This window comes from Balaenoptera physalus, assembly GCF_965194825.1.
Source record: "Balaenoptera physalus genome assembly, chromosome: 3".
Lineage (NCBI taxonomy): Eukaryota > Metazoa > Chordata > Mammalia > Artiodactyla > Balaenopteridae > Balaenoptera > Balaenoptera physalus.
The window spans coordinates 64,442,332-64,513,290 of record NC_138890.1 but is presented as its reverse complement, the minus strand read 5'-3'; the positions used below and the strand labels follow the sequence as shown (position 1 = coordinate 64,513,290).

The following is a 70,959-nucleotide window of genomic DNA, read 5'->3' as shown; positions in this document are numbered from 1 at the left end:
GCAGAGTCCAACTCCCAAGTCCATGTCTTCCCCCGATGCAGATCCTACCCTGTATCATGGGGACTTGAGCATCGTCCCCAGCGGGTTGCTGCATTTCATTATTCAGGGAGGAATCTCTCCTTAGCAGTCGATGCTCCCTGAAATCATGCACTATGGCAGCCAGTTCCTGTCCCATGAAATAGAGAGCTCTAGAAAAACAAATGTGTAAAGCATTGCCGTTTAAAAAAACTTGCTCCTTTTTAAAAAGATAATATATGCACAGGAATTAAAATCAAACAATATGAAAGGGAGTCTAATGAAAAGAAAGTCTCTGTCTGTTGACCCCAGTTGCCCAGCATCCTTCCCTGGAGGTAACCATTGTTACCAGTTCCTTGGGGGCTCTTCTGGAAATATACATATGTACTTGTGCTTAGAATATATTCTTTTTTAAAACAATTGGTGGTGTATTGTTCTGGATGCAGGGTGCCCCCAGAGCTGCTCGACCTCTCATTCTTCTGCATGGTGCCCCCCAGAGGCTGATCATTATGGACTTCACTGGGGCCCCCTCTCACCCTCTGCTTTCAGGTGGGCTCAGTCAAAGGCAGGCACCAGCCAGAAATGGTAAAGTGAGAACAAGGTGAGATTGGGGTATTTCTTTCCCATCTCCTGTCCTGCTGGCTGGCCTCTCTCCAAGGCTCTGTGGATAGCCCTCCCCTGCAGCTACACTGTCTGGGTTTGGTAACCATTCCTCTCTCCTGCAGGGCTCAGTTGCTAACAGCTCTGCACTGTTGCTAAACCCAGGGGACTGCATTATCCCATTTGACTTTCCTAAACTTTGCCCACTATTTTTTTTTACAAATTCTCTCAGGGGTATGCTGGTAAATGTTTCATAAAAGTGGCTCTATGGGAAAATCAAACCAAACCAAACCCTGATTTGTAGCATTTCCTGATTTCTGTGGTATAAATTCTCCCACTATCAAGTTACCAACAATTTAATAATCAGCTCACAAAAATTCTGAACATGTAGCAATCCATTGGTTCTCATGGGGTGGTAGAGCTGGCCCCAGCACACCACTGACTCTCCTTTGTTAAATTATCTTTGTTATCAAACCAAACTTGGGTCTGCTCGCCTGGACGAAGTAAAGCCAATCTACTGACACCGGGTTGTGGTGAAGGAAAGTGCAGTGTTTATTGCAGGGCAACAAGCAAGTGCAGCTAGTGTTCAAAACACCCAAACTCCCCAGTGGGTTTCAGGGAAGCATTTTTAAAGGCAAGGTGAGGGAGAGGAGTCCCAGGGTATTTGATCAGCTAGTGCACAATTCTCTGATTGGTTGATGGTGAGGTAACAGGGAGGTGTCACAGGCGTTAACATTATCAGTCCTCAGGTGCCATAGGTCTGTGGGATGTGTGCTCATGGTCATCAAGTAGTTAATTTCTTCCATTTGGTGGGGGTTTTAGCATCTGTAAAACAACTCTGGAAATGTGCATCGGATACTATTATCTAGGTACTGCAGAGAGGAGCTAAAGCAGAGGATATGGGGGAGGGATCTGTCCCAGGAAGGCCCCATAGGGTCCTGGTCGATTACATCTGTAATTGCCCCATTTGAGTGTGCCATTCATTTAAGGAGTGCTGATCAGATATTTTGTAGGGTGCCAGAAATGGGCTTTTTTTAAAAAAAATTTATTTTATATTGGAGTATAGTTGATTAACAATGTTATGTTAGTTTCAGGTGTACAGCAAAGTGATTCAGTTATACATATACATGTAGCAATCCTTTTTCAAATAGAAATGGGCATTATTTTTTCAAGGCTTTGATGTCTAGCCTTTTAAAATTTTTATTAAAATTTATTATTAATTAATTAATTAATTAATTGGCTGCATTGGGTCTTAGTTGTGGCACATGGGATCTTCGTTGAGGCATGCAGGATCTTTCGTTGTGGTGCGCGGGCTCCAGGGCGAGTGGGCTCAGTAGTTGTGGGACGCAGGCTTAGTTGCCCCGCGGCATGTGGGATCTTAGTTCCCCAACGAGGGATCGAACCGGCGTCCCCTGCATTGGTAGGCGGATTCTTTATCACTGGACCACCAGGGAAGTCCCGAAATGGGCATTTTTGATGAAACTGTTCTGTCGTCTCTTCTCCCAAATGGCTGAACCACTGCCATCTTTGGATCCCAGGATCCTTGAGCAGGGCTTTTGTGTGCAATTGGTTGGCTGACGGGAGTGATAAAGAAGAGAGAGTCTGGAGGACCACTTTGGGGAGAAAGGTCATAGGACATTTGTTGGGGAACAGCTTGTTTGGGTGGCTCAATGGAAAGAAAGCCTCTTGAAGAGAAGGAGCAAAATCTCCCACGTCAGCACCACAGTCTAACCTATGCGCCTGCAGATCTTTTCCTCCACTGAGCACAGGGTTTGGAGAGGGGCAGGGGTACAGGACGCTGGGGCAGAAAGAACACAGACTGTAGTCTGACGGTGTTGGCTCAGCTCCGACTTTGCCACTTGCTGACTTGCACGGTTCTTTACAGTCTCTGAGCTCCAGGTTCACATCCACAGAGTGGGGATAAGCTTTCCTCTTCTCCAGGAAGCTTGAGGATTTGCTGGAATCCTCAGGTGGGACCCTGCACATTTTAGCTGCTCTGGAACTGATTGTTTTGATGATGATGATTGGCCCAGAGAGGAATTCGGGACCCAGAAAAGGCATGAGGTCTTTGCCCTTAGAAACTGTTTATTCTTCATGGAGTTGGAAACAGCTCCTTTTCTACCTGGGAGGGGGTATTTTGAGAACCCAGGCACCTAAACCTGCTTTTGGCTTTTCTTTCAGGATAAATATGCTATGCTAGGACAAGTACAATACATTAAGCCAAAGCTTCCACTGAGTGACTTCTTCAGAAACCTGCCTGGCACCTTATTGTGGAGGAATGCAGTTAAGGCTTGTTTGTGAAACTACAATGCATGTATTTCTTTGTATTTAGAAACCTGAATTTAACAATCTATGTATCTATATCTATATCTATCATTTTTTCCCCTGAGTGTATTGAGCTTTTTCAAAAATGAAGGTTGCAAGGTTCTGAAAACCAAGCTGATTCTACCAGAATGGGGTAGAAAACGGGGACCGCCCAACTCATGAAAATCTTCCGCCGACCGTTTCTGAACTTGCAGGAACAGTGTTGCGATGTGGAGGAGAAAAGGGATCCAACGTTTCTTCCGGGGATTAAAAGTGAGTCCAAAATTGCAAGAACTTAGGAGAAAAAGGCTCTTGTTGAGTTTCCCTTTGAATAACCGAGCTGCTTTCTCTCTGAGCGCTAAGTGTTGTGATGCAGCGTCCTTACTGCCTAGAAACCCAACAAAGACTGGTTTGGTGGCTGCTTTGAGGTTCCTGTTCCATGTAGAATTTTAACCATGAAAAGACACAAAGATTGGTTTCTTCTGAGTCCTTAACTGAATACCACAAAGGGGGACAATTAGTGGGGAGCTGGGCTACTATCTCCCACCGGCTGTGCTGCTGCCATTTGGAACCTTGGGCCCCCCCATCCCAGAGCCATGTGGGGTACACCCCAGCCCCTCTCCATCTCCAGGGTTTGGAAATGTGCCACAGACGTAGCCATCCAGGTGTGGAGAGTGCTGGGCTCCAGAGAGACCATGTGCCGTGGAGTGGAGAGAATGGATTGTTATTTAGTTTTGTAGCCACTTTTACTTGCTAGAGGTCCTAATATGTAAAATGGGATAATAATTCCTGGACTGAAGACCTGCTATTAGGATAAGGTGAGATAATCATAGATAGTGTTGGCATGGAGTAAGGGTGCAATAATGGTAGTCATTTATGCAATACTGTTGTTCTCCCCATTCCAGGCGTTATGGCACAGATACCCTCTGCCCGACTTTCAAAACCCCCTAGACCATTCCCAGCTCTGTATCCTCTGCTTTGACTGAGCAGGTTTCCATGATTTCTCCTGTTCATCTTCCTGTTACCTGTGCGGATAAGGGGCCATGTCCCTGACTGGAAGCACACCTCTTAATCTCTCAGAGCCCAGCTTTCATAGTAATAAAGGATTGTAACATCTGCCCCTGGGGATCACTGTAAGGGCTAATGTAGACAATGGAAACAGTACCTAACACAGTGCCTGATCCCTGGTAGGTGCCGAATAAAGGCTCTTTCCTTTGCCACCACCTGGAACATGTGCTGGAAAGGACAGTTAACTGTACAGAGCAGCTCCAACACAGGCTATGTGCTGCCCATGCATGTAACTCAGATGACCTTCTCAGTGCCTCATCTGTTCATGGAGTGTAACATAGTGGGTATGTGTGTGGACTTTGGACTTGGACTCCAGGGTTCAAATCCTTCGTCTGTCACTTTTACTAAAAAGTTATACATTCCTCCAAGCTTTAGATAACTCACCTTTAAAAGGGTTTGCAAAAAGTTACCTCACATTTAAATTGTTTTAGGATTAAATTACATGAAGTATGTATAATACATAGCCCATAATAAGAACCGAATAAATTATTGTTGGTCTTCAACGAATGTTTGAATAAATATTTCTAGAGTTGGCATATGAATAGCTTGTCTAGCTATGTATATTTAGTGAAATCAATGTACCATAACATACTCAATTGTATCTTAACCTTTTGAGTATGCTTTCACTTTTACTTCTTTACTTTCACCTGTAGTAAATAAAGCTGCAGTGAACATCTCCATGCAAATATTAATTTCCTTGACTGGCATTCTTCTCTTAGGGCAGAGTCCTAGAAATGGGATTATTGGATTAAAGGGTTTATTCAGCAGCTCCAGAGGTTATTTTCATTTTGCCATACAGGCTGCAAAGAGATATTTAACAATACAAAATGCTCAGAAAATGTATATTATACTCAGCAGTCACATCTTTTTGATCTTTTGGTAGGCATCTTTCTTCCATGTTAGCTTTTCATTTTAGCTGGGTTGAAAAATCCATGGCTTTAAAATTCATTATAGTATGTAATTATTTCAGTTTTTAATTCAATAGAGCTGTTATTCATAGTTATTTGTTTTTAAAAGACTTCTCACTTACAAAATTAATGTAAGCATTATTTATTTTATGCAATACTGGACCATTTTTTTTTTCCTTTTTTACCCTTATTAATGTGTTATGTCTCTTGATACAAGTGACGGAGACTTGACTCTAACTAGATTAAGCAAAACCAGAATAAGTTGGCTCCTGTAACTGGGAAGGGGGCGCTGGTACAATTTCAGGCAAAGCTGGACGCAGGGCCTAACCCATGTGGTTGTAGTCCTGTTCCTCTGTTTCTCTGCTTTGATTCCTTCTGTGTGTTGGCTGTATTCTCAGGCAGGTTTTCTTCAAAGGATCCCAAAGATAACCTCTGATGCCGTGAGACCACATCCTTATGACTTGTGATCAAAGAGAAGAGAAGCCTCTTTCTTCAGCTTCCACCTAGTAAATCTTGTTAAGGCCCCGATTGGCTTTCTTGGTTCTTGTGTTCACATCTCAGCCAATCAATGTGCTGGGGGGGGGGATGCTGGGCTCTGATTGGCCATTCTGGGTCATTTACACCCATTCCTTACTCCTGGGGTCAGGTGGGGGTGGGTATCATGATCTGCAGGCCCTCAGGCTTTACGGGCTGGGGAAGGGGCTTCCGAAGGAAAAGAGCGGGACGCTGGGATGCTGTTACTGAGGAAGCGGTCACGTTAAGCAGCATGCAAGGTGTGAAGTAACCACAAGATGGCGCTTTCGATCTTTAGCCTTCACGTGGCCGCTGGGCCCACACGGGCCTTCCCTGGGTCTTTCTTCCTGTCTCTTAACCCACAGAGATATGGGTTCCACAGTGGAACTCCTGCTTGATGGTTTTCAGAAGAATTGAGACATTGCCGCCCGTAGGAAAAGGAATGGGCCTAGTAGGGGTTGTATGCCATGAGGTGGGGGGAAAAGTGGTGCGGTGTGGACGGAACTGATTCAACACCCAGATGGGGGTTTGGCTCCAGTGGTGGTGTTTGGTTATTTTCTATTAAGCTTCTTGTCTTTAGCCAGACTCCTCAGTACAAAAGTTCTGTGAGTTCGCTTGAGAATCTGTTTTATGAAAAAGACTGAGTTAGTTAGGAATTTGGCTATCTTCTCAAGAGCACGTGAGAAATCTCAAGCCAGAGGCTTCCTGAACCTTCTCCCTCCCAACACGCAGCCCCCTGCATTGAGGAGGCCAGCTGTGCGGTGGGAGAGTGGAGGGCACACTGGGAGGGCCCACTGCTGGGCTCAGGGGTGGACAGGGGCGTGGGGAGATGCAGGGCCACTCCTCCCAGCCTGCTTTCCCATGACTTGGGTGAGTGAATATCCCGATCTTAGGGCCAGCATGGTCCTGGGGGCTAGGGACCCAGAACTTTCTGGTCATGTGTGGACATTATATCCTAATGGTACACAGGGTAGAATAAAGAAGAACCTGAACCTGAGGGCTCGGCTCCAAGAAGCATTCTCCGCATGCTAGCCCCCAGGAACTACAGTGACCCTTTCCCTTGTTTTCCCTCCCCCATTAGTCATAAAACACCTACTCAGTGCCAGCTACTTGCTGGGGGCTGGGGATTCAGAGACAAAACCTATTCACTATTGTCACAGATCCCACAGCCTAGTTGGAGAGACGGCCGTATCTAGAAAAATGCTGTTCAGTGTGGAAATGCAGAGGGTGTAGTGAGATAGTGCGGCTCAGAGAGGCCTAGGTTGAAATCCTGGCTTGGCTGTTTGGTGAGTGGATAATGTTAGGCAGGTGATGGAGTTTCCACCAGACTTTTCTTGTTTGTAAAGCAGGGATGATTGTATAGACATCAATGCCTATTTTGTAGAGTTGGTGTGAAGAGTGCATGAGAACATGTGTAAGGCACCTTGCCCTGAGCTTCAGACAGGGAGATGCGCAGATCTCGTTGATTTTCTTATCTTGAATGGGATGTGCAAATGTTTCAAAGTTGAGAGGCAGAATTAACGCACTGGGTGATAAAATGTGAGCCAGACTCTCCCCGAAGGTTTGGAATGCTAGGGAAGAAATCGGTGAGACTAAATAATTAATTGGGACAGATGTAAAGTGGTGGGCTCGGGTTCAAAAGATCACTTGCCCAAACCCGAGGATGGAATGCGGGTCTGTGTGGCTTGACACTCTGCTCTTGTATGATGAGGCCTTGGGGATCATTTACATGCCTGCCTAATGGATGTGATGAGGTGGCTGAGAACAGTAGCACAAATACGACGTCCTGACAGAGGAAATGAACCACAGCCATGCCGGAAGTGGTTTGGGGAGGGTGGGTGCCCTGGATGGCAAAGGACCCAAAAGCCATCACCTGGAATGACTGAGTGGACAGACAACTTTAGCCTGGAGAGGGTCAGATGTGTCACAGCGTGGGCCCTGCTTTCCAAAAACATCAAGTGTTGGCATCTGAAAAAGGTCTTGTGCTTCCTCTGTGTTGCTCCAGAGACGGACCTCAGGAAGCCTCTTTTAGGGTCCTGATTTAAGGATGAATTTTAAAACTTTTTAGCACTTGGACTTTTCCAGCCATAGAGTGAGCTGCTTTATGAGTTGTGAGGCTCCTGTAACTAAAAGCATTCAAGCAGCCTCTGGAGGCCCTATCTGGGGTGATCTAAGGCAGGAATTACTCACACAGGTCCAAGGAACCATAAAGATTACTTCAGAGGAATACAAGAATCTCCTGAAATTGTTTGCAAGATAGTCTGTGCATTTCTTTCAGGGAAAAGGAGATAGAGCATTCATCAGCTTCTTAAGGGGACCCAGTGTCCAAAAGCACTTAAAAAATTCACAACTTCAAAGAAGTTTGGATACAAGGTTAGAATAGATTCTAAGGTGTTTTCCCTCTGGGATTTGAGAGTCTTAGGATTGTTAAATATGTTCTCGTAACATGAAATTGTTGTTATTATTATTAGCTATCATTTATTATGTGCTTGGTATGTGCCACACGAAGTTTTACATATTCTGCTTGAATTATCTCATCTAGTATTTTTAAAAAATTCTTTGAGATTAAGCACTGTTATTATATCTATTTTACAAGTGATGAAACTGAGGCATGGAAATTTGCCCAGGGTCACAGAAGGTTCCAACTTCCCTGGATAGATATTTGCCCCAAGTTTGGCCCTTTTATGCCTCATAGATGTGATGTTACTCCAAGTAGGTCCACACAGGGTACAAAACTACAGTTTTCCCTCGGATATTTTAAAGGCGGGATGATAATAGTAAGCAACTATTGATACCATGTATCAACTGCTTATTTTCTGTGTTGAGACATTTATCTCATTTAATGCTCACAGTAGCCCTCTAAAGTTGGGACTAAGAGAAATTAAGGGGTTGGGAGAAATGAAGTATGGTCACTCAGCTTTTAAGGAGTGGAGCCAGGGTTTGAAAGAGCCTGTCTGGCTCACAGCCTGCATTCTCAGCTCTGCAGATATTGGGGATGGAACACTGGGCTGGGGCCTGGGCCTCTTCTGTGTATCTGTCCCAGGAAGAGCTCTTTGAATACACTTGGGGGAAGTGCAGAAAATCCCTTAGTAGCTGAGGTGAGTCAGCTCAGATAGAGTGGCAGCTGGACATATCCTGAAACCTCAGAGCAGGAAGCCAGCCCAAGGGCTGAACATGGAGAGGACAACAGTCAGTGAGCCTGAAGAGCTCAGGTGCCCCCCCCAGAGCTGCCCAGGCTCCAGGTGGCTCAGCGAGGCTGAGGCTTTAGCATGTCCTGCGTCTTGGGACTCTGCCCTCTCTCCCACCCTAGCTCCTCCCAGGTTCAGGGAAGGGAGCAAGTCAGCAGCCTTATGGTGGGAAAGCATTCCAGACTTGCCCAAAGCCGGCATTCGAAGGGGTCATGTGTTTGGGACTGACGTGGGGGAGGCAGTTGCACATTTGGGTCTCCATGCTTTCCCCAAGCTTCCTGATGTGCTTCGGCCCTCCCCAAGCTCCCAGGAGAATAAGATGTCAAAGGTCCATATCCCATTACTACTCCTCTGATGTAGCTAATCCCACCCCTTACAGCACATGCCAACCAAATTGCCAAGGAAAGGTATTCCTCAGTCCTCTGGGAAGTACAGCTGCTTGGTTGACTTTTGTTCTCCTGAAACCAGAATCTGATACTTTAATTGTCTGGGGAATACCATGTGGATAGACACACAGAGAGGGGGACAAGGATTTTTATTTGGGTCTTTATTCAACAGACGGGACTCCAAAGTGCCATGTGCCCCCCAGTAAACAATCCATGGGCATAAGCTCCAACCTTTGTCTAGCAGGGGAGGGAGGCCAGGGTGGAACAGGGAAACCAGGAGATGGCCCAGGAAGATTCTATACAGTGCTCTGTGGACTTCAGCGGTCACCGTTACTTCCAAAAGGCCCATGCTCAGATTGTCCAAGGGGAGAAGTTGACTAATCATTTCTTAGACACCACACAGTCCTGCTAGGCCTGTAAGTGGGGTGATCATATAATTTATCAACCACACTAGAACTCTTTTAAGAGCACGGAAGGAAACCCTCTTCATAATTACCCATAATTACCCCATAATTACAACTGTCCTAGACCTGGATTATCCCAGGAAACCAGGACATATGGTCACCCTACCTAGGAGTGTCCAAACCAAGACTTAACCCTGCCCGAGACCACTTGGCCACTCTGTGACCTTGGACAAGTTACTCAGCTTCAATAAGCCTGAGGTTCTTCATCTGTAAAATGGGACTCACCATAGAGTTTGTTGAGAAAAGACTCAATAAATATTGGTTGTGGTGGTTGTTATTATTTTTATTAAACTTTATTGCCCCTCAAAGTATGGGGAATCAGCAGGGTTGGTATCTTAGCAGCTGTAAAGGAGTTGAAAGATGTTCTTTCTGTCATAATTTTCTTGGTTTATAATACTTTGTGGCTTTACTAATGCAAATACATAACTCCACCCTGTCTTTGCAGGCCATTATTTCAGGGGGACAAAAGCCTTTGTAATGTAGAGATGATACCTGTGTGAGGGCTGCTTTCAAAGAAACAATGGGTTGGAAGAGCCTGTTGCTTCACCTTCCCTTTTGCTCCCGGGGAAATAATCTTGAATATTAGATGAGCATCTCATCTGCATCTAATTAGACCTCCTACTACTGTTCCCAGAATATCAACTCTCTTCATTGTGAAACAGACTAATTATTTTAAATCCAGCTTTGAATTAATTTTTTTAAACCAACCTCTTGATGGTTTCAACTTGTTTCTAACCAAAACGTTGAATTGAATTTGATATTGTAGTCATTTTGCTTGTTCAACGTATTTGGTGGTAGCTGGAAGAATCTCTGGCTGCTTCTACTTAAGCCAAATTTGTGTCTATCAGATGTGGGGCAGAGCAGTGATTCCACAGTTGTGGGGATGGCTTTGCTTGTCAGATGAGTGGGAGAAGGCCTAGGGGAGCATGTGTGGCTGTAGTCTTCTGTTTCTGAAAGACAAAACGAGGCACACCCAAAACAAACCTGGCCACGCTGGTGGGCCGTGTGACCCAAGTTCACTAGACGATCAGATCAATATCTACTCAATAAACAGTAGGTGAGGCCTGGGTGAGGGTACAGCAGTCTCCTGTGGGCTGGGGTCAGCAGGAGCTCTAAGACAGTGTGTCCTTCAGGGGCAGAAGCCCTGCTCAGAACCCTCCAGACGTGAGGGTTCAAATTCTGTGTTTACTACCTGCTAGCTTTGTGAATATGGGCAATGTGTATTCACCTCGCTAAGCCTCGGTTTCCTCATCTGTAAAGTGGAGCTAAAGGACAGATTCCCCTCCCACTTCCCACCCCCGGCCCCTGCTGTGGTTGTTACCAGGACTCCATGGGACAAGGCATGCAAGGGTCTCAGCACAGGGTCTGGCTCACAGTAAGTAAGGACTATACCAGTCCCTGTTGTCACTGTTCTCACACAGCCTCTGGGAACTCGGAGGGCCCTTGGCTGAGGTCCGTTGGCTCTTTGCTGCCCTCTGGTGGTGTGGCTCAGCATGGCCTGGCGTGGAGGAAGCTGGGAGATGTTACCTCCAGAGAAAGAAAATTGCTTTAGGTTTTATTGCTTCCTTAACGACCTCCAAGATTATCTATTCAACTTTTCAAAAGGGGAGGACAAGGGAGGGCTCTAAAAGCAGTATGGTGTCTTCCTCGGTGGGAGGGTGAGTAGAAAAGCTGTGGTGGGCTTCCTTGCCAGTGAGGCTGTGGAGGCCATGGTTCCCTGGCAGGCTGGGCGGGAGGCGAAGAAGGAGAGGAAGGGAGATGGATGAGCTGGGAGCGGAGGTTGGAGCTGTGCCTGGTTTCCCTGGATATTCAGCTGGGGCATGGCTGGTATTTCTGAGGCCCCTCTGAATTCCCTCACATTCTCCACTTCCGGCCCTGGCGCTCTCTGTCTCTGCTGGCCTGTCTCATCGCATATGGACACAGGGAGCCATGGGCCACGTCAGGGACAGGATGGAATCAGGACTTCCTGTCATTGCCTGAGAACAACTTACAATTTGCCATGAGCTCTCTCCAGACTGATAGGTCTTGGTCGGGGTCGCCTCCTACGAGACTGGGTGAGGTGCCTCTTTGGGGTGTCCCCAGAGCCTGCTGTGTGGCCCTCTGGCTTAGTGTTAGACCGACAGGCAATTTCAGGCAGTGTCTTCATCTCCCTTTGGACTGGGAGTTTCTGGAGGGGTCGTCCCCAGCATCCAGCAGCGTGCCACATATAGCAAATGCTTCGTGATGGAACAGTGGCTGGGTCATGAATGATGAACTCTGCCCTTGAAGATGAGGGACGGCACCTCACCAAGCCTTCATTCCCTGTGGTGCCCAGCACAGGGCTTTGCATGTAGTGGTGGCTCAGTGAATGAGTGCAGAAAGCACGTTCTCTGGGAGCTCCTTAAGACGAAGATTAATTCATGGTGTTTGAGTACGTCCTAAGCGCGATCATAGGTTCCAGGAGGTTTCTGCAAAGAAGTGTAAGACATAGTCCCTGGCTTCTTAGAACATATCTTGTTAGCTGTTCAAGTTAAAATAAAGGTGTTACATTATAGTACAAGTCATGTAATAACTCAGGGCTCAAATGGGCCATCCAGATGGGTGTTAGAGTTGATACCCGAGCTATAGGCCCGGTGCCATGCGCTTGTGACGTGAGAGTTGCACAGAGCCCTGTGCTGGGGCTTCATGCTCTGCTGTTGCCATCTTGAAATTCTTAAAATTTGAACAGAGGGCCTTGCATCTTTAATTTGTACCACACCTTGCAATTATGTAGCTGGTCCTGACCCCAGTTATGTAGGTGGTCCTGGCTGCAGGTCCAAGGTGACCAGGAAAAGCTCCATGGTGGAGGTTTGGCCGGGTGAAGATGAGCAGCAGGGCTGGTCTGGAACTCTCTGAGGATGTGGCCGCCCCGGTGTCGAGTCTGGGGCAGCCCTGCGTACCTGCTCAGGACCTGCCTGTGGGAAGAGTCGGGGGTCAGGGGCCTCCTGGCTTTTGGATCCCAAAGCATGCCTGTCTGTGAGGAAGTGGTGGCTGTGAAGATGGGGCCCACATGGGGCCTGGTCTGCCCATGCACAAAGGAGCGTGTTCACCCCTTCCCAGGGAGGCCTGGAAGAGCTACTTGGAAAAGCGGCCTGGCCTTGTTTGCTACACTAGAGTTACTCTCCTTTCTGGAATGTGGTGGGTGGACACTCATAGGGCTGCTGGGAAGCCCAGAGGAGAAAAACAATGGGAAGCAGTTCTGTAAGCGGGGAAAAAGGGCATCTTCCCTGGAGCCAAGCATAGTTCCTGGCACTGCAGGGCCCTCTTCTGGTGAAGTGTTGGGGCTGAGAACCCATTCTTAGTGGTCCGGCTAGTGCCTGTCTATTGGAGGACAGGGTCCAGGTCGTCCAGGAAGCATAGCCAACCGTTGTTCTCCAGGGGCACACAGCCTCTGTAGGGGACGAGACGTTTACACACAAGACCTCCACTCCTACTCTCTGACACACCGGGCCTCGAAGTCCAGCTCTCCTTCTACTTACCATCTGCGTCTCTTGTGCAAATTGGGTCCTTTGTCTGGGCATCTACAACACAGCACTGCCGGGAGGGTGGAGAATGAGCAGCAGGGCAAGTGCCCGGGGCCAGTGCCTGGCACACTGTAGGGGCACATTGTTACTGTTACTAAGAATCCAATCTGTGTCTTGGGAGGTCAGAGAGGGAGGGGACTCACAGGCCAGCAGGGCTGGAGGAGGAGGTGCTGCTTCTAGAACCACAGCTGGGATAGAGGAGAGCCCTGAGCGAGGGCGTGTAGCGCGTCCAGAGTGAGTGGAGGGTGAAGCCTGCAACTCAGGGAGCAGCACAGAGAATCCTGCGCCCCGGGCCGTGGTGCCGGCAGATGGGGAGGCCTTTGTGTTGTCAGGGCCAGGTGTGGGGAGGGTGAGGGGGCTGGGGGGAGGGCAGGGGGGATCCTTCAGCCGAGGTCCTTACGGTGGCTCGCCCTGGTGAGGCCCCAGCAAGGTATGCTGATCTGGGGCCAAGCAGGGGTCAGGGTTCCCGGCGGAGAGGGACCTGGCCTCTGCTCTCCCCTGCCCTGGAATGTGCCCTCACACTGGGGCTCTCCTTTCTGTCTGCTGGTGTCCGGGCTTTCCTGTCCAGTCTCCCTTCTTCCTCCATAATGAAGGGAAAGTGGGACCACACCGGGCATTCACAGTCGCCCCAGCTCAGCGTGGCCTCGGCCCACCCTGTCCTGCTCCTCTCAGCAAAGAGGCTGCCAGGCTCAGCCATTGGAGCTGTGCGAAGAGTGACCCTGGGCAACTTTCCTAACTTCTCTGGTCCTCAGTTTCCTCAGGCATACACTTGGTGGGGCTTGGCAGTGCCAGGAGATGATGGAAAAGATGCAGTAGCATCTTGCTGAGGAGGTGCTAGGGCAGGGTACTTGCTGTGTGTTGCTGTAAGTGCTGGGGCCTGTTTCAGGGCGCGGCTGACTGGGGTACCTGAGGTGTGGGGCTGTGGGCAGTTTGTGCAGAGTGCGAAGTGGCCTGGTCTTGTGGATACCGAAGGAGTCACATTTACCGAGTGCTCGCCATGCCCTGGTATCCTGAGCGCTTTACATGGATTGCCTCCTTCAGTCCCCAGAAGCGCCATGAGGTGTGTGCACTCATCATCTCCATCCTGCAGGAGCAGAAGTGGACCTTCAACGTCGCCCTGGCTGTGGCTCCCACACAGCCTGGCTGCGGAGCCCTGTAGGTGGGCGCTTCCTGCCCTTGCCCGAGCCCCACTAGAATCCTGGGGCCCTGGGCCACAGGGGTCTTGACGGGTCCCGCATCTACTGCCTTCCCTAAATGGGGACGGCAGCGTGACACTGTGGTCCTGTATGCGCTGACCTGGCTGTTCTGATGAACCTGCCCCAGGTGTGGGAGTCAGGCAGGGAAGAAGCATCAGCCTCGAAGCCTGGCTTTCTGTCTTCAGGACATTCCATAGAGGCGACGGTGTTGACAGGTATTGGGAAACACAAGTTTTCCTCCCCAGTGCATCTGTCCCTGTTTATTTAGGATGTGGTAAACATTTGGTCGTCATCCTGGTTTAATTAAGTAGAAAAAAAAGTCAGTACTCTAGAATTTTGGTACATTTCAAATATGTTTTATTACTTTTCTTTTTGTCTTAGAAAGAATATCAAACCTGCATGCAATGCTAATGGCTTCTGACATTTACATAGCATATGACACAATAGTGCAACACAGCACATACTGAAGGGACATGTGTAGAGGGGGCCTTCCTAAGAGTATATTTACAAAGCGAAAGGCGTGTGGTCATCTTAAAGAGGGCTGCACCAAAGGAGGACTGCACTGTCTAACACTGAAGAATTACGTGGGGAATCACAGATTGCTTTAGTACTGCATGTTCCATTGTCATGAGGAAAAGAAACATGCTTTGAAGGTTTTCCCTCATCAACAGCATGTGTCTGTAGCTGTACATTGTACGTGTATTTGTATATTTTTAAGTTTTCTCCTAAGATTTTCGCTACAGCATCAGTAACTTCACGTGGTTTTGAAGCAGTGAAACTTTCACAAACACTCAGGTTGGAGAGAAGACCCAAGGACCATTCCTTAAGGACCTTCCTTAAGGACCATTTATTTGCCTCGCCATCCCAGGATCTTGGAAATGTTTCCTAGAATGTGTAAAAATTAACCCCGGGGATGAAGCACATTTCTCTGGCAGCCAAACTTGAGTTCCTCAAAGAACAGATGCAGAGAGATCTGCTCCTGCTTGCCCGACAATTGGGGCCATTGGGGCCGCTGCTGAGTCCCCCTGAAGCTGTGACCGACCATGAGCCCAGGAGAGCTTGTGGCAGCTGTGCCGAGGCGCCAGGACCTCTGAGCGGAAGCTTCCCGCGCTAGGAAGGGAGCAACGCTGCTATGAAATGTCTCAAACAAGTTCCCTGTTCCTCCTAGGTGCTTATAAAGCTCAGATGTATAGTGATGTCTGGACAAATACAAAAAAGCATTTTTTTTTTTTAATAAAGGAAAGGCATGAGTTTCTCCCCTCTTCGGTAAAAAGCAGTTTGTGATGAAATCTGGAACACAAGAGAGAAGGGTCTCACATCTGGAAGCCTTTTGCACACAGCTATAAAATGTAAAAACTGACCCCCGGTAAAAAGTGCTTTGTAACGATATTTAATTTGTGTCTTATGCCTGTGAGAAAGAAAGGGTTTGTTTTTTTAATCTGCAAAGTCCTTTGCTTGTGTCCCAACCGGTGTGAAGCTTTCCCATCAGGAATTTTTCACCCTATTCTTCGTAGACCCTGGGAAGAGAAAACACCCATGTCAGTGGCTTAGGATGAGGCAGGAAACGCACAGGCCGGTGTCTGAGCTTCTCTGCACCTGGCCTGCGGAGTGCCTCTCCCAGGACCACAGGAGCCCAGGAGAAGCAGGGGACATTTCAGAGGAGGCCATCACATGGGCATAAAAGCTCACCTGAACCTGGCTTTGTCCTTTCTACACAGCCTCCACCTCTGCAGTTTCTTTTTATCTTCAAAGCTCTAGGAAGCAAACCCTCTTGGTATATGAGGAAACTGAGAAACAAGAGACTGAAAGTCTGCCCAACGAACACTGAATGTCAGTGGTGGGAAAGACCTCTGTCTCCGGCGTGGATGGGGGGAGGGGCAGAGGCATCCCTCCCCTCCATTTAGGCTTGTGTCTTTCTTTGTATTTAGCCCAAGAATACATGTTCTCCAGAAAAAATGCCAGTTCCAGAAGCTGCTGCCTGAAGACTGAAGGGCAGTTAGTGAGGCTGGGGCTGTCACAGAGGCCCGTGGCTCAAGGTCACTTCCTCTAGTAGTCGTCAGGCCTGTGAGCACTCACAAGCTGACTTTCCCCTCACCTCCCCAACCATCTCTGTTTAGATACTTAAATCCCTTCCTTTCTGCCGCATGGCTGCCGTGGGACCACATGTCACATCCAGGTCGTCCACTGCTCCTTCCACCTCGTTCCTGATTTCTGAGTAATTATGCCCTGAAATCAGATGCCTGCTGCTGCTGCTTCTGGTGGCAGCCGGAAGCTCTGGCTCTGAGCTCCTGGAAGCCCTCTAGTCTCGCCCCACAGCCTGGGCCGGCCGCTGCCTTCTCTTGTCTCTACTCTAGGTTCAGCATTCTCTCTCTCTCTCTGTCTCTGCAAAGAGGACTTCAAGATGGTTCCTTTATCTCCACAAAGACATTTTCAACCTGTACAGAGGGAGGGGAGGCGAGGAGGACAAGGGAATGCCCACATCCTCTCCCAGGACACCTCAGCATTCCAAGAAGGAGGGATGAACTCATTTTGTAAGGAAGTGATGGGAGGCCTGGTAGCAGAGGTGCCCTTACTGCTCTCATCTATGGATTTTGCAGGGACAAAAAGAGCGGGGCTGCATGGACCCAGGCTTGCCTCCTTTTCATCAAAGCTGTGGCCCCAGGTGGAGGGGTCGGGACAAAGGCTGGATCTCCCAGCAACCTGATGAAGACTTGCCAGCGCCTCTGTGAACCGGCCCTGCAGTCAGCCTCATTCCACTTTTGATGACGCAGGGCCCGGAGGGTGACTGGACAGGAGGTGTCCTGTGCTTGTCATGTGAGCTGCCTGCCCTGACCAGAAAGAGGGCTTCATTTCCAGTAGATTTATGGAAAATAATCTCTTGCTCTCATCACTTTCTATTTCAAGCAATTGTGGATGAGGCAGTTTTGGAGGCAGCACAAAAGGCTCAGATACTGGAGTTGGGCCCAAGTGTCAGCTGTGGGAGAGCTGGTCGTGGGCTGAGCTTAGGGAGGTGCTGGAGGTGGCAGGGAGGAGGGGCAATGGGAGGGTGGCGTGGGTACCCGCTGGAGGGAGGAGAAGGTGACGCCAGGAGACCTAGCTTCCTGACTAGTGCTCCCAGACAAGTCACTCCCCCCAACTTAGCCTCTGTTCCCCCCTCTGCGGGATGAGGTGCAGGCACCAGCTCCTGAGGAACTCACCTGTGTGTGTGTGTACGTGTATGTGCACGTTTCCCTGGTCATGCTCTGCAGATTCAGGTGTAAACAGGCTCTGAGTGTGTGAGGAGTGGGTCTGCTCCAGGACAGGCTCACCTTTATGTAGCACAGGGGAGCCAGGAACTTGCCTCCCCCTCTGAGGCCAGACATGGGACCCCAGGAGATCAGAGAGGGGAAGCCATTTTCTGATAATGGGGAAACAGCCCAGACAGGGTTGGGGTTAGGGGTCTAGTTCAGGACTCTGGTCATTCGGCCACTGCTGTCCCCTGAGGGTAAGAGCGGCTCTGATTTTAGAGGGTCAAACCCAAGGTCCCTCCCTGCACCTGCACAGGAAGGAGTTTATCAGGCTTCTGGGCAACAGGGGGCATGGGGCACCCTGAGGGGAGACTATGTTGTTGGCAAGGAGTTGTCCTCATCATCTTATGGTTGTACCCACAGTTTTATAGTTAATAAACCCAGTCACTTAAGCAGTTGTGTTTCACCAAACCACACAAATCACTGAGAGAGCCATGCTGGGCATTCGCCCAGCCATTTGACAGAGGGAAATTGGGGGTCAGAAAACTTAAGTTACTTAAATAAGGAGAGGAATTAGGACTATCCTAACTTCATAAAAGTTAGAATGAGACAATCTTTAGTTCACAAAAGGATCAATTTTCGATGCTTACAATTGTCCAAGAGAGCAATAAGTGTAGCAGTAAGTTAAGTGGTGAGTTCCTCGTCCCTGGGAGTATGTAAGCCATGTCTGGGTATCTGCTTGCTGTGGCAACTGTAGTGGGTGTTCATGCCTTAGATGGGGCTAGATGACCTAGAAGGGGCCTAGACTTTGGATCTGGTAGGATGGTGGGAAGGAAGGTGAGGGGCAGTGGGGCATACCTGCGCTTCTCATTCCAGGCATTGTACCACTTGATGAACCGCTTGGTGCTCTGCAGCTTGGGGTGCAGGCAGTGCTCCTGACCCCGGTACCTGGACACGCTCTTGGTGGTGATGCTGAAATGGAGCAGGATGGGATGGAGGATTGAGAAGCCTGAATGACAGCCCCTCAGTGTGGCCTGTGGGTGGCCCTGGTCTGTCCCAATCAGAGCACTGAGAGACTGTGGCCTCCTCCCTCCTTTCAAGGAAGCCTACCCATATGCTCGCTCCCTGGCTCTTTGGAAGGTTCGGGTTGTCCCCTTAATCTGACTCCACGTTCGGGTCTAACCCTGTGCAGAGTGATGGGCTCTCACTTTTTCCCCTGGAGCCCCCAAAGTCTGGGATAGTCCCCCACCCCCAAGCCTACCCCCATGCAGGGTGTTGCCCACAGCACTGATGGCTGCCTTGGGGAACGAAGGTCAGGGGACTCTTCCAGCTCCTCTGAACCTGGGATTGAGAGGTGGAGAGAGCTAATGCCAGCGAAGTATGCATGCCAAGACCTCATCCTTGGATGTGAGGAGCTCTATGGCAGGGCTTGGATGTGCTGTGGTCTCTGTCTGATCTTTCAAACCCTAGTTCCCCTGACCCTCTGCAGATTGTTCTGGGGCTGGGCATTTGTTGACCCTAAAGCTAAGTCTTGTTGACTTTGAAGCCCATTTTGATTCCTGAGCATGAAGTCCCAGTTATCTCACCCTTGGACAGGAAAATAAGACTGCCCTTCAGGTCTCTATCAGCCAGTGTTCCAACACCAGTGGAGGTCTAGCCATGTGGTAGAGAAGTAGGTGGCTTTGTACAGAGCGTAGGGCCTGGGTTTGAATCCCAGGTCTGTCTGTGGGACCTTGGGTAGCCTCTCTGAACCTAGTTTGCCCATCCATAAAATGGGTATAATAATAGGACCTACCTCTTAGGGTTACTGGGATGATTAAAGATATAATCTATGCAGAGTGCCTAGCACAATGAATAGTTACTGTTATTAGCAATTGTCATGGAAGATGGGATGGTCAAGAAGAAGCCTTAGCGTGTGAGGTCCAGCCTGGGAGGGAGGAGGAAGGGACAGGCTGCTGCCCAGAACTGCTATGCCCCTCTCAGCCAGGGCTGGGCCAGGGTGGCAGGAGTTCAGAGGAAGCTTCTGGGTGGGGGAGGAATGACAGTGTTCAAGAATGAGGGCCCACCTAGCGAACATGGAAAAGTGGAAGGTGAGAGGTGAGGATGTCACTCCTTGGGAGGTCACACGCAGGAGTGAGGTATGGTGGTGGACTGTCTGCTGGGGTGTGGGCTGAGGGGGCAAAAAGGGGCGGTTGGAGGTTGGGGTGGAGAGGGAGGGAGAGAGGTCAGCCAGCACCCCATAGGCTCCTAACAGTGAAGTGTCAGGTTGCCTGGGCCAAGTTCTGGAAAGGAGCAGGGTCGCCATGAACTCTGAGTCTCCCAGTTGATGGGGAGAGGAAATCGAATCTTGCTACCCGAATGGGGGCAGAATATTTCTGGGCAACCTGTTCTCTTCCCTCCCCTGTGCTCTGAGTTTCCAGGGCCCTCACCATGGCCTAAGCCTCCCAGGGCAGGGACAGGTCTTGTGGTAATGCCAGGTGACTGGGCTCTGCCTTCGCTGGCCCTCTCTATGAGACCTGTGGCTCCCTGGGTCCCTCCTGCTAGGTCTCAAGCATGGGGCCGGGCTTCAGAGTAGAGTCCAGGTCCCCTCCCCCATAGTACCTAGTCGCTCTGCAGGAATTTAGCCCATGCTTTGCTCTCTGCCTGCAGTGCTGCTTTTGCACTTGGAATAAAAGGCCATGGCCAAGCCAGATAAAAATCCCCTCCTCCGTAAGGTCAGCGTACAGGCTGAGGATCCCAAATCCTGAAGGTTGGGACAGCAGGGGAGGACTCTCAGCTCTCCCACCACAGTGCTCAAATGCTTAGTCATAACACGGGGACTTTGAAACTTGGTTGTGGGGTGAAGACATGAGGATTTCTGCCCCCAGCAATTGGGCAGAAATTCTGGGTCCTGTGTGCTTGTCCTCAGTGGTTCTGGGATACCGAGGGTTTCAGCAATAACTCAGGGGGTATGTGAAACAAATTGCCCCTTCTAGAATCTTGGCTCTACTGTATCCTTCTGAGTGCAAGGACTCCCACTTACAAAGCAAGCTGCACCCCAAGCCTCATCAGAGATTTCTAGGTGACTCAGGGTGAACTGGAAAACTTCCTTTAGTTCAGCTTTGGGGCTAAAAACCAGCTTTGGGAAAAAGCACTGGTCCCTCGTGTGATCTGGAGAGTCTTAGGAGCTTGAGAGGGGAGAAGACCTCCAGCCCATCAGGGATGGGGGTAGGGTCCTGGGTATGGGGTGGAGGTTTAGAAGAGGGTGACTGTGTGCGGATCTCATGAGACCCCTGCAAGTTTTCACAAGGCTACGTAAAGCCTTCTCATGCACTTGCCTGGCTGTCAGTTTCCTCTCTATTCTGAAAAGTATAGCCACGAAAAAGGGCAAGCCTGTTTACTGAGGGTTCTGTCCTTTTGAGATGTCACTGCACCTCATACCCTGCTCCTCCTTTGCTGCAAGGACTCAACAGCTCAGCTTGGTGTGTGGAGCATTTTTCAGCACTGAGAGGAGTGCAAAGTTAACGTCCCGTCATTCTCACCCCAAGAGAGCTGAGAACCCTGAGGGGCTTGTAGCTCCTCCCTCAGCTGTGTGACCTCTAGCTCCCACCCAAAAGGACTTTCTAGCAGTTTTTCTGGACCTGTGTCTGCAAGGCAAGGGGCATGGCAAAGGGGCAGGGACAGGAGGCTAATTTAGGTGCCCAGGAAGGAAGGCAGAGGGGTTTAGCTCAGGCCCAGTGATTTTCTGAATTCCCCTAACTTCAGCCTGACTGTGCAGACACCAGGCGGCAGTTGCGGGGGAGAGGGTGGTGGTGGGAGCTGCCTTTGCAGACACTGTGCGGAGGCCTTTGGGCCAGCGGGGCCAGTGAATGGAAGGCACTTGCCCAGACTGAGAATAAAGTGTGTCCTGTTTCTGGGGGAGGGGAAGAGGGGCCAATGGTCCGTGGCAGATATTTGGTAGCTGCTTTGCCAAGGGCTCCCTTCCTGGCCAAGAGCGTATTGATGGGGAAACAGTGGTGCTGGCCTCAAGTGGTTAATTGGGAAGGCAGAGAGCAAGGAAACGCAGTGTTCTCTCGCTCTGCCCCACTTTTTAAAATATTCCCTGCATCCCCACCAAGCAGGGCTTCACCCTCATGGCACGTTAATTCCAACAGAGCCCTTTCCACAAGACTGCTTAGGAACCCACAGGAGTCCAGCTGGTGTTGGGAGAGTGAGGATCGGTCTCAAAATGGAATCGCTAGAAGCCAAAAACCAGACGGCCATGGTCCCCTGATCAGAAAAAGGCCCTGTAAGGAGGTTCTGAGGACTTCAGACAATGTTTGCTTTAATTCTCTCTCCAGTAACAGGAAGGCAGCAAGCCTCACAGTTTGGGTTCCAGTTTAATAGTTCTGGGTGTATTCTGAGTGATTTCAATCTGGGTGTTCTAAGTTGGCACACGGAAGCCATTTAACCCTTGATCACCCTAGAAAGGTGGGCAGTGCAACCCCTAGGCTACCCATTCGAATCCTAGCAAGGGTGAACTCCTCGGAGAGGCTGTTTCCGGAGCATAGTACCGTGACCCTTTTTTCAAACTCTCTTCCAGACTGCCGTGCCAGCGTCCTAAGGACTTGCTAGGCAATTACAAAGCCTCCGCCAAGGCCTTGACAAAGGCTGAGAGAAAGGCTTGTTAGCCCGACCCAGCCCCAAGCTTTGCCGCAGCACCCGGTTAAGGGCTGCGCGCACACGCTCAAGGCGAAGAGTGAGAACTCACATAACCATTTTCTCCTCGCAGTGCGGGTACTTTGGCTTCATTTCCAGCTTCTTCACGTCGCTGTAGCGGATCTTGGGTCCCTTCCGGGAGCACTTGCATTTGGACCCTGCGAGAGAGAGCGCGCGGGGGGCTGCTCAGTTGCGTGAGGGGTCTCCTTCGCAACTCATTGACCACCCTCGGTGCCCACCCAGAACCCCAGGGATCCCGGGAAGCTTAGCAGTTGGCGTTGGGGGTTCCCCAGGATGGGTCGGGCTGGCGCCAAGGGACCTCCCAGGCACTCACCGTCCACGCGCGCGGCGCACAGCGCCAGGAGCAGCAGGAGCAGCGCTGCCGTCAGGATCCTCATGCTAGCCGAGGGGCACGGCGCGGGAGCAGGGACTCGGGGAGGGCGCCCGCGCGTCCGTGCGCCGGGCTTGGCTCTTTCTGTCCGGAGCGCGCCTCCCGGCTCCACTCGCTCCTGCTGCGCCCGTCGGTGGGAGCCTCGCGGCTGTGGCACCCCACAGCGCTCTGCGTTCGGCTCTGGGCTCTCTCCACAGTCTCCCTCCGCCCGCCCAGGCCTCTTTTAAATCCGCTCCGAGCTCATTAATATGCAGAACCACTCGGTGACTCACTGAGATTTCTCAACGCGGTTGGGGGGGGGGGGCGGAGACCTTCCCCGCCCGCCGCCCGCCCCGGACCGCGATCGCAGCAGCGCACACTCGGAGCCACGCGCGCACTTGCACATTCAGACTCACATCCACTACCCTCTCGCTCTCACACACGCTCTCTTTCATACACTTGCACACCCAGGCTCCAGCACGCACACAGAGCCAGAGCCAGTGCTCGGGCGCCACTTGATGGTGGCGAGGCTGCTTAAGGGCACTGCTTTTATGATTCGCGTGGTTCCCTCTGGCCTGCCGTTGTGAGCCGCTGGGAGACCCAGGCCCGAGGCCCAGATTCCCGAGGAGACTTGAAAGGGTTTTGGGGCAGGTGCCAGGTGTGAGTGCCAGCAGGCCTGACTCCTAGAGCGTGAGCTGTCCCTGTTGGGCCAGCAGCCCTGGTGGCCAGAGCACAAGGCCAGGTTTGGAGGGTGGTCGCCGCAGGATGTGCAGCAGCAAAGCCATGGCCTGTGGTCCCTGGAGCTGGCTCAGAGAGTGTGTGTGTGGGGAGCTTTGGCTAATCTGAAAGGAAGGCTTCCAAAAGTCTGTGGGCCTGTGGGCGGGTGGGGAGAACCAGGCGGGTGGCTCTTTTCACTGTCACATCATTCTTCAAAGTTAGGCAGTGGCTGGGCAGGGAGACGTGACAATGGTAACCATCTGGATGAAGTCCATGTTCTAGACGTTGTGCCAGGATGTGTGGTGTGGTGGTGTGGGCCCAGGCATGGTGACAGAAATTCCTGCTCCGCTACTTACCAGTGCAAGTGACTTAGCCGCTCTGCACCTTGGTCTCATTGTCTATACAGTGTGAGTAGTCACAGTGCAGCTGTGAGAATTCCATAAGCTCATACCTAGAAAGTGTTTGAGAGCCTGACTAGCTGTTGGTGCCCTGCAAATATTACTTATTGGCATCATTATTTTATACACATCTATTATATACTATACATACATATATAGTGAATATATATAGTATACATACTGTATATACATATATATAGTATATATGTTTATATGTATATATAATTTTGTTTTTTACAAGTCCCTTTACAAGTTGGTATTTTAATTTCTTTATTTGATGGGCACTGGAACAGGCTCAGAGAGAAGAAATAACTTTCCCAAGATCACATAGCCAGGAGGCAGGTGACTGGGCCAGGAGGGGCCCTGGTCGTGTGACTGCAGAACTGGGGCTCCTGTCCCTGGGCCATCTGACTTCCTTCAGGCATGTGTGCCCTTCACTTTTTGGTGAAGCACTTCCTTGAAAGACCCAGAAACAGGAGATGGAGTGTGCCAGACTCCGAGGGTCCCTGGGCTTGGCTTCCAGACCAGACCTGGAGCCAGGGCAGAAGCTGCCAGGTTCTGCCAGCTCACACAGCTCTGTGCTGTCAGCCCAGCGGCCCCCCTGGGAGCTCAAGTGCCAGGGAGGATCCTGGGGTGATGGGATGGGCAGGCTGCTGAGGATTAGAGTGGGAAGAATCTCTGCTGTCTCTTCCTACTTGGAGAGCCTTGGCTGCCTTGAGGGGAAGCTGAGCCATGAAGAGCCAGCAGAGCCCGTGAATTGGCTTCAGGCCATGTCCTGAGTCCTGTGCAAACAGTTGTAACTATACTTAAAGCAAGGCCAACAGATGGACACTTGGGTTTATGCAGAGGATAAGTGCAAGGGAGTGATTTTGGCATTTATGTTAATTTTTTAAAGTTTAAAATTATTTTTTCTTGGTACAAAATTAGCATGTTTGTTACAGAAAACACAGCAGAAGAAAACATAAAAAATACACACACAATTCCACCCACTCAGCAATCTACACCAAGATGCTACAGTGTTATCTTTGCAAACCCTTCTGTCTTTGCTTACATGCAAGTGCACAAATGGGATCAGCATGCATGTCCTGTTTAATAACTGGCTTGTTTTACCTATCGCTATATCAACAGCATTGTTCCATGTGACTGGTTGTGCTTCTACAATATCTCTTTTAATGGTATTGTTTGAGGCCATATAGTATAATGGCTAAGAGCTTGGTGTCTAGAGTCAGACTGTCTGGGTGTGAATCCTAGCTGTGTGACCTTGGCTTGTAACCTAATCCTTTTAGGTATTAATTTTCTCATCTGTGAGATGGGAATGGTAATGGTACCTACAGCATAGTGAGAGTTAAATAAGATGGTGCATATAAAGCTTTTAAGGTGGTCTGTTGCACAGAGTAAGTGCTCAATAAGGGCTATTAGTATTTTGGTTGCAGTGTATTCCATTGTACAGATGCACCATAATTACTTTAAGTAATTACTCCCTGCTGGACATTTGGATTATTTTGAATGATATATTTTTACAAGCAGTGCTGTGTGACAAATATTCTTGTAGCTTGGTTTTGCAGTAGCCCTTTTTTAATTTAATTTAATTTTTTTTATTTTTAGTTTATTTATTTAGTTTTTTGGCTGTGTTGGGTCTTCGTTTCTGTGCGAGGGCTTTCTCTAGTTGTGGCAAGCGGGGGCCACTCTTCATCGCGGTATGCGGGCCTCTCACTATTGTGGCCTCTCTTGTTGCGGAGCACAGGCTCAGTATTTGTGGCTCACGGGCCTAGTTGCTCCGCGGCATGTGGGATCTTCCCAGAGCAGGGCTCGAACCCGTGTCCCCTGCATTAGCAGGCAGACTCTCAACCACTGCGCCACCAGGGAAGCCCTGCAGTAGCCCTTTAAAACTTGAATTATGTCTCAGAAATAGAATCACTGGGCCGTGGGGCATGCGCATTTTAAGGCTTTTAACAAATTGCCCTCCAAAAAATATAGTTCTTTGTTATTCTGCAAAAGGAATTTCTTCCTTCCTTCCTTTCTTTCTTTCTCTTTCTTTCTTTCTGTCTTTCTTTCTTTCTCTCTCTCTCTCTCTTTTTTAAATTTTTTGGCTGCGTTGGGTAGCAGGGGCTACTCTTCGTTGTGGTGCGCGGGCTTCTCACTGCGGTGGCTTCTCTTGTTGCTCTAGGCCACGCAGGCTTCAGTAGTTGTGGTGCGCGGGCTCAGTAGCTCTGCGGCATGTGGGCAGACTCTCAACCACTGCGCCACCAGGGAAGTCCCAGGAATTTCTTTAATACCAAGCTTTTGCAGAGCATGTGAAATCTATATCTATATATTTAACAATGTTATTTTTATCACATTTGTTTCAAGAATATGCTGATTAATTAAGTGGGATCTAACAGCACTAAGGATCATGGGTGCTGTGCTGTAATAGGAAAAAGTAGTTGACCCTAAAAATAGGGACCAATGTTTCCCAACTTCCTGGGCCACACCAGAGGTCAGACATTCCAGTGTTTTGTCCCCATTTGTAAGCCTTAGTCTGTGTATGCTCATCTTTGGTTTGCAAAATACAGCCATTGTATCTTTGCAAACAGAGCTTATCCCCGTTTGTGTGAGCAATTCTGGGGCTGTGGGTCTAGGAGAGGATGGGGGTCCCTGCTGCTGGTGGGTCTGTGGGTGAAGCTGCTCAACTGGGAGAGGGAAGGGGGTTTGACCCTGACTTCAGGCGCAGACTTTCTACTGAGCTCAAGTGGGGAGTCTTCGAGTAGGTGGAGGTTCACATGGGTGAGGTAGTTCTTTGCACGTACAATGGCACCACGTGATTCAAGTGGATCCCAGGGGTATAGTGAAGGACTACACATGTGTCCTGCCCTCTGGAGCACAATCCAGTGTGTATGCGTGTGTGTATGTGTGACGGTGCCAGAAGCTATTTACAGTCCTGCTGGGTTCTATGGAAGAGGTAGATGCAAGGTGTGGGGGGCACAGAGGAGGAAGGAAGTAGAAGTAGGAAGCCATTCCTTGAGGGCTGAGACCCTGGGGATTTGCATATTTGTCGTGTTCACGTTGAGTAAGCACCCACTGCATACCAGGTTCTGTGCAGCGTGCCAGGGATTTACGAAGAGCAGAGGCAGACGTGTGCCGGTCCCAAAGGAGCACAGAGTCTAGTGGAGAAGATAGACATTAATCAAATGACCAGAGACACCCATGAGATTACCCCAGAGCTAGGTGTGATGGAGGGAAGCTGGTGTTATGAGACTCACCAGGGGATCTGACCAAGGAGGTGCCCATTGGGTTGGCATCTGAAGGATGAGAAGGAGTTCACCAGTTGACAATGGGAGGGAGGGCATTCCTGCCCCTTTACAGTCCCTGCTCCTCACACAATGATCTTCTGGGGGACCCCCTGCTCAAAGCCCTTCTGGCTCCTGATCTCACCCAGAGTCCCACTCAAGTCCCCAGCAGGGCTCTATGGGGCCTCGTGACCAGCATCTACCCCTCTCCCCATGGCTGTGCTCCACCACACTGCCTTGTCTCATCCCTCAGACATGCCCAACCTGTCCCCATCTCAGCATGTTTCTGCTTGCTGGCCCCTCTGCCCAAACTGCTTCCCTAGCCAGATGTTGGCGTGTGACCCTCTTCTCTTTACTGAAACCTCAGCTCGAATATTCACTCTTTAGACCCCATCGCACTAGCATCCCTGCCCCGCCCCCCCACCCCCCCAGCAGTCACTCTCTGCGCCGTCGACCGATTTTAATTTTTACACTGTATGTACAACTTCACATTGTGCTATTTTCATGTTTGTTCTGGAGTGTATTGTGGGTCATCCTCTGATCTCCTCGTTCTGTGAAGTAGGTACTGGGTCTGTCTTGCTTGTCCTTTGTGCCTGCAGCAGTGTGTGGTACATAGTAGGGGCTCATTCCATATCTTTTAAGTAAATTTAAAAAAGCATGTTTCAGGAAAAAGCCCAGGGGTGTGAGAGAGCACTGCTGAATTCAGGCTGTGTAGACTACAAGGTCATGGGTGTGTGTGTGTGTGTGTGTGTGTGTGTGTGTAGGGGGTGCATAAGGGTGGCAATTGGCAAGGCCACGTCCCCAGGAAAGCCAGTTCTTCCCCAGGGCATTGGCTTTAGAAAAGAGGTCGCTGAGAGGAGGAGGAGGTGAATGAGCAGGCATGTGGCTTTCAAGGAAACCCCGCAGGTATCTGGACACCACCTCCTAGGTCTACTGAGAATTTGCATCTTGACGGGTCAAGGCTGGTCTCCTGCCCTGGGAGCTGGGAGACATTTGGATTCCTCTCCACCCCACCCCAGTTCTTCCCAGGACTGAACTTCTCAGAGCGGGGAGTCCCTTTGTGCTTCCCTGATGGTACAGAGCCATCCTAGACTCCAGAACTGGAAGGGACTGACACCACATCTAGCCATTATTGTACAGATGAGGAAGCTGAGGTCCAGAAATGGGGTGACTTCACACAAGCCTACCAGAGCGTGAATGTCACCTTGGTCCTGCCCCCAACTTCTTAGAACATAGTGAGATCCTGGGCTCCAGAGACCTGTTTGGTCCTGTCACCACTCATTACATGTGGGGAACCTCAAAATACCTGCTCCTATTGGGTAGTATAGCTGCTGGCTGAATGTAAGCCTGGTGGGTGCCCCTTCCTCTCTAGCCGCCCCCCTCTGCTGGAGGTCTGCATGCCTCTCTCTGAGAGTCCAACCTATGGAACCTGGGGCAGTCAGCTGCCTCATCTTTGCTGGTTCTTCTTTAGCACAGTCCTGCATACTGATCCCCTTCCCAGGGCCTTGCTCTGAGGTGGAGGGGATGTAGGGCTAAGGTCCCCCAAGTTCTTTACGCTTGGAATGTTTAGGGAACCTGAGCAACATAAGGCCAGAGGAAATGGTGCAGGGCATAGCCAGGCGGTGTTGAATTAGGCTCCAGGCAGCCCTGTGGCAGCAGAGGGTTAACTGAGGGTGCTGCGGATTCCCCCAAACACACGAGAAAGTGCTTGCAGCAAATATGACAAACCAACAATTAGCATTTATTCATTCAGTACTACCTCACTGAAGACAAGCATCTTTACTATATTAAGAATGCCAGCAAAGATATTTTCAAAGAAGGCCCTAATGTATAAATGAGCAAAGGACATCAAAGGACAATTCAGGGGGAAAAAAGAAAGAAAAGCAGTTATTAACCAACTCATAAAAAATGTACATCCTCATTAACAATCACGGAAAAGCACATTAATGCTGTAGTATCATGGCAACTTTGTTTTGGTCCTGCTCAATAATGAAATATTTATTTTAAATAGTAACATCCAAAGCTGCAAATTGAGGAAAGGCCACTTAACCTTTACTGGTGGGACAAGATTTGGGGAAACCATATTTATAGTATGTATCCAGAAGGTTTGAAGTAAACTATTTCATCCTTTTAATCCACTTCAGAAAATCTATTTTAAAAGTTGGTAAAGGAGCAATGCCACGTGCAAAGATATTCCGTGTTAAAAATAGTTAACCTGAATGCCCAACACTGGGGGAATTGGTTAAGTAAACAATGAAAGCTTTAAATGAAATATTATACTGGTATGAAGACTCATGATTACAGAATCTGTGGAATTCCATGGAGTAAATGCTTATGCAGTAAGTAGAGACAACATAAGGTCATGTAAACACTGTGACTGCAAGTATGTAAAACAGCAACCGCTGTATAAAGGATGGCAAAGAAAGAGATACAAACGTCTTTCTTTTTGAGTGGTAGGACTTTGGGCATCGTTTAAAAGCTTCTCTCCTTGCTTTCCAATTTATTCGAATGTTCGTATTATAAAGGGAACGCAAGAGCATTCCCTCGAGACAGTGAGGCCTGGGGCAGCCTTAACTCCATTTGGCAGTCCCCCATGGTGGGCGATGGGCATGTCTGCCCAGTAGCTGGCACCGCAGAAGGGGCACGTGGAGTCCTCGGCGGTGCAGATGAGCACCGCGCTGAGGGCCCAGGCCCCATCTGCAGCGCTGTCCCTGCTTCGCTTGGCGTGGCTCACTGACCTGTCCCAGCAGGCCTCCCCCTGCCTTGTTCTGCCTCGCCTGATCACTGCTTCCTGTTGGCAGCGGGGTCCTAGCTTCTGTGGAGGTCCTGCCAAACCTTGTCTCCCGACGCGGGTCCCGGCGCTGCCCCCAAGCCTGCGCTGCCCCTGAGCCCCTGCTGGCCTCCAGCCACACCCTCGCCCTCTATTCTTCAGTTCCTGGAAAGCTCTAAGCTGCTTCCCAACTCAAGGCCTTTGCTGGCTGCCTGCTCTGCGCAGACTCCTGCCTTTGCCCCTGAGCCAGACGGGTTGCTGTTTTACCTCACGAATCTGCAAAGAGGCCGTTTCACAGGGACACCTTCCCTGACTGGGCACATCTGCCCCTCCCCTCCTCTCCCCTGTCCCAGTCTGGGAGAGCTCATGGCCGTCAGCATGCTCCATAGCCCCATTTTCTCTTTAGTACAACCCCTCACATCTACAAGTCTCCTTCAAGGTTCTCCCTATCAGTCTGCGAGCTCCGAAGGGGAGGTTGGCTGTCCTGTGTCTTTCTCGTTTACTCCAGTTCCCCAGCACCAGCTCAGGGCCTGGCACACAGTAGGTGCTCAGTGCGTGAATGGATGATGAATAAATTAATGTGTATCACAGTTAACTGCAGTCTAGTGAGTTCTGGCTTAGAATCCTAGACTACCCCTGTGCCTCTGCTTCCTCATCTTTAAAAAGAGGATAGTAATAATAATATTACAAATGGACTGCGGTGAGAGTTAAATGAACTAACATAGGACAAGCACGGAGCATGGTGTTTTGCTGCATAGTCAGTACTCCGTAATTGTCTGTTCTTGTTTTATCTTATTATTATTATTATTAAATCTCCTAGACTCACCCACCCACCCCCAATCTTTGGGTTTGCTTGGCTAATTCCTTTTGCTTTATATGTATAAAATGCTTATATAACATTTACTCTGTGTCAAGGACTGTTCTAAATACTACACAAGTATTAATTTATTTAATCCTCATAATAACCACATCACGTACGTTATACCCACTTTACAGATGGGAAACCGAGGCACAGAGAAGGTAAGAAGCTTGCCCAAGATAACTGGCAAGTAGCAGAACTGATCTTTGACTCCAAGCAGTCTAGCTCTACAGACCTGCTCAGAACAGCCATATGCTGTCTCCTAGGGGGAGGGAATGGGGAAATACTCCCTCATCTTTTGCCCAGGTCTCACCACTGCTTTTCTCTCCCTGTGCTGCTGGCCTCTGGTCCTGAGCTCTTCTCCTTGAGGGTATCCCAGAGTTCCCATCCAGCTGGGGTTGCCAGGTTTAGCAAACACAAATACAGGATGCCCATGCACTATTTGGGGGCACATTTATACTAAAAAAGTGTTCATTGTTTATTGGAAATTCAGATTTAACTGAGATTCCTGTATTTTAACTGGTCACCCTATATCTAGCACCAGAGGGTGGCAGCATGGTTTTGGGCCACTCACCTTCAAGTGGTGGTTTCAGACACACAGACGTGGTGTGCCCTGGGGTCTGCCATGGTAGGGGTGGGAAGGGGATGGATAGGCACAATTGTGAACTCTCTTGGAGGGCAGAGTGGGCCTTCAGGCTCTTGTGGAGAAGGAGGAAGATTTCATACAGGCAGACGATGATCAAGGAGGACCTTACAGGTGGAGGCAACAGTTTAAGCAACGGCTCAGGGAAGGTCAAGGGCATGCTAGTCAACAGAGCACGGAGAGTGCAGGGCAGGGATTGCGGTGGGGGTGGGTTGGAAGACTGAATACGTAGATCATGGCCAAATTGTGCAGGGCCTTGGGGGGGTGCTGAGGAGTCTGGGCTTCATCACCTGGGTCATAAGGTCATAAGGATCCACTGGGGAACGTCAAGCAGGAGGGCTATGTGATTAGGTTTTGCCTCTTAGGAAGATCTATTGGGTAAAGAAGGGATGACAGAGCTGGAGGTGGGAGGCAAGAGAAACCTTGGTCAAGGGAAGTCCTTGCCCAGAGGGCAGGGGCTAAGCACATTGTATACTTATTCCTGGAATTCTTTGCCTTCTCCTGAAAAAAGTAATGCATAGAGGGAGAATAAAAGATGGTTCTCAGTCCTGTTTGTTATCCAGAGGGAGATGTTTGTGATATTGGTGTTTTCATTTCTACCAACCCTCTGTCAGTGGGTCTCTAGCGCCCAGAGGAAGGAGCACAGCAGAAGGAAGGATGTGATTGGGTCTGGGGTGAGGGTGGGGTTGTTCCTAATTTGCTTCTAAATCAGTGTCTCGGCCAGATGCAGGAGGACAAGGTCGAAGGCGTTGCTCAGAGGATGTACCTGCCAGGTGAACATTAGCCTTAATTAATCTTGTGTGAAGAACACTCTTCAAGCAACTGTCTGAGATACATTGCAGTTTTCTGTCTTAGCAACGAGTCATTGCTCCTGAACACATACAGGTTCCTAACAGTGAGCGATTTAAGGCTGTAAAAGAATTGTCATAAACAGCTCCCTGGAGCCAAGAGCTCCCCAGATTTTAAGCACATAATGGAATCATATCAAAAAGCATGGAGGGGCGGCAGGAACCATAAATCCTCCAAGTGCAAAATCTGTCTATTGTGAAACTTGTGCTGAAGGGAAACCAGATGTGGATGCTGGGGAGAGAGGCAGCAGGAGGGATCGAGGCAGCGGGAGCTCTTGGGGCTGGAGATGCAGAGGAAAGGGCCCTGTGCACAGGGAGATGCCGCCCACTGAGAGCTGGCAGAGTCTCAGGCCTGGGAAGCAGGGCAGGTTTGCCCCGGTTTGTGTGACTGGGGGGTCTGGCATCAAAGGGAAAAGGCAGAGGCTGAAGGTAACGGTGCTTGTTGCTGCTCCTTCAGCTGGACCAACACAAGCATTTTATAAGCTTTTCCAGAATTTGTGCCATTGAAGATACACCACTTGGAGCAGTTCTTTAACAATGGGTTTGAAATATTACAAAAAGACTAACTTTGTTTATCATGTAGAGGAAAAGAGTAACCAACATGTGGAAATCCCTTTGGATGGGGTAAAAGTGTGTTTGCCCAGGTGGTCCTCCTTGGCCTGAGATGGAGGAGGGGGGATATATTTTATTCTGATGTGCCAAGTCCTTTGACAACATCAAGGTAAACACTTGCTGAGCACCCACTCTGTGCCAGGCACCGTGCGAGGCTGCAGGGGCTGCAAGGAGTCTGGCGGCTCCCCAAGATGCCTGCAGTGGAGGGGGCCAAAGGCCAGCAGGTCGGGAGGAATCCTTGAAATGGGCTCCTGACATGAGTTCTGATTTCAGAGGGGATGATGGGACAGTCCCATTCAGAGAGGGGGCAGGAGAGCTGTCGTAGAGTAGGTAGGCTTGAAATGGACCTTGAAGGGTAAGAGGGATTTATACAGGCAGAGAAGGGGTGACAGAAGGGTGGGCCACAGGGACAGAACAGCAGCGGTAAAGGCCTGGAGGCCAGAAAGGGTGTGATGAGTCAGGGAGTAGCTATCAGATGATAGAGCATAAGAAGAGGGGTTGTGGGCAATGGGAGAGCCTTGAATGCTGGTGTCACGAACTTATAATTAAGTTGGTTGGAAAATTGGATTTGGTGCCTGGATCTGTTTGAAAAAATCAACTACCATCTCTGAAAAAATAAAAATAAAAAAATAAATAAAAAAAGAGCAAAATCCCTAAATGGAACAGCTATACTATTCTGAAAACAGTACAACAGCACTGAAAAGAAGAAAGGGTACCATGGAGCCTTCTACTCTACCAAGAGCCAGTCCAGTCTGAGCCCATGCAGACTTTCACATAATTACAATCATACTGTACAATCGTGTATACTTGTCTTTCTGTGGTACACATTATGTCATAACCACCCCTGCGCTATTTAATCCCCTCTTTAAATGGCCTAGGGAGGCTTAAAAGGACCCTGGAGTAAAATAGACTTTCTGAAATATGAACAATTCCCAGCTTGGTGGTTTTAGTTTGCGGTTCTCAAAGAGTTTCTCCAGTTCTTATCTGCAGTGGTTTGGAGAGCCCTTGAGTCCTTTCTCCCTCATTTCACTTAAGCACATATCCCCATAGTGCCAGGAAAAGTGACCCTGTGTCACCACTTGCCCAGGTCCCCAGCAGGTGGCTGGGTTGAGCTGAAAAACGCCACATAGCAGGACTGGGATTCACGGTGGGCTCTGGGAATACCCCTTCATACAGCAGGCATCAGGCCCAGTCCTGCAGGGCCCCAGGTCAACTCTCCGAAAGTCAGTATGCTGAAGGGCCAAGGCACTGAAACATCAGTCTATCAGAACTTGGTTTCTGGTCAGTACTAGTGACATTTATGGGTGTTTGGGTCTTGCCGAGGCTGCCCGTTTTCAGTGTATTTGGTGGTTGACACATTCTTATGTAGTTTGAATTTTGGGTGTCTTGTGTGTTTCAAAAAGGAAAATTTTCTAGATGAACTTTCAGTCCAGCCTGTCAGTTCTCCTGACTCTGTAAATCCCCTGATTGGCTCTGTGAGAGGCAGAGAGAGGGACTGCATTTCTGGGAGTGTCTGGACAGTAGGGATTTGGGGTGTTCTCACCCAGGGCTCACGCATATCCCTCCCACACCCATGGCAAGTTAAACCACTTTCGGGGAAAGTTGTCCTGGGGATGTAAGACCTCTGACTCAGAAGAGCTATATGGACCTGACTCTCATCAGGCCGGACCTCTCACCCTTCCTCCTCACCCACCCATGGGCAGCCGGGGGTCTGCCGTGGAGAGGATGAGGAGCAGAGGAGGGCCTTTCCCACCCCACCTCTGCCCTTGGCCCTGGGCGCCGGCCAGCCTGCTGGGGCCTAGGAACTGCTCCGTGGTCCCTGAACGCCTTTGCTCCACGTCTGGGTCTGTAAAACTGCTCGGAGCCCCCAAGAAAGCACCACACTCCGCTCGCAAAGGAGCCCTTTATTTGTAGCTTTTTTTTTTAATGAAGTCACCTGGTGCCCTTAAGCTCTGGGCTTCTGAGAGGGCTGAGGGCCTGAGCTAGTGGAGGAGAACACAGAGCCTGCTGGCGGACGGTAAAGCTCGAGCATTTCCGGGGCTGCTGCTGGCGCACCCACACCCTCACCTCAGCACCTGGGCTGGGGGCTGTGCTGCCCCCCATCCTGTGAAGGAGGGTGGGAGGCTTTGTAGGAAAGACAATAGCCTGGTTTTGTTGGACCTCAGATTCAGACACTCCATGGCCCTCAGCTGGGGTAGCCCTCAAGGGCGTTTGCTGCAGGCTCACTATGTGCCAGGCCTTGTGTAGTGGTGCCTCACACTCACTGTCTCTTCCAGTTTTCAGCCCAGCCCCAGGTGCAGCACGCTCCCCATGGACAGAATCAGTGAGCTTCCTAAAGATACTGAGCATCTGGGCAGAGCTGGGCTGACTCACATCTCCCTGACTCCAAGACCCATGTGCTGCCACAAGCATTCTACTGCCCGCACCCGGGCCCCCCCGCCCCATGCCCCCAGCATCATCTGACGCTGAGGGAGGAGCTTCCAGGGTGTCCAGGTGACAAGGCTCCAAAGCTCTCCCTTACCTGCAAGGTGGCTACGATTCCACTATTAGACTGCACTGCTCTGGGCGAAGGCATGGCCTCCCCCGGTGGTGACGCAAGTGCAAAGCATTAGAGAGTCATACAACACCCTTGCAGCCATTTTTGTGCCACCCTGCAGGGCAGGCATTCAGATTCCGCTTTGGGAGACAGAGAAACTGAGGCCCAGAGCAGAGAAGGGGCTTGCTCAGGTCACAGGAGTGGGGCAGCTTGCTCTTGGTTGTTTGCCCCATGCCTACCGCAGGACCTGGTGCATCACCCAGATGTTCATGGGATGGTCCTTCTGTAAGGTGGAGGGTGACTAAGGCCCACACTTGTCTGTCACAGCTGTCTCCCTTGGCCCCCTCTGATTTCAGTGGTAGCTGTGTTGGGCAGTTCCCTGCCTCACTCGACCTCAAGTGTTCCTTGCATCCTCCTGATTTCTCCCCCAGAACCTTCTCCAAGCCTATGGGCGCTCCCATTGCCCTTATACCAGTACATCCTGGAAGCCTGGAAGGGTGGGTGGGTGGCCAGTTTATGCCTCTAGGGGCAAATCCCAGCCATTGGGGAGTGGGAGCCGGTAGATAAATGCTCAGCTCTGCCTTTCAGGGGGATGGTTCTGGGGGTACTCTCCGTGTTTTCAGAGACCCTGGCAAAATGGAGCCCCCATTGCCTGTATCTGTGACCTTGATAACACACACTGCAATGACCTCTTCTCCTCCAGTCTCACCCTCCCTTCTCCCTCACGTCTGCTTCCTGGAATTCCTTCCAAATGAACCACTCATACCCAAGTCCTGGTCTCAGGCTCTGGGAGGGGAGAACCTAAACTAAGAACCCCCCTCCTTGGCTGACCCGGCTCCCCAACTCTTCAGGGCCAGTGGAGAACTCCTGGGACCTGAGAGTGACAGCATGAGGGACCCTTGGAAACCACCCAGCCCTGATTGTGTTAGAGTGGGAGACTGAGTCCCAGCCCTTCACCCCTGTGGTCTCAGTACTAAGCCTAGGCTGCTAGGAACAGATGTTGTCTGTGGCTCCAGGAGTGCTCTTTCTCTCCTGAACATCTTTGTCCTGTGCTGGAAAGGTCCACTGTTAGATGTTCACACCTTTGGCATGTAGTAAGTACTCATCAAATTAGTGCTGTGGCACTGTAGGGCTAGAAGGTGTGTGACATGGATGTCTACTGCTAAATGTAGGCCGTCCTAGGAGAGGGTGTGTGAAGGGCTTAGTGGGCAGTGCCAGAGGGACCAGGACAGGGGAGGGGCAAGTCTTGGGGGAAAGAAAAGCTACAGGATATGAGAACTGCAGGGTACTGAGAGGAAAAGGAAGGCAAGCCAGAAATGATGGATTGAGAGTGTGTGTGTGTGTGTGTGTGTCTGTGTGTGTGTGAGAGAGAGAGAGAGAGAGGGAGAGAGAGAGAGAGAACATGCACATGTGCCTGAAATGGTCTAGACATGGCCCTGGGAAGCGGGAACTTGGGAATTGGGAAGGTAGATGAGGGCTGATTGGGAGCAGAACATTGGGAGGGGCCAATTCCCATGCAGATACTGGAGAGTGGAGAACAGACATATTTGGGGCTTCTGGAAACTTTGAGACCACCACAGGTAGAACCAGAGAGAGCACAGGGGGTGTTGGGGAGTGGGAGAGAGAGAAGCCTGCTATAAATACTCTTTTACTGACAAGAATGTTGATGATCACCTGGTCCATCACCCAGGGTCCCAGAGCTCTAGCAGCAGCCCAGGGGGAAACTCCCCACCAGAACCCAGCAGGCCTCCTGGTGAGGTGTCAGGGGCTCAGGTCCAAGGGCTCAGAGCACTGTCCAGGCTCTCAGGGTTGCACTATAAGAAGAGCTACTCCATCCAGCTCTGCTGGCCCTCCTCTTTTCTGATGGACAAGTTCCCTCCTTTTCTGGTCACGGCTGATGTAGTCCTCAGCATCCTCTATTCCTGGGCAGAAACCTGGGCTGCCTGGTCTTGGAAGCCAGTGGGTAAAGCACACAGCAGGCCCTCATCAAGATGCTGGTCTACCAGCGGGCTGACTGCTTTGTTCCTGAAGAGGCTCGCCGTCAGCTGGCTCTCTGTGCTCCGACCGAGTGTCAACCTCAGTCACAGCCCACGTGTCCTAACCTCAGGTCAGCACTCACCAAGTGTGTATTATTTCTAACCTCTGGCAGATCCCATCCAGAATGGAAAATGAAAAAGGGGCTTTGATGGATCTGGGGAAGCAATTTCATTTGATTAAGCTGCATTTGCAGTTGATTAAGCAGCATCTGCAATTTCTGGCACCACAGACAAAGTTCCAAGGGCTTCCCCCAAGAGGCAGATGGAGGACGGCATCTTGAGGGTCTGACTGATGAGCTAAAGCCATTGCAGTGGCCTGTTTCTTGGGAACATGACATCCAGGGCTCTGAGGGGTAGTCCTCACTCCAAATATTCTGTCTCTGTTTTAAATATTGGTCAGACCTTGTACCTTGATTTTGGATCTTAGAGATGTGATCAATGTATCTTTGAAGTCTGATTATAGCTTCAGTTATAATAACTAACAAACTAAATGATGAACAAATGTTCTGAAAATGAGAGGAATAGTTAATGTGGAAACCAGTGTTGATTTTGGAATTAGAGCCTGGGAGAAATGCCAGAGTCCTGGCTTTATAGCTTCTGGTACCAACCCTCCCTGGGCTTGGGCTGGACCAGAGTATGAGCTTTGTGACTGCAGGGACAGCATCTGTTTTGTTTCCCTGGTACGGTGTCTGATACACAATAAGGGCTTAATAAATAATTGCTGAGTGAATGAACACTGCCCTGGCAGAATGGCCCCAGTGAGGACCGGGCTCAGTCTAGAATCTCTCAAACACTGTGACTTAAGTGGGCGAGGAATTGGAAGGGTTGCCACAATGACTTCATATTTGGTTTCTGAGGACTTGAATTTTAAAAAGCCAGCTTTTCTTACACTTTGGTGTTTGCTGGGATGGATATCTGTTTAGTTGCAGAATTGCTATTTATTTAAATTTCCCTTGGGAGAAAGTGGCTTCAGCTGGCAAGACTCGGATAGAACAAGAGGACTGGTGGAAACCTGACACATCCCAGACCCCCAAACCCTGTGATAGTACAGACTGCAGCAAGAGGCCACGTGATGCAGTGAGGAAGTCTGGGCTTTGGAGCCAGACAGCACTGGGTTCAAATCCTGCTCTCTCACTGTCTAACTATGTGACTTTGGGCAGGTCACTTAACCTCTTTGGTCTCAGTTTCCTAATCTGTGAAATAGGAAGTGTTCAGAACCCTCCTAGGATGACTGGGAGGATTGTATGAGATAGTGTTGTTAGCACTTATCCCACTGCCGGCTACATAGTAGGGGTCTGAACTGTGTGTATGGGGAGGTCGTGGTTGAGCTAAATCCAGCTGTTCTTCCCAGAGGCTGGGCCCCAAGGGGAAGAGTAAAAAGAGACCAAGTCGGCAGTGAGGATAGCATCATCACCGGAGGGACTGGTGGAAGTGAGTGAGTGGATACAAAGCCTGGCAGCACCTCAGCTAATCTCTTAGTGGCTCCACTGCTTGGGGGGGGTGCCCAAATCCCTCCAGTGGGTGGCACTTTACAGTGTTAAGAGCACATTCACACATGATCTCAGATGAGCCTCTTTGTTCTCCTGTTAGACAGGAGGCCTGTTGATTATTAGACCCATTTCATAGATAAGGAAACTGAGGTGCAAAACACATGGTGACCATGCTCAACCTCATAGGCTCCTGGAGATTGGAGCTGCTGCTGAGGGTCCCACACTGGATGGGAAGGCTCCCAGTGGACAGACACCACTGACCAGGGACATAGAGCTACCAATGGATAGACACTGCTGACCAGGGATTCCAATGGGGGAATGCTTCTGGTGGCTGGGAGCATCTTCCCATCAGGATCACCCATCCAGGGAGCTCCTTTCTGGCAAATTAGAAAAGCCATCAAGTTCCTCACCTGGAAAGCTTTAGAGTTTTGCCGGGCAGTCATGATATACATGATTGTGGGTCTGTTGTGTGGAGACAGGAGAGGAGGGGGTGGAGAGAGCAGGGGCTTTGGATTCAGACAGGTTTGGGCATAAATCCTGGCTCTCCCTCTTTTAGCTGTGTGACCTCTCTGCACCTGTGTTTCCTCATCTGGAAATTCGGTGTAGCAATAATTATATCTACCTCATAGTGATACTGTGAGGACTACGTGAGGAAATACTAGTACAATGCATGACACAGTGACTGGCACACACTACACTTTCCATAAATGTTAGCTTTCATCATCATTCATTCATTCAACATGGCTGCATCTATTCACACAGGCATCAGCATAAGGCCCCCGGCAGGCACAATCAGTAAGCACAAGGATTAAATGGTCACTTACCTGAAGGGTCCCTCTGAGGGGGGGACCAGTCTCCCCCACTCTGGAACCCCCAGAGTGAACATCATCAGATGCTAGGTACCATTTTCTGGGCACCTTCCACCTGTCACTCAGCCAGGCCCTTACCCTCGCCAGACCTGCCTCACTTAAGGAGATCTGATGCACTCATTGGAGGCTAGGGCTGAAAAAGTAAGCTGAAGCAATCCTTGAATTATTATTTATAGCCAAGTGGTTACCCAATTTTATAGATTTTTGTGTGGAGGGACATTTCATATAAAAATTTTTAAAAGATTCTCTGAACATTCTGTATATTTGATTTCCATGATTAGAGCCCTAGCAGTATTTTTCAAGAATATTTTATGTAAAAGAGACAGGTGATAACTGTTTATAATCAGCTGGTAACCATAGAGATGGAACTCCACCAGACCAAAGTATGAAGGTAATTAACTCCCTGCAAATTATAGCTGTTGAACTTAAACACAAGACACATGACTTCACTCATAGGCTAAACAGCCTAGGAGAAATCTCTGGGGAGAGGAAAAGGATTAACAAGGGCTCACCAGCAAAGCTGTGTCCCCCTGTCCCCACCAGAGGAAGGGCCTTTGAGGAGCCTTAATTTTGGCCCAAAGGGTTAGCCTCTATAGCCCTCAAAGTCAAATATCTTGAATCTCTTCCTCTCACTTCACCATCCAAGTGGTCTCTGTGGGGAAGGAAATGACCTGACAAGCTCAGCTGTGGAGTTGCCAAGGAGTGACTGGTCATCAGCCCCCTTTGCCCATAATCTCCAGGTACCATCCTCCCCATTCTTTAAGAAAGACAGGGGAAATTTTCTCATCTGTGTCATCTGCTAAGCAAGATGACTAGATTTTTGACTTTTAACTAGATTCACTCACCTGAGTGTCCTCCCCATATCTTTTGCACCAGTTTTTGGAAAGGGTGCCCATCCCAGCAGACATACCCTCCCCTCTCCTCTGCCCGCTCCTCCCCCTGCCCATTGGAAGCTCTGAAAAGACATGCTCATGTGGCATCCTCCAGGAGACAGTGTCACAATCTGCTTCCCATCAGTGCAGTGTGGTATAGTGGTTGGGGGTGCGCTTGGCAGTGGGCTGAGATCCAGCTCTGCCACTTACTAGCTGTGTAACCTTCCGTGAATGACCTAACATCTCTATGACTTAGTCCTCTTTTGAAAAAAGAGCTAATAGTAGGTCTGTTGTGAGGGGATAATGCATGTAAAAGCCCCAAGTATAGTGCTTAGCACAATGGAGCAGGGCTATTATAACGCCAGTTTGCAGTAGGGGAAACGAGTTCACAGAGAGTAAGTGACTTAAGGTCGTACTTAACCTTGGAAGGTTATTTTGTGGATTAAATGAGCTAATGTGTTTAATGCCCATAGAGGACTGCCAGGCACATATATATAAGTCTCGATTAAATGCTGGAAACAGAAACCAAGTTACTGACTTTGAGCAAGAGTAGATTTGATACAGGGAATGAGGTCCTACAACACTGTCGGGAGGGCCAGAGGAGCAGGTCATGATGGGCCTCTGGAAGGATTCCTGGGACAATTCAGAACTGACCCTCCAGGGTAGGGCTACCTGCTTGTATCCTGCCTCTGACACTGGAGTTAAGAGCACAGGACTCATTCTTATAGCTGGGATCCAGGTACCAGGAAGCCCAAATCAGGAAACCACTACTGCTGCCACTGCCACCACAATAGCCTCTCAACAACCAGGAAGCTGCAGAATGAACGCTGGAATCAGCCGCAAAGAAACCCCAATTTTCCAGGACCTCGCTTACTGATAGAAACAGCCAAAAGTGATGGGAGGCTAGCCGCCACCTCCCTTCTGCTTTCCAGATCTGGTGTGAATGCATCCAAGTGGCAGAACCTTGTTGAATTCCTCAACCCTAGCTGCAAGAATGTGGGAAACCTTTTAGCTTTGCAACCTCCCCAACTAGAAGGAGAGTGGAACAGAGGTTGAGAGAACCAATCCACAGAATCCAATACAAAGTGCCCATTAGTATTGTTGCAATTGCTCAAAATATTTGATGATACTATTATTATCATCATCATCATCATCCTGGCCTTTTCAGGCAGCCTGGCTTCAGGACTCACTAATTTGATCAGCCCCCGTGAGACATTGTTAAGGTTTACCTTTCTCTTTGGGGGCCTCCGCTGCCCAGTGGTTCTCCCTGAAGAACCATTTCATGTAATGGTGTCATCATGGCTCCCTCCACCATATTGCCCATGCCGGGAACTTGGGTCCCTCTGACTTACTCTTCTCCCTCAATACCAACGTGCTTGCCTCAATCAACCACCGAGCCTTGTACAGTGCCTGCAATGTCAAACCCATCCCGTCACCGTATTGCCACAGTCCTAGGTCAAGTCTTCATCAGAATCTCTGAGCTGGATAGTGTGACTGCCTTCTCCCTGGTCTCTCAGATTCCAAGCTTGTCCCTTAAGCCATTCTGCACCTGACAGCCTGCACATCTTTCTTAAACACAAATCTTGCCACTCACTCCCCTGCTTCAAGCTCCTGAGTGGCTCCCTGGTCTCCAGGTGGAACCATGTTCAGGGCCTGGCCCCAGGGCCCCTTTGCCTGATGCCTCTAGTCTCATGGCCTCCTGGCCTCATCTGCCTTGCCATACTCCATTCAACCTTCCAGGCCCTGTGGTTCTCTGAACACCCCATGCACTCTCACATGCCCAAGCCTCTCTACTCCATGTTGCCCCTGGCCGGGATGCCTTTCCTACCTCTGCCCCTGGAATCTCTGGGTCATCCCGCAGCACTCCCTTGAGGCTGCTTCCCAGTTCAGTCCGCCGTGACCTCCCGGGCATGTTCCCTGCTCCTATCCCTTTGCAGGGTTCTTCTGCCCCTTTAACATAAAGTATGATGGCTCCCCAAAGAGGGTATTGGGTGCAAGACCAGAACTTTCTCATTTTCATCCACCATCCCCATCTCCCTTGGTCTGTTGCTGGCTCAGCCTCTCTGTCAGTTAAAAAACCTCTTCCCTGACTGTTACTCCATCTGGGCTTCTTCTCCACCTGTCCCCTGGTCAGTTCAGCAATGTCCTCGGGCACCTGCTTTCCCTGAGCACCAGGCTCTGGCGGGGCTGCAGATGGTGTATCTTTAGGTAAACTTGAGACCTGCACCCTGGGGATGTATAGCCAGGGAGGAAGAGAAGACAAGTCTAAGTGACAGAGAAAAAAGGGGCAGGTTCAGTGCTACAAGCAAGGACTGGAATGTGCCATGGGGTCCTCCATAGCTGGGTAAGCAGGAAAGGCACGCAGAGAAGGTGACTTGGGGGGCCTCTGCAGAGCTGGTCCATCTCAGTGGGGGACTCTCCCACTCTCTAGTCTTCCTCCCGGCCAGCAGCCTGCTTGGAGCCCTACCCCTTCCACTCTCTCCAGAACAGTTCTATCTCCTGGTTTGGCATTTTCCCAATGGCTGTCTTGTAAGCAATGTTCCAGTTTCCCTGTTACTGATGAAAGAGCTGCTCCTTTGACACGCAAACCTCAGCTTCGTCCTGAGGGGCCCAGAGCTTGGTGGTCTTGAGATTACAGCGATGGCCATTTTCATTAAATACCAGGAAGCACTGGGTGCCCCACACAAGCTTTCAGCCTAACGGCAACCTGGTGAGGCCTGCGAGAGTGCTAGCCCCACTCTGCAGAGGAGGATGTTAAAGCAGCAGCTAGCAGGTGGCAGAGGCAGGACTGCCAGCTCCAGACGGCCGGACTCAAGAGCATGGACTCTTTATCACTGGGTACACCTTTCTCATGACGGTGCTCCTGCAACGGAGCTGGACGTTCCAGGGCAAACGCTGCTGAGAGGTCAGAAGTGGCCACAAGAAGCTGTCAGTGACCTTAGCAAGAACAGTGTCAGGGCAGTGGCGGGGACAGAGCCAGCCTGCAGCAAAGTGGAGGTGGACAGCAAGGGATTGTAAGCAACCCTTTGAAGTACCCTAGCTTTGATGGGAGGAGAGCGGGCACCAGGCTGAGGGAAGGTGGAGAAATGGGCTTTGAGGAGAGTTGTGTCCTCTTGTTTCTCTGTGAGTGAGCAGGACCTGAGCATGTTTAAGGGGAGGAGACAGGACAGATGGAGAGTTGGAAGTGTTGCCAAGAGATAAAGGCTGATGAGAGAGATACTCCCCGCCCCCCAGAAGTGGGGAGAGCGGGGACCCAGAGCCCAGGGGTGAGATTGGCCTCGGGCTGGAGAGAGTTGCAGAGTTTGGGGGGCAGGAGGCCATGAGGAGGCCACGGGGCACCATGCAAGTGCATACCCAGGTGGCAGGTATGAAGGGAGCGCCTGTCTATGCATTTCTGTCCTCAGTCCTAGCACTTTCCCTTAGCCCTTGTCCTCCTGTACTACTTATTTTACCTTTCTATTGTTTGATTTCCCCCACTTGGCTGTAAGCTCTAAGAGAATAGGGGTTTTTGTCTGTTGTGTTCGCTACTATATCAACCAGTGCTGAGGATATTGCCTTGCACATGTCCTGAATATTAAATCAATAATTGTTGAGTGAAAACTTGGATATTTTCTCCATGAGGTCGGGGTAGGTCTGCAGCTGGCAGGAAGGGGGCAGGATGTGGGGGAAGCTTGAGAGCAGAGGGTGGAGGAGAGCTGTGGTGAGTGAGAGTGTTGACTTAGGGGACTGCAGGGGCACCCCAGGCAGCTCACAGTGAGACTTGGGGTTCACCGGAGGGCTCTGTGGCAGGGTCCAGGTCAGGAGTGGCTCCAGGGTCAGGGCTCCCCCAGCCAGGTGAAGGACACTGAGGGCTGGGGGACAAAGGGTGGGGTATCTGAGTTGGTGATCTGGAAGACAGAGTGAGTCTGGGGTTTGACAGCGTGCAGGGTGTGGCTGGCTGGGAGGCATGTGGGTGAAGGCCACCAGCAACAAGGAGGTCAAGGAGTCGACGGCATCCACGGAGGCTGAGGTCACCCTGGATGTCCCCTGCCCACATCTCCAGCGAAAGAGGAGGTGTGGAGGAAGTAGGTAGATGACCTTTTCTAGGAGAGGAGGACTAGACCACAGAAGCCTCAGATGGACAGGAGCTTGGGGTGCTGACAGAGGAGTCTGATCTGGAAGCATCCCTGGGAGTGAAGACAGCTCGGAGCCACCTACCAATGCAGAAAGAAGTACCTCCATGCAAGAGGGCCGTGGGGAGGTGGTGCCCACAGGGGAAAGCTGGCTCCAGATGAGGTCCAGGGCAGAGAGAGGGAGAATACATGGTGGAGTTACTGTAACCGCTATTAATTTCACTCCTTGAACCATGGTGCCAGAGGGACTACATGCTTGGCAAGGGCCCCTCTTGCACAGGGACAGCCAGAAGGGCTCACACCTGGACGATCATGCGTACTTCTCATTTGGGGGACCGCTGTCTGATTATATAGCTGTGCACATCCCTCCCAGGCTGTCTGAGTTGGATTCCTAGACCTGATGGCTCCTGGGGTGCCCCCTTCCGACCAGGTTCTGGTGGGGAGCCTTTGGGGTTTGCTGCATTCAGAGCACCTATTGCTCCCTTTTCTTCCTCTTCCTCACCACACACAGGCAGGGTGCTATCGTGCTGGGTTGGGCTCTGCAGGTACCCCTGCCCCTCGTCACTCATCAGGGTCCAAAATTGCTTGAGGCAGATGGGCTGCTGGGGAAACTGAGGCTGGGAGGACACAGCCAGCACTGCTGGTATTAAGGGTGCTTTTGCCTCTCTGGCTGTGTGTTGCCCCTGCCCAGCCCCAATTCCTGACCACAGACCAGCCCAATAAGTTGCTTATCACTTCTTCCTTCCAGCATTCATGCCCTTGTTAATTTTATCTTCCTTGGCACCACCTGTGGCCTGTGTCTGTGCTGGGAATCAGAGGGCACAGCCTCAACCCCGGTCTCTAGCACTCACAGGCCTGTCCAGAATGGGACTGCCTCTCAGGGAAACTCGTGGAGCTTCAGAAACTTGGGGGAAGTCAGTACATGGCAATGATCTTGGGAAGAGGAGTCTATTCCTGTCTGTCCCTGCCAGAATGTATCTAAGGAAAAAAAATCCATTTGTATTTCTCCATTTTCCTTTCTCCCTTGGCCAACCCCCTCAGGGCTCAGTATATCACTCAGCACTTGTGCTGTGTTGGAGTTGTCAGGGATACCTCTGCTGGCCTCATTATACAGCTTCTCATGCTGGGAACTGTGTCTTTGGGTGTGGTTTTTGGTTAAAAGTAGGTTAAAGTAATAAGGTAGATGAGGCCCTTCCAGGGCCTTGGCGCTCTGGTGCCGCTGTGGCGATGGCTGGGACGCTCCACATGGAGCAGCGTAGGGAGTAGATGAGTAATGTGGCCCTCCTTCTCCACGTGGGCAGGGTCCTCATCCTGGCCTTCTCTGCTGCCCATGCCCAAGTCCTGAGGATGTCGGTTTGTTGATTTGAGGATCCCCAGCTCAGGGACAGTGGTGCTGGGGTCCCCTGAGGAGGTGTACCCCAGGACCCAGCTGGACTCCCCCAGATGGAGTGGCTGGGCTGGAAGGGAACACCTCTTCTCCTCCCCTTCGCTGGCTGGTGCCTGCACAGGGTCGTGCCCCCATGCTGTCTCCGCCACTAACCCCCCACTCGCTCCTACCCCTTTGTAGCCCCCACTTCTGCCCTCCTGTTCCCCCTGCCTGGAGTGCCTTCCCCTGCAGGGACTGTCTATTTTTTCACTATAGTAGCCCCAGCACCAAGCGCAGTGTCTGGTACATAATAGGCACTCAAGTGTTTGTTGACTGACTGACTGACCGACTGAATGAGTGAATGAGCAAATTATCCCTTCCCTGGCCTCACAGAGTTGGTCACATAGGTGGGAAGTCAAAAAACCAACCGCAGAAGAAGGCACCAAGAGCAAAGTGCTGACTGCTGGGGGTGGGAATGACCTGGGGAGGTTCTGACTGCTGGCTGGGGTCACGCATCCATGGGGGGGGCGGGTGGGTCATTTAATGGCTTTGGGCACCAAGGTCTTCACCTGTAATCACGGCCTCTGGCTGCCCACTGTCCTTGCGGGGCTGTGGTGGGCGCCACGTAGAAACTGTGCGTAGTGTTTTATGCACACGGGAGGGGTCGTCACTGCTGAGGGCTGCTCCCTCCCGTGGTACCTCCTGCTGCCCTGCCTGGGGAATCTGGCTTTTCCTCATTCTCTGCCTTCCTGGACATGCCTGGGAAGCTTCCAGGGAAATGTTCTTCTACCCTTGCGCAGGTCATGTGTGCTGGAAGGTTTTGTCTTTACCTTGTCTAACACCTAGAAGAAAGTGTGGTTCTTCCCTCTCCTCTTCTTGATGGGAGCCCACGGGTTATACGGTCTTTGAAGAGACAAACCTCCCTCCCCATGCTTTCAGCTTCCTTGCAATTCTGCCTGGTGGGCTTCCACCTCCACTGGGCCCTCGCCCTCTCCTGCTGGGCCGTAGGGACAGCAGGCTGCTCAGTGGCCCCTTCAGTCTGTCCAGCGCCCCCAGCTGCCAGCGCAAGGGCCCAGCTGGGCCAGAGGAAGCCCCGCTACTGAATCCCCGGGGACACCGCGTGTGCAGGCTTTGACCTGAGTTTGAAGCCAGCAGCGTGCTCACTTGCTCAGTGACCCCAGGAGGTAACATCATGTGTCTGGACCTTGGTTTCTTCTTTTTGTAAATCTGGATCAACAATGTCCGCCCCGTGGGTTTATTGTGATGAGTGACTTCAGTGTCAATCACCCTGCCCAGGGCCTGCCACTTAGTAGGAGCACAGAGGATTAGTGCTTCCAGCGCCTGGCCGGCATCGTTCCATAAACTTCCTGCTTCTGACTTTTTGTAAAGGGTGTATACAGAGCCAGGGCCCACAACCAATAGAGTGAGGCTCTGATGGCCAGAGTCAGCTCTGATGGACAAAAGAGGATTATTGATGTCTAGCTCTTTATATACTAGTGTGTGCTGCTAAAGGGCCTGAGAAGACTCGAGCCTAAACATTGCCCCACGATTGCGTTCACTAGTGTGCTGTCCCTAAACCATTACAAAGGAAGTATTCAGGCGTTCCATGTCCAATTTATCATGAATTCTGGATGAGATTTGATTCAATGAGATTTTTACTGAAAGTGGGTGGACTTATGAAGATCTGGGGGTGGAGCCAGCTTCCAGATTCATTCCCCACACCCCAGTCACAGGAAAGGGTTTATACACAGTGGTTTGGCCTCTTGTACCTCTACTCCCTAGAGCTTTTGAGTTATGGGGTTTGGGATTCTATTTAGCTGCTAATAGGTGGTTTGTTTTTTTCCTGTTGCAAAGGATTGCTCGTTCTCTGTTCAGCTTTGTAGCCGTCAACCCCCGACATGCAGTTTTCAGAGTAAAGATCCATTCCACCCAGTCTGATAAATCTTTCTGTCTGACGGTCAGGTGGTCAGTTACACAAAATCAAACACCACTGTCTGTCCGTTCAGCCCTGGCCCACAGGAGGCCACTGCTATGGGAGCAAAACAGCTGGCGGAAGTCAACCTGTGGGAACCCGTGGGAAGGAGTATAGGCACAGCAGTTCCCTTGGTCAGATCTCCACTGACCAAGTCAAATAGGCTCAGAGGGAAACCAGACAAGCCCCCCAGCCTGCAGCCCAGGCCCAGATCCTGACTTGGGACTAACAGCTGGGAAGTCCCCCTTTTGGCCTGTTTTGGGCATAGATTTCGTTGGTTAGCTCTGCACCCTAAGACTCCTCTTAAGAATTCTAGACTCCAGCTCCCTCATCCTCCACCTCACCCTCCAGCCCCACAGCTGCTATGGGATTTTTTTTCCCGAAGATGTTTTTTGGAGGTTGAAGGTGAATGACTTCAGGCAGATGATTAGCCTGATTAAGCTTAATGCCTCTTGCAATTACCAGGCTGGCTTTGAGGAGTATCCCATTCCTCCCTTGCAGCCCCAGGGCTGAGTGGAAATACTGAAGCGTCAGGCCCACCTCCGGCCCTGCCCTGGCGCATCACTCCAGATTGCCCCTCCCTGGAGCTGGGGCTGCTGGTGGGGGGGTCTCTGGGGGGCACGCCAGCTCAGACCCCCAGGGAGACTTATCCCTTGAAGCTGGTAAGCTTGGGAGGTAACAGCCAGTTTCCTGCATACTTCACTCAGGACCCAAGGAAGGGGCTTCAGGAACATGTGTTCCAGCCTCGTTCCAGCCTCTGGCAGGACCCCAGAAGTGCTTGATGAAAGGAGAAGGTGGTTTCTTTAGAAATAAGATCCTAATGGTTCTCCGGGTGCTGGAAGAGGCCCCCATAGCCCCTCCTCCAGCACAGTGCTCTGTGACGGTGGCCAGGCCCACCCTGTCAGGTTGTCTCAGCTGTGAAGTGGGAGAAGGAAGTGGAGGGTGACCAGGCCCCTGACCTCTCCTGGGATTCTGGTTCCTTGAGGGTTCTCATGTCACAGACTGAGGCCTGGCTGGCCATTCCTCTGGTCCCTTCCTGCCTCCACCTCAATGGAGAGGCAAATGAAATGAGTACAGAGGAAAGCAGAGACTGTGGAAAATGAGCCAAGAAATGATACACGGCTGTGACTTACTGAGTCCTTGCTAGAGGCTAAGTTCTTTGGTGTGCGTTATCTCACTGAATCCTCACAGTAACCCTGTGTGGTGGCTTTCATTATTATGCCCATCACACAGAAGAGGAAACAGAGGTTCAGAGTAAGTAAGAAACTTGACCAAAGTCCCACAGCTATAGGAAGCGGCAGGGCCGAAAGTCCATCCCAGCCTGTCTGACTGTAGAGTCTGTCCTTCCCATCCCAGTGAACAAGGCATGAGTGGGTATTGACCTGAATCAACAGATAAATTAAAAATAAAAACAAAACAGCCTTGTACTTGGCCCAGGGCTGGGTACTTCAGGTTTATCTATCTGTCTCCTTATGCCTCACAGACATCCTGTCAGGCAGGTATAAGTGCCCCCGTTTTAGCGATGAGAAATGAGGCTCAGGCAAATCAAGTGACTTGCCGGAGCAAGTAAGTAGAGAAGCAGCCATTCCCTGGGGCACCGAGGCGCCAGAGGCCAGGGGTCACACAGCTAATGCTCTTACAAGGGGTATTTCTTTGGCAGTGTTTCCCCCGTTCTCTGTAAATAGCCTGTCCCAGTGGGTCCCACCCCAACCTTGAAGTCAACCGTTGTGTCGAGGCACCTGATATTCAGGATCCTTGCTTTTACCTACAGTTGGTAAAATAATAACTCAAACTGCTGAAGGGAAGGGACTTTGAGGTGGCACTGCCACAGTCATGGAGACCAAACCAGAATATTATGGAGTCAAAAAGTCAGGTTTCCAGAGACGGCCGAGGCAGCCAGCATGATGGTCAAGGGCTTGGCCTTTGGAACGAGACAGCTGGGTGTGAACTCCAGCTCTGCCACTTGCCTGCTGTGTGATCCCTCAGTGTCCCCAGCTGCAGATGGGTTAATAATAATTCTTACCTCAAGGCCTGCTGTGAGGAGTTAATGCTTGTGAAGCACTTAGAACAGTTTCTGGTACAGAGTAAGTGCTATGTGGGTGTTCATGAAATATAAACATTCAATGCCATTGGAAAATGCTCTTGAGTAATTTTAGGTGAGAACTGTGGGATGCAAAATTATATACATTATGCCACTAATTTGATTTATATATTTATGCTTTTATGTAAATGTTAGTAATAATTATCTCTATGTTATGGAAATGTGGATGGTTTTTATTTTCATTTATAGCATTCTCTCTTTTCTCTATTTTGTGCAATGAACATCGATTACTTCATAATTTTAACAAATCCTATTAAAACTACAAATCAAAGGCTGCTCCCCCGTGCCAGGCTCTCTCCTCACAGCCCCACTCCCATTATAAGATAAGTTCTAAGTAGTAAGAGTAGTGTGCGTCTCTGAAAGGTTGGGAGTTCTTGTTTGGAAACATCCAAAGGCTTTTTATCTTCTGAGTGTGAGGATCTGGCTGGGAAGGTTTGGGAACTGCCTGACTGACGTCCTTGTCTGTGGCTAGGAGGTGCCTTTTCTAGGGTCTCATCCTCCCGGATGGCCCCCATCCCCTGCAAAAATGCTGCAGGTGTCCATGTAAACAGTGGATACTCTTGGTTGAGATTACCTTGGTACTTGCTTTCCAGAAACATGAGCATTTAACATCTTTACTGTCATTGCCTGACTTTCTTGCTTGGAGTTTGACCATCCTGAAACACATCTTTGAAATTGGTAGTGAACTTAAACTTGAAAATTGTCCTGAGTTTGAAGCCAGTGGAAAGTCTCGGACTGGGTGTGACTATTCTGCTTTGTCTTGACTGCTCCTTGGCAGAGGTGCTGATTTTACCACAGCACCAGAAATGAGCAGAGAAATATCTGTGTTGCCAGAAAAAATGCACATTTGGGGAGAAAGACACCTGGCTTGGGGGGTTATTGTCAAAGAGAAGTTTGCTGGTTGAAGCCAGTGTTTCATAAAATACATATTATTTTCAGATTTAAGATTCAGTTCAAGAAATGTGTGTTGAGTACCCACAGTGGGCTAGGTTCTCTCCTAAGCAATCCACTGCAGAGGGCTGTGAGAACAATTTCAGCCCCAGGGGAAAGAAAAAAATCTGACCCTTTAGCCAGGGTGGACTGGCTCAAAGATCTTTCACCTGGAATTGTATTAACATGCAATTAAGTCAGGCCTGGGCCTGTGTCTGGGCGGAGACCTGGTTGTTTGCCGTGGTTCATACTCTATCAGTCTTACATTTTTCTTCCACAGAAAATGTCCACGTTTTCAGGACTGAGGGCTGTGGTCTGAGCTGTAGGTCTGCCTTCGCAAAGCAGTGGAATATGTTAATTTGGGTTAAACTCAAAATTAATGTGAGCCCTCAGAAATTGTAATAATTTGGTAGGATCTGACTTTGTTTTTCAACTTTTCATTTAAAATATCTGAGAAGCATTTATCTGCAGACAAACCATATCTGATTTTTCATCCTGTAAGTAGACACATGACACCACTGTATATCTGCGGAGTAAGAGTACTTCAAGGTCACCCAGTGGCCATCTGGGCTCCAAGGCAGGCTCTTTTCATCCTCAGCACTACCTGTGGGCCAGCAACATCGTCAGGTTTGTTTAGGAGGTAAGAATCCAAGACTCAGAGAAGTTGAGTGGCTTGGCTGAGGGTCACCATCCTATGAGTGACAAGCTCTGAACTAGAACCCAGCTCTTTTGACTCCCAAACACCCAGGATTCCATTGCTTTCCCTGGTACACAGGTCATGCTGTCTCCCAGGGCAAGAGAAATTTGCTGGGGTGTGTGCTCAACAAAGGATCAGCAAGGGATTTCTTTGGAAAAATAACATCACTACCCAAGGTGCCTTTGTTTTTGTAGCCTCTGAACAAACCTCCCTAACCATAAAGGAGAGGTTTTCCAGGCCTGGAAAAGCTGCCTTTAACATGTACTTGGTTTGCTTTTATAGTTCAGAGGCACTATAAAATGGATGAAATTACCACTGTGGCTCGTGAGAGAAGTGAATTAGAATTCCTTGCTGGCAAAACCCGCAATTCTCTTCTGTTCCCTCTGTGTTCCCCTCAACCCCTCTCTGCACCGTGTGTCCTGGTTTGGCGACTCCTGGACTTGACCTCGACCCCAGGACTTCTAGGTGTCCACCAAGTTGGCTTGTCTCCTCCTTCTCATGCCTGGGGCTGCCCTCAGAGGGGCTGCTTCTCAGAAGCTCAGGTTCCTGCATTCACCATATTCACGGGCTTGGGTTAGCATGTTCTCCAGCTCCTTTCTTTCTTCTATTTTTTTTTTTTTTGCACTGTAACACTTGAATTATCAATGGGGAAAAATTAGGTATAAAAGGCCAAGCTTAATCATGACCCACTTATTAAGTTCTAAATAGATTCGTAAATATAGCTGATCCTCCATCAAAGGAGATCAGCTCATTTCCATGCAACTGTGCATGTGTTCATGCATGCTCCTATCCATGTATGTACCCTTCCAACCAAGCATTCAGCCATCCAAGCACATCTGTCCATCATCCACCCATTGATGGAATTTGAGCACTTGATCATGCCAGGCACTGTGAAGAGGTGAAGTATAATAGTGATGAAGACAGCACCGATTCTCACCTCTAGGAGGAGAGACCCCCAAAAGCCACACTACAGAATGAGACATGCTATGATTGGAGAAGAGTACAGTACACATTCTATTGGTGATAGCTTTGGAAGAGGAGTATGCATGCGTCTGTCGAGTGTATGTTTTTCTGCTTCTATATGAAATAAGTTACACGCACTGGATATTGTATTAGGTACAGAGTGAGAAATTCTTTAGCTCAGTATTTCTAACTGAATATTGATTTGTTAGTTCCTAGTAGAAGTTCATCTGTGACTTCCAAAGGGGCCCGTTTCTACTTTGGTAGTTATGCACTGGCCCACAGTGGAGGAAGGAGGTGGAGTTGGTTTATTTTATTTATTTATTTATTTATTTTTAATTAATTAATTTAATTTATTTATTTTTGGCTGCATTAAGTCTTCCTTGCTGCGCATGGGCTTTCTCTAGTTGCGGCGAGCGGGGGCTACTCTTCGTTGTGGTGTGCAGGCTTCTCATTGCAGTGATTTCTCTTGTTGTGGCACGTGGGGTTCAGTAATTGTGGCACACAGGCTCGGTATTTGTGGCGCACGGGCTTAGTTGCTTCGCGACATGTGGGATCTTCCCAGACCAGGGCTCGAACCCGTGTCTCCTGCATTGGCAGGCAGATTCTTAACCACTGCGCCACCAAGGAAGCTCGAGTTGGTTTATTTACTGGATGTGGTCGGGAGACTTGAGTTCAAGTCCCATCTCTGTGGGACCTTGGGCAATCTCCTTACCTTACCCTGCCTCCTTGCCTTTGTTTTTGAAGTGGAGATAATACTTTTCATAGTTCATAAGAATATTGCATAGATGTGCAAATGCTTGGGAGTATCTTTTATAAATGCAAGGTAGTGGAAGATGTGAAGTTGGGTGAGTCTTTGGCAGGTGGTCCAAGCTCAGAGATGTGTTCAGGGCCATAGGACCAGTAGACTTGTTGCCTTAAGGTGACATGCTCCTGGTTTGCCTGGGACAGTCCTGATTCATGCCTGAAATCCTGGTATAAGTATTAAGAGTGTCCATTTTTATGCTCAAGACTGTTTGGTTTGGAAGATAAATCATATGGCCCCCTTATCTATAAAAGATGTGAGCCAAGCAGAACACTACCCTCTGCCTGAGTGGCAGTGAGTTCTGCCATTATGTCTTAGGTTCATCTCATGGTGGTGGTCAGAGTCTGATCAGGACCAGCCGTGACGATCAATGCTTAAATCTGCGTAGCTCAAGTCAGAGGTGAGCAGCTGCTGTCAAGGATCAAGGCCTTTTCTCACCATGAGGGAGGCCTCTGCAGTTGCCATGGAATATCTCCAAGTGGGCCAGCTAATGAGGTGGTTCCCACAAAGATGTGAGGAAGAGCAGATTTCCATTGGGGCCACACCCCTCTTCTCCCCACTGTAGCCTTGGCCTTGCAGTTACAGGGCATGTGCTGAAGCAGGTCCATAAAGGCCAGGAGTGCAGTAGCACGATGGGGTTGCTCCATGGTGGCCAACAGACTGATTGGTGGACGTGGGCAGACTGGGTGGGACGTGGAAGGTGTCTTCTTCTCCCCAGGCTGGCCAAGCAGGTGTGAGAGGAAATTCCTGAATTCTCCCCGATGTCAAGGTCCCTGACATCTAGCATGTGTGCATACGACAGTTCGTGTCACTCGAGGGACTTGCTGCTCCCTGGGACATATCCTTAGATCCTAATTAGAGGAAGGAGTATGAGTGGTTTTGGGCCCCTTATCTGTGGATATTTATAGAGTTGGGATCCTATTTGAAGTCAAGTCCTGGCATTTTAGAAGCTGAGATTCAGTCATTACAACTTGGCGTTTCCTGGAGGTGGAAGGGGCCTGGTTCTTGAGTCACAATGTCTGACTCAAGTTCTAGCTCCACCACTGACCCAGTGAAATCTTGGACAAGTTGTGCTTCTTCCCCAAACCTGTTTTTCTGTCAGTAAATTGAGGTTAATCCTTACCCCGATGATCTCATACCACATCATCTATCCCTCACGTGGGAAGCAAAGGAGCTTTGAAAAGTCATAACATTACTTTATTTACTCACCAAGTATGTGCTGAGCACCTGTCATGTGGCAGTGCATGGTAGGTGCCAGGAACACAACAGTGACTGAAACAATGGTAGCCTCTGCCCTCACGGAGCTGCTGTTTCATGGAAAGAGACTGATGGTGAAGCAATAAATAGGCAAATAAAGTGGTTGGATATGCTGTAAGTGTTGTAAAGAAAACATGCGTGGTTCTGAGAGAGAGAATATACCTGGGTAGGAGAAGCAGGTATTTCTTAAATAAGGGATCCAAGAAGACTTATCTTTAGGGTGACATTTGCACTGAGACCTGAGTGTAGGAGACAGCTATGCAGTTGTCACGTTCCAGGCAGAGGGACATACGATAAGTCCCCTCGCCATGCCTGGCACGTGGTTTACAGATCACCTTTGTTTACAAGGATCACGGGAGGTAGTCTGAGTCCATTGGGTTAAGGATTAACCTCGTCTCCAAGAGAGATTATTAAGTGGAAACAGCAAGGCTCAGAACAAGGTGTCTAACTTGTCATCATCTGTTTAAAAGGGATGTGTATATATTCATATGCCCACACATGGGCAGACATCTCTAGGAGACACCAGAAGCTGGTGCTTGTACTTGAGAAGTGAGGCTGGGGGGCTGGGGTAAGCAAGAGACTCGCTTTTAACTGCATATCTGTTTGTACCATTTGAGTTTTTTTTTTTTTTTTACCACGTGCACATATTACTTTTCAATGAAAAACTCAGTTATTTAAAAGTATGGATAGTTATTTAAAGTAAATATCTGTAGGCCATTTGGTAACCAAAGTAAGACTGGTGTATGAGGAGGGATATGTAGAATCTTCCAGGTGCCAAGAAAACAAGCCAGGGCTGGAACTGAGGATGGGCCTGGGGCCAGCACCAGCCTCGAGAGCCCAGGAAAAGGGAGCATGATGACCCCGGGCATCCACTCACACAGGCCCAGACATGTCCATGGCCTTTCTTCTCACTGCATGTGACGGGGGTGCCCCTTCCCCACTCTGACATTCCTTCCTAAGCTGACTAAATATGTTTCTTTGGGCCTGAAAATTGCAGCCCCAAGCCTTGCTCATGTGCTGACTTTTATTATAATTATTTGTGTGCAGCTTCAATTCTCTTACAGGATTCTATATCCCTAGAGTTCCCAGCGTAGAGCCTGATGCTGCATCGATATTTTAATGTGTGGAGTATATATTACAAAGATGATTCGCTTGCCCCAATAGGTTATCATTCCCCTTCCGTGCCCTTGCCCAGGTAGTGAGCACATTGATCACAGTAACTTTCATTGTATATTAGGACGAAAACTTCCAATGAGTTTATAGAAAGACCACTGAATGATTGTAGAATGAGGTCTTTATTTAATAACTGTCTGCTTTACTCCTGTTTTGTTGTTGAAGTTCTTAAAGCATGTTTATGTTTACTTTCCTGCCTACGGATGTAATAATGCTTCAGCTACCTGGAATCCTGTCCTCTCCAGAGCAGAGCTGACAGCCATTGAATACAGGAGAAGTTTAATTAGCAGTCAAAATGGCTCAAGATTTATTATCTAATAACACTTTCACTCTTTCTCATAAAGAAATTGCTTTCTCAGAGTTTATTTTCACTTTATACATAACTTTAAAAAGTAGAGTTTTCTAATTTGTATGTCTACAAAAAAGTAGAAGGATAAAGAGGAATAGTAGAGACTGATACTTTGACAAAAGCAAGAAGTGACAACCTAATAGCACAGAAAAGAAACATAAAAAAGCAGAGATCTGATTTCAAGAAACATAGTGTTGGTGGATATAATTAATATGGGGGCAAGAGAATTCCATGTGTCTTAAAATATTACAGTAATGGATGTGCAGTCAGTAATTATGAATCCTCAAGGAAAATTATGTTCTAAATCTTCCATTTAAAGAAGACAGAAGTCAATACATTTTAGAAAGATTTTTATCAGAAATAGTTAAAATTTTAAAGTGCTGTGGTGCAAAGAATGTTTCTATAACATGATATAGACTGTCTAAACCATCTAGACAACAGTCAACATTGTAGAAAATAGAGAAACAATAGAGACATTCCCATTAAAACCAGCAATATGATAAGAATGTTCCTCTCTCACCTCTTCTGTTTAATATCACTCCATGCAATAAGGCATGAAATCATAAAACGAAAGGTATAGCTATTGAAAAATAGAAATCAAAATTGTAATTATTTTTAAATTGTATAATTATCTTATGAGAAAATTTAAAAGTGCCAATAGAAATATTATTAGCATTAATAAGAGTGTTCAGTAAGGTGACCAGGCTACATAAATTCTTTATATGCTGTAGCTTTCCTATGTATTAACACTAGCCAGTTGGAAAAGTCTTAATACAAAAAGCTCATTTTAGTTGTCTAAACATATAAAATACCTAGGAATAAACTGAATAAGAAATATGTTCAACACTTATTAATTATGTATTGAAAGCTACAAAACATTAATGTAAGTCATTAAAGATGATTTAAATCAGTGGAAAAGTATACCATGTTCATGAATTGGAAGTGTGCATATTTTGAAGGTATGTGAGAAAGTGCTGTGTGAAGATTGAGGAAGAGTGCTATAGTTACGTTACCTCGGTCCAAGTTCCAGCTTTACTACTTGCTAATGTGTAATCCTGGTCAAGTTGCCAGATATCTCTGGGCCTCAATTTTCTCATCTATAATAATAATTGCCTCATAAGATTGGTGTGAGTTGATAAGTGGAAAGTGCTTAAAGCAGAACCTGCTACATAGAAATGGCTCAATAAATATTAGCTGTTATTTTATACTAAATTCTCTAAATTAAGTTCTCAGTTTATGGGAATATTAAACAAAATTCTAAATGGATTTTTTGGAGAAACTTTAAAAAGGTTATCTAGTAATTAAGAAGTTGGTGAGGGGCTTCCCTGGTGGCGCAGTGGTTGAGAATCTGCCTGCCAATGCAGGGGACACGGGTTCGAGCCCTGGTCTGGGAAGATCCCACATGCCGCGGAGCAACTGGGCCCGTGAGCCACAGTTACTGAGCCTGCGTGTCTGGAGCCTGTGCTCCACAACAAGAGAGGCCACGATAGTGAGAGGCCCGTGCACCGCGATGAAGAGTGGCCCCCACTTGCCGCAACAAGAGAAAGCCCTCGCACAGAAACGAAGACCCAATGCAGCCATAAATAAATAAAAATTAAAAAAAAAAAAGTTATGAAGTCAATGAACACACTTTAAAATTAAAAAAAAAAAAAGAATTTGGCGAGAATGGTCAAGGAAATTTTGAAAAATAAGAGTTGTAGGGGGATTTATATGTCTAGATATTTATGTGTATTCCAAGATCTTAATAGTCATAAGATGATGGTTCTGACACAAGAATAAAAAGACAAATCAAGAGAATAAAACAAAGCTTAAGAATAGACCCATGTGGATGTAGGAACGCAGTTTCTCATTTAGTATTTCACAGCAGTTGGTAAGGAAGGGTTATTCAATAAATATGCTGACACAATTCATCTATTGCCAAAAGAAGTTAGCTTCTTACTCTGAGTCAGTGTTTATCAAAGTGTGGCCACAGGCTTCAGAATTCCTTGGAGCACTGCTTAAAATGAAGTTTCCTAAGCTCCACCCTGTGTGGGGTGAGGGTACCTAATTCACATTAAAGTATGGGAATCGCTGTCATGGACCATACATCGAAATACATTCCAGATGAATTAAAGGGATGAACGTCAAAACTGCCATCTTAAAGCCAGAAAACAATATGAAGGAATATTTACATTATCTTCTATATTTCCAATGTAAGATTTTTTACAGTTCAATAAGAAAAATATGAATGCACAATAGTAAAAAGGGCAAAGGACATGAATAACCAAACCACCAAAGAAGAAAGGAGAAGGCCAGTAAGCATATGGAAAAATGCCAAACTTAACTAACACTCAAAAAATGTACATTAAAACAGTATATATCATTTTTCATATTTCAAGAGGGAAAGCAGTTTTTACAATGACAGGATCCAGTGATGCTAAGGATACAGTAAAATGGGCACTTTGATACGCAGGTGAGGGACTGGTACACTGAACCAGGTTTCTGAAATGCTTTGTATCAAAAGCCAGAAAATATCCATACCTGGGGGCCAAGCTGTTCATCTTCTATGAATTTATCCTGTGGAAGAATCAGAGATTCATATACAGACTTATATATTCAGATATTTGTTGTAGCATTATTTAATGGAAAAAACTGGAAACAGCCAAAATGTCCAACAATATGGTAACAGTTAACTAAATCATGGCCCATCCATATGATGAATACTCTTTGGTCGTTGGAAATCATGTTTGTGAAGATTCCTGTCATTAAATGACATGAGACAATGCTTACAATGTATTAAATGAAAACACCAGGATACAAGCTATATAAATAGCATGTTTACTTTTTTTTATTAAAAATAATCAGAGACATAGAAAAAAATGGAAGGAAGGAAAGGAAATATACTCACATGTTAATGTGTTTATGTCTGGGTGGTTGGATTTGAGCAATTTTATATGTTCTTTATACTTTTCAGATTTGCCAATTTTTGTACAATGTACACGTATTGTATGCAGAATGAGAAAAATGTTAGTTGAAAAATAATGAAACAGGTGAGACTGGCCAAGAGATTTTGAAAATGAGTTGTATTTTAAGATGGTCATAATAAAAATACTGTGGTCCTGGATTTAATAGAAAGATCAACAAAGCAGACTAGATGCATCAGAATCTGATCGTGTGGAGGAGCAGTGGGGCATGAGTATGGACATGCGGACGGAGGCGGGGAGCAGAGTGTGTGGGGCCTTGCAGGGCACCCGGGTTTCTCAGAGAGGCCGAACCCCTTTCTGAATAACCCCACACCGCAGACTCCCCTGACCAGGCACAAACACGGCCTGAGCCCCCAAGGCACCTGCTGCAAGATGTTAGCTGCATCCAAACATGCCACTTGGGTAAAGGTGTATAGTGCTTGGCCAACCCCCACCTTGATTCTGCTGCTTTGAAAGGAAAAGACTCCCGTATAAAGAGTGTGCTCTTGGGAAGCCCTGAGGTTGCCAATACAATTCCCTGGCCAAGCTTTCTCTCCTCTTACTCCCATCTCAGTACCCAGTCTAACCCCAGGATCCTGGCAACTTGCTGGCCCCGTGGGTGGGGAACTCTGAAGCACCAGCCTGGTGCTCATGGCCAGGGAGAGTGCAGCCTCTGTTGGCCACTGTGAAATGGACAAGAGTGTCTGCCTGAGGACAGCAGTGTGGCTGGGGAAAGCTGGTCTCAGGTGGGTTTCAAGGAGCAGCAGAGGCCACATGGGTGCTGGAGCCCTATAGACTGGGTGTGGGCTCTTCTGGCTGTTGGAACCAGGAGCCATATGACCTTGGGCTTGTCCCTTCACTTCAGCAGTCAGCCTCGGGCTCCCCTTCTGTAAACAAATCCTCATCGGTCATAAGTACCTTGAGAGGCCATGTGAGGCTTAAATAAGTGAATGTATGCAAAACATTTATCCCAGCTGGATACAGGGGAGGCACTCAGTAAATCACAGTTATAATTATTACGGACTTTCTATTCCTCCCCAGCCTTGTGGTGTGTGGTGCCAGGTTCTGATAACATGTGCCTGGCACCCAGGCAGCAAGACTTAAGGAGCTATAGGTTGTCATTATTACTGGTGCTACTGCTGTTGTTGCTATGGCCTCTGTCCCTGGGCATCCCACGAGGAGATGGCAAGGCTCTCCAGCCCCACCTTTAACGGGGCCTGCAGCTCTTGGATCTTTGTGAGAAAAGGCTTCCTGTGCTGATTCTCTTGTCTGCATGAGTGGCTCAGAGAATGGAAAGCAGGTAGGCGGGAGCCTGGAGCGGGTGTGGTTATTCCCTGAAGTGAGCACAAAGCCTGACTTTGCCCTTCTGTCGTCTGCCTTCCAGTGTTTGCAAACTCTGCTCACAGTAACCTCCTTAGCCAGGCCCTCAGGAGCTGCTGGGCAAGGTCGATGAGTCATCCAGAGAGCCTGGAAGCCAGGCACTGTCGCTGCTGTGCCCCGTCCCCGATCAAGTGGAGCAGAAGTGTTGACATTTTGGTCCACAATGTTGGAAGGCAGGCGGAGCAAAACTGGGGCCACCCCGAGCGAGCCACGAGCGGGAGACAAAAAGATATTGGGTTGTACACAGACTTTTAGACAAGTCAATTATTTTTGTTTGGTTTAGTGGATATTAGGAAATATAAAATACACTGGAAGAGCAAAGCTAAGTTTAAATAAAGGAGAGCCATTTTAATGTTAATATGAAGAGAAGTATAAAATTAATAATAGCACAGATGGTAAATAGATGGTGGCAGAAATTGGTGATGCCTGCTCAGGAAATGCTATTCCAGGGGAACTGGAATTCTAAGCTGCCTTTTGAAAAGTGCATAAGCCTTTCTAATTTGTCTGTTTCTATGGGTTTTCTTAAATGAGTAGGGACAAGATAGGGGATCCTTTAAATTTGTGCAAACCTAGAGGAGGCTTTATCAAAAGTTTCCAACTTGGTGCTTGTTCAGAGCTTGTTTGAAGCTTGTTTGACTGTAGATACATGGAAAAGACAGGATGAGTTTTTGGCTGTTATGGCTGACTTGGCATTTTCTTGGCTGGATCAGATGATGGAGGAGATTTCTGCCCTTTTTGTATCTGTGGCCAACAAGTCAGATACGTGGAAGAGCATGTTCTCCCGCGTCAGGTGAAGCGTTGCTGATATGATGAAGTGGCACAGCTTCTCTTTATGTGAACTGAATTGTGCCATCTAAGTGTGCCTGGCCCCAGGCTGGTGACACAGCCCTGACCCTTGTCCCTGTGGGGCTCTCTGTCCGCCAGGGCAGATGGGCCATGTGCTCAAAGATCCTCACTATTTTTTATTCAAGACAAGGGATTTTGCAGCCACGGGGCATCAGAGAAAGGAAGGGCCGCCTCAGTTTGGCAAGGAAAGGACTCAGGCAGGTGAGGGAGAGACCAGAAGTGATGGTTGACTGGTCTTTGAAGGTGTTTTCCAGGTAAGGAAGAGCCTTCCAGGAGGAGGAAAGGCATGGGCAAGGGCACAGAGGCTGCCAGCACAAGAAACCCCAAGCTGTGTGTCATGAAGGTTGAGGGACTCTGAGACCCAAATGAGGGGGCATGTGGTGGGGACAGCAGATGAGCCTGGCAGGGCTGTTGGGATTGAATCGAGGAGGCTACGATTCCCCACTGAGAGGTGAACTTGTTTCTAGAGCAGTTCCCTAGGCTCTGGGTGGTCAGCGTCCTTCTCTCCCACCCTTAGATCACTGCTCAGTCTCTGGGATGTGATGAGGCCCTCTAGGCAGAATGGGGCCCTAACAGCACCACCCACCCCTGCAGTTTCAACTGGGGAATTCTGCTCTGGGGCTTAGGGTTTAGTTCCCTTCAATGTGCATCTGATCCAAGATGCCTGGCATAGGCTTGATGGGATTTGATGGTTTAGGACATTTTAAGGACTTTTGGGGTGCCCCCAGGTAGAATGGGGGGAAAAGGTCATTGATGGGGAGGAAGGAAAGTGGGAGACTAACCAGACCCCCTGTCCTCCCCATGCTGGCTGTGACAACTGCCTGGTAGGGGACCCTCAGAGTCTCACAGGGTCAGCCTTCACATCCTGGTGAGGGGCAAGGGTTGGCAAACTCTGGGTGTGTGTGTGTCCAGGACAGTAAACCACTCTCTTGGCCGCAGAGAGGATGGATCTACCCAGCCCCAAGAATGACTTCCTTGATATGATCTGAGCTGCCACCACTCATCTGTGAGTTTCTAACTGCCCCATCTCCTGTGGGTTTGGACCCAGCCATGGGGTCTCCTAAGATCAATGGCAGATCCTAACACCAAGACTGAACCTTGATGCAGAAAACCTCAAAAAAGTTGGGGTGGGTTGGGGACAAGACTCCTTGGGGTATGAGGCTGAGACTTCAAGAGCCAGAGTCTACCTGCCGTTGTCAATCCTTTTACATTTCTCTGATGAAAGTTTGGACAAGGTGGGTGGCAATGAGTATATTTAACATGTCAAATTCCTGAGGCAGATGCTAAAGTATAAACAAAGCTTTTAAACACCCAGCTGTTTCTCTGCAAAGTGGGGTTTCTTCCATATCTTCCTATAAACATTCATGGGTGCGTGAACTTTGCTTAAATGTCAGAGTTGGTTGTTCTCAGCATTACTGGCTTCCAGATTTTGACGTGTGTTTCTGCTGAACAGTGGCTTTTTAATGTTAGAACATTGGGCCCTCAAGCCAAAGCCTTGGCTTATCAAAGGGAAAAAAAGAATCAGTTTTAAGGAGAATGTTGGGAAAATGTCCAGAGAATTCCAGCATGTGTGTGTATATATGTGTGTGTGCACACCCGTGTACCCATGTTTATGTATGCGTGTTTCTGCAGAGCAGGCTTCCTAATTCCTCCTTCTTGTGGACCAAACCACTCTGGAGGCCCTCGTCAGAGTGAATTAGAGGATGGTGTCCAGATCTGTATATTAGAAGCATCCTAACAAGCCCTAAGAAATGGGGGTTGACCATATGACCCTGAGAGAGTTGATGTTATGGATGCGTTGGAGTGTGTGGGGTGGGCACTACCTGGGGGTAAGGGTGAGGGAGCTGGACAGTTCTGAGTTCTCCTGGCTTGGGTGATTCCCTTCACCTGCATTGTCTTCATTCCCAGACTGGCCAGACCAGACCTGCCCTGCTTGATCAACGTCTCCTGTCATGGTGGGACCTGAAAAGTTATTCCTTTACCCATGTTCCTCCTTGAACATTTAGTGAGCACCTCCTTGCAGCAAGATGACTCTATATCAATGGTGGGAGTGGGGACTGGGGCCTGAGAAGAGGAGACGGGCCCTGCCAGCCCTGAGCCCACTGCACACTGAGAATGCTTGGGCATGCACACATGTGAGGGGGACACGAGGCACCACCCAACGAGGGAAACACAGAGAATTGTGGAGGATGAGAGCCCTCCTTTGGCACAGGGAATCAGGGGGGGCTTTCTAGAGAAGGTGGCAGTGGCTGGGTTTGGAAGGATGAGTAGTGTGTGGGGAGATGATCATAGGGGTGTTACTCGTGAAATACATTCAGAGGTTAGAGATGGAGTCTAAGGCTTCCAATTGCTCTGAATAACTGCAAATCCCCCAATTGCCCATCTGTGCCTTAGTGAAGACTCCCAAACCCTTTCCATGGAGGTATTACAACCACAGGAAAGGTCAACCGATATCCCCGAGGAACCTAGGGGTCATCCTTAAGAGGTTTTAGGCAAGTGCAGAATTCCTGAAGGTTCCTGTTTGGGGCTGGGATATCCTCTGGTGGAGAACCCTACCTGGGATTTAGTTTGCTTTCCATATACCTGCTTGAAGAGAGAGACAAAGATAAGTTATTGGAGGGTAGGAGAGCAGAGGAGGAGTAAAGCCAGGTTTAGGCCCCACGGGTAGCCTGGCTAGAGCATCCCACTGGTCCGGACCAGCTTAAGGCAGTCTGAGAATGCTAGGACCAAAGGGACGTGATGTTGCCCAGATTTGCATCAGTCAGTGGTTGACAGCGCCTTTTCTAGGCTGGGAGAGTTGCATGAGGAGACCTGTCCCAGAGGATAAATACCCTTAAACTGTTCCCAAGGATATGGCAAAGAAGAGGCTGGTAGATGTGGACAGACAAAAAGGGACCCTCTCTCCCTCTTCTACTCCTACCCGCCCTCCCTCTCTCCTCCTTTGGAGGGATGTCAGAGGTGTCATTACCAAGATAGAGGGTGGGATTTGAAATATATCATGGATTTAATAATGGAGATTTGTGGGATTTCATCTTGCATGCTTCAGCCCCCCGAGGCCACCCCATGTCCAGATGAGCATATGTGTGAAGACAAGGATATATGTCCACAGCTCTGGGGCCAGGAAGCTGCAGCTGGTGCTGGGTTAATTTCCAAAATAAGGCTGTGGTCTCTTTTCATAAAATCCTCAGCAATTAGAACAAGTATTTAGCTACGACTTTTTAAGGGTGGAAAATTTCATTATATTTCTAATTTTGCCTTGGGCTGCTGTGGACCATCTCACAGAAATTCAGGGCTGTAATAAACCCTGTGCCAGAATCCCTAGCATTGTAACTTCTTTTAAGCAGCCTAGCTTAAAGGAAAAAACCCTCCTGGACTTTGAATATACAGCCAAACACCTGGGTTGGAATCTGAGTGCAGAAAACAAGCATGGAATGCCAAGAATGCAGCACCTGTGGGTAAGCTATTGCCTTGGAGGCCAGTATGGGCTCCGGAGACAGGACTCCACAGTGCCCCGCTTCACTGTCTGCCTCTCAGGTGTGGCTGGGTACAGAGCGGCTGGGGGCAGTTGCCGGCCTGTTGTTATAGAAAGATTTGGGGCTTTGAAATCACATAGATTTGGCTTTTACTCCTAAGAGACACTGGGCAATGGGCGTAGGGAGTGAGGACGTAAGAGAGGGAAGGGAAAGAAGCCACTAGAGGGTGTGCTGTCTAGTGGGTTAACTCTACGGGTGGCTGAGAGTGCCACAGAGGGTGAGAGCTTTGGGGGAATGTGCTCAGAGTTATCACAGCCAAGGCGTAAGGGAGCTGGGGTATTGATCCTCCAACTTCCATGCATCAGGGGTGAGAGCTGCTGCTGTCCAGGGTTGGGGTGTTAACTCCCCAGCATACTGGCCTGCTCTGTGCACGGGCTGAGCAGGCTCCATTGGTCAGAGTAAAATCTAGCACAAAGACTTGTAGGAGTTTGCACTTGGAGGTACTGGGGTTGACCTGAGAATGGTGGGTGTTGTAGGGGTATGGGCAGGGTACCAACAGTGACTGCCAAAGGTACCAAGACCCCAGAAATTTCTGATCTGATTAATTTATCCACATGAACTGGCGGGAACCTAGTGGTTGATCCTCTCCACCAGGGGCATTTGTTCTTACACAGGACTTGGGAAAGGGTCATGCTTATGCCACGGAATGAATGACTCAGATAGATGTGGCAGGTTGCTTCTGAGAGTTTGGGGCAGGCAGGCCACAGTTTCCTTTCTGCAGATGTGATCTTCCTGCCTATGTGGAGCGTGTCTGAACTGGACGGTGCTCTTGTGTCCAGCCAACTCGACTCACACACAGGCTTCTGGCTTCCTCCCATCTCTGCTATAGTCCTGGGAGCCCTCCTTGAAAGGTTCTTCTGTTGCTGTTTCTAATGAAAGAAACTTTTCCCTGGTCTTGAAAACTGAGCACCCAGACCCACGAGGGAAGCTTGGAGAACACTGTCACAGCTATTCTCATTACCATGGGGATGATGAAACCAAGGCTCCAGGGGAAAATGGGCAGGGCCTTGACTTGAGCATCCAGGGCCTAGGGGCTCAGGATGGAGCCAAGCGATGGAGTCTTAAAAATTAAGCACTTCTCTGCCTTTTGCGGCTGAGGGTGGAAGGGGCAGGGGGAGCTGCTATTAGCCTGAGTACCATTCTCAGGCCACATCGCTAGGAGCTGGGCCTGGCCGGAAGGTGGCAGCACCATCTCTGCATGGTTGCAGTCCGTCCACACAAGACAGGCCAGGAGAGAGGACAGGGCACGTGGAGGGGCGGGAGCCCTTCCCTTCCTGTACTGACCCAACTTGAGTACGAAGCCTCCAGTAAGAAGCACGTGCATTTTTCATTTGGAGAAATGGACAGTTTTACGGCTGCATGACCAGAGCCTGCTGTGCTGAGTGTGGGGTTCTCCAGGTAGAATTTGGGGCATAGTTTAGATAGGAGAGTGAATGGAAAATGAGGGAGGGAAATACACCGAAAGTGGGACCTCCTCATTTAAAGCATTACTGGTTCTGCGTTGAGTGAGTCTCAGCTTTCTCTCACGTGGGATTTCCTCTAACGGACTGATGGATTTCCTGGGCAGTGGGCTCAGGTTATGCAGTGACTTTCATGTCCAAGGAATGGAGATGGAGCCGTGGCTTACGCCTGTGCAGTGCTTGCAGCTTTTCATCTCCTCACAACTCCCATCTGTTTGGCGGCTCAAGAACTGCTCTGTGCAACTGACATTTATTTATTTTTTTTATAGTTTTTTTGGGGGGTTTAATTTTTTATTAGTTATCTATTTTATACATATTAGTGTATATATGTCAATCCCAATCTCCCAGTTCATCCCACCACCCGCCCCCCCCACTTCCCCCTTGGTGTCCATACATTTGTTCTCTACATCTGTGTCGCTATTTCTGCCTTGCAAACTTATTCATCTGTACCATTTTTCTAGATTCCACATGTATGCATTAATATATGATATTTGTTTTTCTCTTTCTGACTTACTTCACTCTGTATAACAGTCTCTAGATCCATCCACGTCTCTACAAATGACCCAATTTCGTTCCTTTTTATGGCTGAGTAATATTCCATTGTATATATGTACCACATCTTCTTTATCCATTCCTCTGTTGATGGGCATTTAGGTTGCTCCCACGACCTGGCTATTGTAAATAGTGCTGCAGTGAACACTGGGGTGCATGTGTCTTTTTGAATTATGGTTTTCTCTGGGTATATGCCCAGTAGTGGGATTGCTGGGTCATGTGGTAGTTCTATGTTTAGTTTTTTAAGGAACCTCCATACTCTTCTCCATAGTGGCTGTATCAATTTACATTCCCACCAACAGTGCAAGAGGGTTCCCTTTTCTCCACACCCTCTCCAGCATTTGTTGTTTGTAGATTTTCTGATGATGCCCATTCTAACCAGTGTTAGGTGATACCTCACTGTAGTTTTTTTTTTTTAATTTTATTTATTTTTTTATACAGCAGGTTCTTATTAGTTATCCATTTTATACATATTAGTGTATATATGCCATTGCAGTTTTGATTTGCATTTCTTTAATAATTAGTGATGCAACTGGCATTTTAATGGCTCTCATTTTAGAGAGATTTCTGGCCGACTTAATGCTTCTGGAGGCCAAATTCAAAGCTGAAAATTCCAGGGTGACCCAGCAAATGCCTAATTTTCCAGAACTAATCTGTCCTGCTCGATTTATCCCCTCTCCTCTCCCCGGATCAGCACAGCCGTCAAAGTCATTCTCATATTGTGCAAAATGAAAACTGTAACTGCAGATGAATGGAATGGGGCCACCCCGGAGAGGAGAATCTATTTGGAAGATGATTCATTTAAAACACTGTTCTAGGAGGTTGCTTTGCACTTGATCCCTATATGAAGAACAGCCACATGATTTAAGGAGTTTCCCAATATGATCATTAGTGTCAATTTTAGATGGGTGTAACTGCCTATAGTGTATTTTTGCTCTTTATCTAAAACATTGTTTGGCAGAGAAACTCCTTTGAAGTCAGACCCATGCTAGGTCTTGGAGACAATGCCAGCCTTTTTCCTGCTATAATTTAGATTTGTTTCCTGCCTAGAAACAAGGACCTACATGTTGTGTTTCTTACAATCCCCTCTACCTGTGTGATTCTTGACCTCTTGAGGGTTAAGATTAAAGAGGTGTATAAGACTAACCTGAGTATGACGTCTCATGTGGCTGGATCGTCTTTTCCAGCATCGTCTGGAGGCCTGATCCATGGGGACATCATGAGTTAGCAGGGTGGGCCATACTGCAATGTGTAGGCTTTGTCCTGAGGGCAATGGGGGAGTCACTAAAAGGTTTCATGTAGGAAAGTGGCAAGGAAGCTTGGTGGCTTAGAAGGATGACTTGGGCTTCCATGTGGAGGATGGATTACAAAGGAGAACCTGAGAGCACTGAGACCTTTTAGGAGGCAGGTGCATGTACCTAGGTGAGAGAAAACATGATGGCTTGGCCTAGAGATGGGATGGATGGAGGGTAGAAGACAGGTGCATTCAAGAAATATGATTTTGCAAAATATACATCTATCAACCCATTATGTTGTACACCTTAAGCTTATAAAATGTTATATGTCAATTGTATCTCAATAAAACAGGAAAAAACCAAACATCTAGGTGGTAAACTTTAGAGAACTCAGAGATTGTGAGGTGCAGAAAAAGGGAAAGTCTAGTTTCTGGCCTGGAAACAGAGTGGGTGTACAAAGTCAAGGTTGACTTCAGCCTCTCCTTCTTGGGAACATGTTACTGAACACAAGGGTCTCCAAACCACCAGGAGGGAAATGCAAAAAACAATGGAGGAGAGCCTGAGCAGGATAGTGAGAAAAGAATTCAACCAAAATTTTGAACTATTTTTTATCATCATTTCCCAGACAATGTTGTTATACTAATTTGAAAGAGAGCGATCCAATTCATTTTCTATTTGTGGTTGCCAAGCCCATGAATGCTTGATGGTTTTGGATTACAGAGCTTCCAGCAATGGCTCTCACACAGTCAATAGGATGGAGGGTTAGGAGAGGCCTGTGTTGAGGTAGTGACAGGCTGTGTACCTCCTGTGTGTCTCCTGCTTCAATAGCATTTATTTTGAGCCGAGTTCTTTCTGAAGCTCTGGCAGGGTGAGGAAAATGAGCATTCTTCCTGCTCCTAGGGCTGGCTGTCATAGTTCTAGAAATGATCTGTTGTGACAAATGGCAATGGCTTCAGGTTATGTGGGAGGACTGCAGCCCTCAGATAGATAATTATTTCTGTGGTTTAATGGTGACTCCAAGGGGAGGGGGAGCTGATCTGAGCAATGGGAAGGTGACAGACTGGAGAAAGATTATTTTTACAGGTTTCTTGTAAGAAAGTGGGCTGCATTAATCACAGACATGTCTCCTAGGAGAAAGATACTTGGTCTGGAAGAACTTTGTACTTGAGGTGTAGTGAAATTCATCTCAGACATTGCTATGGACTGAATTGTGTGCCCCTCAAATTTCTAAGTTGAAGCCCTAATCCCCAATGTGACCGTATTTGAAGATAGGGCTTTTAGGAGGTAATTATGGTTAAATGAGGTCACAAGGGTGGGGTTCTAATCCGATAGGATTGGTGTTGGCCTTGTAAGAAGAGGCACACGCACTGAGGCACGACCATGTGAGCATACAGCAAGAAGGTGACCTTCTGCAAGGCAGGAAGAGGGCCCTCACCAGAACCCAACCATGCTGGCACACTGATCTTGGAATTCCAGCCTCCAGAATTGTGAGAAAATAAATCTGCTGTTTAAGCCACTTAATCTATTAGTGTCTTGTTATGGCAGACATGTATATGTGAGGATGTTCTAATCATAGTTTTCATTTGAACAAAACAAATCAGCTCTCCTGGTACTAAGTTTGGAATCAGCAGTAGAACCTAATTCCCCTGGATTTAGATTTTTATACAATGAAGTAGCAAATAACTTGTTTGCTCTATTTTAGAATCTGCATAAACATTATGAGCTCTAAAAGGAATTTAAAACTTAGTTTAAACCCTAAGTTGGTGAATGGCTGACACATTCCCCATAAGTTCTGAATTCTCTCAGTGGCAGGGAGTGCATACCCATCCTTCTCAGAGTTTGAGCTATTTTCTGAGACTAAGTTAGAAGTGGGGAAAGCCAAGTGCTTTATATTACTGTCATTGCTGTTCTCTGGGGATACATTGCCCACGACTCTATCTTTCACACAGTCCAGTTTTCTCTCCAAGAACAAGGTAAGAAGGTAGGGCCAATTCTGTATTGCCTGGGTGATAAGGGGGTACTGTGTGTGCTTGGCCTATGGCCTATGCTGCTTCCTCATTAGGATATGGTTGACATTTCTGTTACTTTCTGGGGAGACAATGCTGGCATGGGGTCCATTCTGCAACCCAGCGTATCCTACCAAAGGCAAGGAGCAAGCACCTCTTCCAAAATCACCTCGGAGAAGCAATTCAGGATGGAGGGACAAAATATCTTCTAGAACTGAGCTAGATCTAGTGAATGGAGGACCTGGCCAATGACCAATCATCATGGGACAGTGGGGCCCTGACCTTGAGCTAGACACCATAGAAGGACACTAGAGAAAGAGGAAGCTCAGGTCCTTCCCTCAAGGAGTTCATGATCTCCCTGAAGAAATAAGACCCCCACACAGGAAGCTAAGACAAGCCCAAGTAGAGGGTCGTTACGTGTTGACTTCCACTGGAGGATTTTTGAGAATGGAAAGGAGTGATTTGGGGTTCAGTGATGCCCTGGATTGATGGCATGCTTAATACCTGGGTTTGGGAAGGCCTTCTGGAGGAGGTAGGCTTGTTTTGGTCCTCAAAGGGGTTTGAAATCTGAGAGGCCCAATACAGAGCTCCAATGGTTGTCTATTTGTTTGCTCATTCAGGAAATACTTTTTGAGTACCTACTGTGTGCCAGGCCTGGGCTGTGCACTGTGGAAAGGAAAGCATGTAGCCATGGCTGCATGGGAGGATTCATTTCTCCAGCACTGTTGGGGCTCTGAGGACCAAGGTAACTGGAACCAGATGAATTCCTCATTCATGGCAGGAAGCCAAGTGTCCCCCAGGCAGTGAGTGCTCCTATTGCAGCTTTGTCTTGTGACAACTCCTAATTGCCTTCCTCTGTGTCTCCTCTGACTCCAGTACCCATCTTTCCCTATGGGTGGCCACATGTGT

General features: G+C 48.7%; 1 protein-coding gene across 1 annotated transcript; it reads right to left on the bottom strand.

Annotated features, from left to right (window-relative positions):
- Positions 1 to 14,518: 14,518 nt before the first annotated feature.
- Positions 14,519 to 22,698, bottom strand: CXCL14 (C-X-C motif chemokine ligand 14). The gene is made up of 4 exons (XM_082454479.1): positions 22,423 to 22,698; positions 22,141 to 22,246; positions 18,270 to 18,383; positions 14,519 to 15,701 (listed from the first exon to the last, which is right to left on the bottom strand). Exons 1-4 carry the CDS (start codon positions 22,484 to 22,486, stop codon positions 15,686 to 15,688), a joined length of 300 nt encoding a protein of 99 aa, XP_082310605.1. The 5' UTR covers positions 22,487 to 22,698; the 3' UTR covers positions 14,519 to 15,685.
- Between the last annotated feature and the right edge of the window lie 48,261 nt (positions 22,699 to 70,959).

Excerpts from the sequence above, each read along its gene's own strand:
- CXCL14 (XM_082454479.1), bottom strand. The coding sequence starts at position 22,486 with ATGAGGATCCTGACGGCAGCGCTGCTCCTGCTGCTCCTGGCGCTGTGC. Across the intron at positions 22,247-22,422 it reads GTGCGCCGCGCGCGTGGACG|GGTCCAAATGCAAGTGCTCC; the intron begins GTGAGTGCCTGG and ends TCTCTCTCGCAG. Across the intron at positions 18,384-22,140 it reads TGCGAGGAGAAAATGGTTAT|CATCACCACCAAGAGCGTGT; the intron begins GTGAGTTCTCAC and ends GCTCCATTTCAG.